Source organism: Miscanthus floridulus, chromosome 4, assembly GCF_019320115.1.
Source record: "Miscanthus floridulus cultivar M001 chromosome 4, ASM1932011v1, whole genome shotgun sequence".
Taxonomy (NCBI): Eukaryota; Viridiplantae; Streptophyta; class Magnoliopsida; order Poales; family Poaceae; genus Miscanthus; species Miscanthus floridulus.
In genome coordinates, this window is record NC_089583.1 from 18,854,607 (window position 1) to 18,924,229 (window position 69,623).

At 46.9% G+C, this 69,623-nt stretch overlaps 2 protein-coding genes across 3 annotated transcripts; one reads left to right on the forward strand and one right to left on the reverse strand.

The window, feature by feature from the left end:
* Nucleotides 1–5,164: 5,164 nt before the first annotated feature.
* LOC136549497 (plasma membrane ATPase 1-like) lies at nucleotides 5,165–10,958 on the forward strand. Of its 2 annotated transcripts, XM_066540803.1 has the most exons (21): nucleotides 5,165–5,328; nucleotides 5,962–6,081; nucleotides 6,215–6,313; nucleotides 6,416–6,553; nucleotides 6,631–6,765; nucleotides 6,850–7,029; nucleotides 7,120–7,326; nucleotides 7,419–7,538; nucleotides 7,619–7,738; nucleotides 7,832–7,954; nucleotides 8,034–8,138; nucleotides 8,219–8,363; nucleotides 8,524–8,688; nucleotides 8,803–9,041; nucleotides 9,123–9,155; nucleotides 9,253–9,334; nucleotides 9,483–9,643; nucleotides 9,731–9,916; nucleotides 10,003–10,185; nucleotides 10,321–10,499; nucleotides 10,606–10,958. In XM_066540803.1, exons 1-21 carry the CDS (start codon nucleotides 5,275–5,277, stop codon nucleotides 10,700–10,702), a joined length of 2,871 nt encoding a protein of 956 aa, XP_066396900.1. In that variant the 5' UTR covers nucleotides 5,165–5,274; the 3' UTR covers nucleotides 10,703–10,958. The 2 variants fall into 2 exon arrangements, with proteins under 2 accessions (XP_066396900.1, XP_066396899.1); XM_066540802.1 differs by having other exon boundaries at nucleotides 9,483–9,916.
* A 21,288-nt stretch (nucleotides 10,959–32,246) lies between these two features.
* Nucleotides 32,247–33,582, reverse strand: LOC136548172 (subtilisin-like protease SBT4.12). Its single transcript, XM_066539788.1, has 5 exons — nucleotides 33,476–33,582; nucleotides 32,923–33,418; nucleotides 32,749–32,816; nucleotides 32,438–32,653; nucleotides 32,247–32,343 (listed from the first exon to the last, which is right to left on the reverse strand). The coding sequence occupies exons 1-5, from the start codon at nucleotides 33,580–33,582 to the stop codon at nucleotides 32,247–32,249; spliced, it is 984 nt and encodes a 327-aa protein (XP_066395885.1).
* Between the last annotated feature and the right edge of the window lie 36,041 nt (nucleotides 33,583–69,623).

A 69,623-nucleotide genomic window follows, 5' to 3' on the forward strand; every position in this document is an offset into this window, starting at 1 on the left:
GGGAGCTTGATGCCGACGGAGCACGTCAGCAAGCTCGGTAGCTCGGGCGCCCGCCTAGGATTTCAAAAAGGAGAACGAGAGGAAGAGGGACAAGAGGGTTGGAATGCGGCGCCAGGGAGCGGCTGGTCGGGCCTTGAAGGCAGCGCGGCCGGTCTGGACGGGGCAGGCCAGTGGTGCCGCGCGGCGAGCTCGCCGGCGCATGGCCGCCACATGGCTCGCGTGCCCTGGCGTGGTCAGAGCGTGGGTGCGGGCGAGCGAACGGCGGGCGCGGAGGCAGGTCGGGCTGGCTTTGGCCGTGGGCCGATAAGCGAGCATTATTACTATACAACTTTGTCAAAAAGTTGCTCAGAAAAATGTACTCTACAACTTTGTCAAAAAGAGTAAGGCCAAAATCCAATTAGATTTTGAACTATAGATTTAAAGTTAATTTAAATAAAAAACCCTATTTTAGAAGATTATTTTTAAAAGCAAAATTTAGGAAAATTTGAATACCAACCTTGCTCCAAAATGCATGTGAAACATTTCTAAGTCATTTGTACTCCCAAACAATCATGTTAAACATTATTACTAGCACAGACATGACCCAGGTTCATTTAAATAGTAATGCAACATACATGTTTCACGAGCATGTTTCAGATGTTTCAAAGCATTGTTTCAGTTATTATTATTTAACATGATTATGCATGTATACTTGTGATGCTTGATGATGTATTATGTTCATGATTTGCAGTGCCTAAATGCTTGCGTAACACCGGGGTGTTACAAAGATGACAGTCGACGTGGACATACCTTTGGGACCAGGCCAGGGTTCCGTACGCGAGGTTAGACCGGGCATACATTGAGTTCACCAACGGGCTAGACACGCTGACGGCATCTAGTGTAAGTAAATTTTATTTCCCATGCTGGTTTGAAAAGGATTAGTATACCATCTAACATCTTGTTCGGACATGTTGTAGGTGGAGTGGGAGCCATACGGTGGAGAGGACGCACTTCCAAACGTATCGTACATACGCTTTGTAGATGAATCTAGGGTTACCAAGCAACAGTGAATGATTCTATGGTTTTTAGATAATAAAAATAGACTTTTTAGATACAGAAACAGCAGCGATTTATCACATCACTGACATAGTACTGGCATGCAAGGAAGCACAACTGCACTCTATCTCCACCATCCATCTTATTATTGTTTGATCCAAGGGCTTAGGTGAAGAGGCACACAGATCGCTGAAATGACACATTGAGAGGCCTCCATTCCTCCTCTCAACCTATAAATAACCACTCACTCCCTCTCATTCACACACACAATAAGGAAGAAGAATACTCCTTAGCATTTTCTTTTGTTGCAGTACCAATGTCTGGAGGGTCGTCTAGAGGGAGAGGAAAGGGGAAGGGAACTACCTAGGGGTGGGAGGGTCCTCTTGGTCCTGATTTCTTTGAGGAAGCTCTTTATGAGAGGTTCCTAGTTGAGAGCAAAAGTGATTTCACCAAAGAGGCACCACTAAGAGGATACGATGAAAGGAAAGAAGAGTGGCCAAAATGCATACATGGTGAGGACTGCCTAGTGCAGATATTCACCGAGGGAATAGATGGAGGTCGTCGTTTCTTCAAATGCCACGAGCATGGGTAATTGCTATTACTTTTTGTTTCATCAATATGTTTCTCTTGTATATAACTTACACAACATACTTATTATAGTCTTCCTTGGCCAAAGAAAACTATGGGTTCAGTAGGTGGGTCGATCCTCGACCTATTTATCCGCATGCGGAGTACATCTATTACCTACAGGACCGTATCTTCGATATAGAAAGGGAAGTTAGCAGCAGTTACAAGGACGACGGACAGGACGACAACAACAATGGTGCCAATTCACAGGAGGCACTCTGCAATGATCCATATTGCACCTGCCCTAACCACAACAACAAGGGGCCTCCCCCGTCACCCTCGCCACCGCCACCACCAATAACAGGAGGCTACTATGGAGAAGGTGCAACACAATTTGCTATGTGGCTACACTACTAGGATGACTTTATCTTTTTCACATACCACATCTATGTGTTTGTTGTTTGGTTTAATTACCTAAGGCATGTTAGGTTTAGTCGAAGGAAACTCTGTACCCAGGTTCGGTACATGTAGCCACATGGCATTTTATGTGTTTTGTGTGTTGATTTATATAATGTCGTACGTCGTTAGGTTTTTTTGCAGCAAGTGTTCATATTTCAATATGTCCGTATCATTAAGCGGAATATTAAGACCATAAATAATAAAAACAACCACATAATAAAAAGTTCAATACTATGCCACATTACACAATATATTAATACTAGAAGTACGTGTCAATAGTAGACATAGGGGCAAATGCACTTTCAAATCCTCAGTCTAAAACGTACTGAGTAAGCAACTCATCATCCGAGTACCAGTCCTCTACCACAACCTTGTTGCTGTGGGTAGGCTCACCTGCATTGCTCTGACCTACCTATCGCATGTAGTAAGAGGCCTCTGCTTCATCTACGGCCGCTGTGGCCTGAGTGAAGAACGCGTCGTCATCCTCCTCCGCCTGTAAGCCCGCCTCTACTGGAGCAATGAGCTCGCTCAGTCTGCCAGTGTCGTCCTCAGCCTCCTTCACCTGCATGCCCGTCTCTGCTAGAGCGATGAGCTCGCTCAGTCTACCAGTGTCGTCCTCAGCCTCCTACGTCTGCATGCCCGTCTCTACTAGAGTAATGAGCTCACTCAGTCTGCCAGTGTCGTCATCATCCGCATCCTCCTCATCAGACAACACAATCGGTGATTGAACGGTGCGACCAGCTCGCGATCTATGCTCATCTAACTTCTTCTCCTCATACCTTGCATGAGCCACCTCTGTGGCATGTTCCTCGCCGCAACCAATCTCTTCATGTATAAAATACAATCAGTTAGCAACATAATTATATTACATTTAAAATCAGGCAACGAAAAAAGGCTTTCAAGCACTCACTGGCATATAATGTAGCAACATGCTCGTTCAAGAACTGCATCTGTACTCTTATCTCCTCCCTTGCCTCATTCCTTGCCCTCTCCTCCTCTAACGTCATCTGCCTCTCCAATTCCCAGTTGTTAAGCCCAACATCGACCGGATTGCAAATACCGCGCTGTCTAGCAAACTCACGCATCTTTTTTTGTGATGTTTAACGAATAGGTTGATGTAGTCAGGTCCATATCCCCTCTTTTGTGCAATTAGTTGCCTCTTCTTCAGTTCATCCAAGAACTTAGCTTGACCATCACAACATTCCCACCTGCATTTTCTAGTGCTCTGTTCAAAAAAAAATATTATATCATATATGTCTTAGCAAAAGAAATAAAATACGATTCCATATTTACCACAAAAATAACGAACCTTATCATACTCAATCATATGGCCGCAATAATGGCCTATTCTATGCTCCGAAGAGACTAGGCCATAGTTGGATTTAACACCACATTCGCACATGATAGGAGGTGCTTTGTAGATTACCCTTTCTTTCTTCTTTTCCTGAACCCTCCGTGGTTCTTCCGGCCATTGGTTCTTAGGACCATACAACCATTTCTTGAAACGACACTTCATCATTGAAAACACCTAAATAATGAAACATTAGTACATGAACACATATAGCTCAAGATTTGAACACATACACTTTGCACTTACTTCATGCTTGTTTGGACACACAAACTCCAATGTATTCTCAGGGTTTATCACAGCTCGATCTCCGTAATCACATAGAGAAGGTTCCTCGAGTCGTCTAACTACGGCTAGGTGCTTCTCCTTAGCCGTCATTGGCGGAGGGTTAGGGGGGTGGAACCCACCGCTTGAAGTGCTCACGTGGATGTCTTCTTCTAAATTAATCATCGAAAAGAAGGTACCTAGGATCAAACTTGTCTGCACCATCGATCCACTGAAATAAAAAGCACCTCTCATGGTCCTACACAACGAGATTCCAATAAAATATTAGTAGCATACTTACACAAATAAAGAAAAATGATAGTGGAAACAATTTCTAACATTAAAACGACTGCATGTGTAGAAGCAACGCGCCGCTGTGTCCGGATATTTCAATTGAAAAACATGGGCCGGAAAACCATAGTCACAGTTAGGGACAGAGAGTTTAGGAGGGACGGGGGCATCTTTGCTAGACGCATCGGGGTATAATTCTCGAGGACGACCCCGTTTTTGCCAAAACTCCTCCCGAAACATTTATTGCATCTAACAAAACGGATGTAATTTAACAAACATAAATCAAAACATCACAAATAAATGTCAATGAGAACCATAACTACAATACAACCAATTTCGTTCTAAGAAACGAAAGCAGTTAACATTAAACCCTAAACCTAGGGTTTCTAATTTGATGCACAACAATGAATCCATAACATAACTACATGCACAACAATGAACCCATAATATAACTACATGCACCCATAATATATATATTGAGAGATACAATGAAACCCTAAGTGATGATGATTCTTAGGTTGAAAAATCTGACTAATATATACCGAATCGATGCGAAAAAAACTAGGAGGGGAGCGAGGATACCTTGCTCTCGAAGATCTATGGATCAAATCAAGGTTTTCAAGGTCCAATATGCCGATTCGTGAGGTAGGGTGAAGTGGGGAGAGAAAAAACCCGAGAGGAAGGAGAAAGAAGAGGAAGAACGCTCGGGCAGGAAGGTTGGGCCAGGGTTAAATGCTGAGAGCTCGGCGCCAGTCACTCTAGCGCCGAGCTCGACGCCATAGATCTTGACGCCAAGCTCCCTGCCAGGGTGTCCACCGTGCCCAGGAGCTCACTATGGCGTCGAGCTCTCTGCTAGGGTGTCCACCGTGCCCAGGAGCTCGGCGTCAGAGACTCTGGCGCCTACTTCGGCGCCAGCATCAATGGCGCCGAGCTAAAAGTCCATTTTTAAAATTCTTTCCGTCAGGGATCTATTTGTGAGAAACTTAAAAAAGGCTAAATTGTAAAAAATTCGGCCCGGCCGCAGGTAGGGGAGACGCAGGCTAACGGCCACAGCGTCCGCCACACGGCTGCCGCCCACAGCGGATCCGGACCCACTCCCCCACCGCCTGCGTAAGATCCCACCCCACGCTGATTCGCTCGGCGTCCCCACCCCTCCCCTGCAGCGGCCCTGCTATATAGGGGTGTGCGGCCGCGCCAGCCTGCGCTCGTGGTGTGCCGTGCGCGACAGTGGCCAGCCTGCCCCGCCTGCCCGCGCGCGGCACTGCGAATCCGAGCTCCGGGCTCTCCGGAACGCCGAGCAGAGGGGAACGATGGAGGACAAGGCGTCCAACCTGGACGCCGTGCTCAAGGAGGCCGTCGATCTCGTACGCGCCACTCTCTCATCCCTCCCTCCCCGTTTTGCTTGCCTTTTCCTGCTCTCGCGGTTGCTTCTTGGGCTTCGTGGCGCGGGTGCCGCCGGGCGCCGCTGCTCTGCTCGGTGCCCAGTTCGTGCGTGCCTGCATCCCTCGTTCCGCGGTTTTTTCGGTGTGCGTTTTCATTTGGGAAGGTGCGGATGTGTGGGGTTTTTGCCGTTTTGGTGCCCTGCCGGCTGCCGCTGGCGGTGAACTAGTACTACTACTCCCTCTTTTTCCCGTTCGTGCCCCCCGCCCGCCTCGATCACGCCGGGACTCCGTGATCTCGTCGGCGGCCGCGATTCGCTCCCGCTTGCCCCCCACCCATCCACTGGGCACTGCTCGATTCGGCGCTTTGATTGCGTGATCTCGCTGCGGTTACGCTCGGCCCAGCCCCAGGTTCTTCTTAGTTCTTCCCAGTTGCTCTCCGCTGGTTACTTTTGTTGTTTTTTTTCTCCTCCGCCGTTCTTTCTGCTTTTTTTTTTGTGGTTTTCCGCGCACCGCTTCAACGCACCAATTCTTTATCTTCTTACGCTTTTATTTTGTTGGTTCTTGTCTGTTGCCTGATCCCTCCTCTGCCGTGATGGTGTTCTTGCGCCTGCGCAGGAGAACATACCGATCGAGGAGGTGTTCGAGAACCTGCGATGCAGCTCGCAGGGCCTCTCCACGGAGCAGGCCGAGCAGCGCCTCGCCATCTTCGGGCCCAACAAGCTGGAGGAGAAGCAGGTGAGGGAATCCGCCGGCCGCCGCCTTGGCTCGCCTCATGCGTTTCTGTTCCTGTTCATTCATCAGTCTAGCGTGACGCGAAGCTTACATGATGGATGTGTGTGTGTGTGTGTGTCTGTTTGTGTGCCTGCAGGAGAGCAAGATCTTCAAGTTCTTGGGATTCATGTGGAATCCGCTGTCCTGGGTCATGGAGGCGGCCGCCGTCATGGCCATCGCGCTCGCGAATGGTGGAGTAAGTACTGATTTTTTTTCACACCGTGTGGACATGGCAGAGGTGTTCTGGAGACTGGGTTCCAGAGGTTTTGATGTGTGTTTCCACTTTTTTTTTTTTCAGAACAAGCCGCCCGACTGGCAGGACTTCGTGGGTATCATCACTCTGCTCATCATCAACTCCACAATCAGCTTCATTGAGGAGAACAATGCCGGCAATGCCGCTGCCGCTCTTATGGCGCGCCTCGCCCCCAAGGCCAAGGTACTGACATGATCTTGTTTGCAGCGCCGTGTTGTTTGCCTGGAGGGTGTACTGATTTCGGTTTTGCTGCGATAAAGGTTCTCAGAAATGGCCGGTGGACCGAGGAGGAATCGGCTATCCTTGTGCCAGGGGACATCATCAGTGTGAAGCTTGGGGATATCATTCCAGCTGACGCTCGTCTGCTTGAAGGGGATCCACTGAAAATTGATCAGGTAATGCAAATTGAAGCTGCTCCTCTCTATGTGAATTGGGTTGGTGTTAAATTGTGCTTCTTCTGACTTTTGAGTTGCCTGCAGTCTGCACTCACTGGCGAGTCTCTTCCGGTGACCAAAGGCCCTGGTGATGGAGTGTACTCTGGCTCCACTTGCAAACAGGGCGAGATTGAGGCCGTTGTCATTGCCACTGGTGTGCACACATTCTTTGGCAAGGCAGCACATCTTGTCGATTCAACAAACCAAGTTGGTCATTTCCAGAAGGCAAGTTTCTAATCCTGCTTTTCAGAACTTGCTTACTTTCTTCATTGGCAAATTTATGACGCGACGAACACCTGTTGTTTCACTGTCCAGGTTCTCACTGCCATAGGGAACTTTTGCATCTGTTCAATTGCTGTGGGAATGATCGTGGAGCTTATCGTCATGTACCCGATCCAACACAGGGGTTACAGACCAGGAATTGACAATCTGTTGGTGCTTCTGATTGGAGGAATTCCAATTGCCATGCCCACTGTCCTTTCTGTGACTATGGCAATCGGGGCTCATCGCTTGGCTCAACAGGTATGAACTTGTCAATAGGGAAAATTTTGATCTCTGTTTCTCATTTGATCTAATATGGGAATTGAATACTGGAGTTTTGCTTGGTGGTTTAGGGAGCAATTACTAAGAGAATGACAGCAATTGAAGAAATGGCTGGCATGGATGTTCTTTGTAGTGACAAGACTGGGACATTAACCTTGAACAAGTTGACTGTGGACAAGAGTCTTGTAGAGGTAGGCTGTTGTTACTAGAAGTTCAATTGCCTTTCTGTGTATGGATCATTGCAGCCTAACCTGATTGTTAACTGGATCAGGTTTTCCAAAAAGGCGTTGACCAAGATACAGTAATTCTGATGGCTGCCAGAGCTTCTCGTACAGAAAACCAGGATGCCATAGATGCCACGATAGTTGGCATGCTGGCTGATCCAAAGGAGGTACTTAGATTCCTCAGGAGTTTGTGATGTGCAGGCTGCAGCTAATTTTACTTTTACTAACTATTTCTCTTTCTTCTGCTTGTTTGACAAAAGGCTCGTGCTGGTGTTCGAGAGATTCATTTTCTGCCATTTAATCCAACTGACAAAAGAACTGCTTTAACCTACCTTGATGGTGAAGGAAGAATGCATCGTGTTAGCAAGGGAGCACCAGAGCAGGTACTGTTTTCCTAAGCACATATTGGGAATTCTACAATTGTGACAATGATTTCAATTATTAACAGTGGAAGTTAAACAGATCCTTCATCTTGCACACAACAAGTCGGATATTGAAAAAAGGGTCAGAGCTGTGATTGACAAATTTGCTGAACGTGGTTTGCGAGCACTTGGTGTAGCTTACCAGGTCTGTGATCCTTGACATGCATTATTGCTACACTCTTTAACTACAAGGTCTGCTGTACTTGACTGAAAATTCATGTACAGGAAGTGCCAGATGGTAGGAAAGAGAGTCCTGGTGGACCATGGAAATTCATTGGGCTCTTGCCACTTTTCGACCCCCCTCGCCATGATAGTGCAGAAACTATCAGAAGGGCACTCCATCTTGGTGTCAATGTCAAGATGATTACAGGTTTGTCATATTCGTCCCTGTCCACCTTGAGTTGATTCCTCTAACCTGAAGTTTCATCCTCTGACTCCTTGCTAGCTTGTAGATAGCAATATGTTTGCAGATTTGGTTAGTGCTACTGAAATACTGTACTGTAGTACTGACCCGATCCCCCTCCCCTCAGGTGATCAGCTTGCAATTGGGAAGGAAACAGCACGTCGTTTGGGAATGGGTACTAATATGTACCCTTCATCTGCTCTACTCGGACAGAATAAGGATGAGTCAATTGCTTCTTTACCAATTGATGAATTGATCGAGAAGGCTGATGGCTTTGCTGGAGTCTTTCCCGGTACAACTATGCAGATTACCTGTTTTTGATTACTCTTGTTTGATAGGCTCAACAGTTATTCAGCATCTATATGCAGCACTTATGTCTAATTCATTTTTTATTATCGCTTGATAGAACACAAGTATGAGATTGTGAAACGCTTGCAAGCAAGAAAACATATATGTGGTATGACTGGGGATGGTGTAAATGATGCCCCAGCTTTGAAGAAGGCTGATATTGGTATTGCAGTAGCAGACTCCACCGACGCAGCTCGTAGTGCTTCTGACATTGTCCTAACTGAACCAGGACTTAGTGTGATTATTAGTGCTGTGCTGACGAGTCGGGCAATTTTCCAAAGGATGAAGAATTACACAGTACGTCAATTCCGCATTTCCTTTTCAGTCTCTTAGTGTTACATTGTGTGCAGTATTTTCAAAGTTTATTCTTGCTTGCAGATCTATGCTGTTTCAATTACCATCCGTATTGTGGTATGTACCTGTACTTAATTTTTAGAAAATAATGCTTGGTTGACTGATGGGACAAATAGTTTATCTGACCCCTATAGATACTTTTTTGTTGTAACAGCTTGGTTTTATGCTTCTTGCTCTGATATGGAAGTTTGACTTCCCACCATTTATGGTCCTGATCATTGCCATCCTCAATGACGGTAAGCCTCCTTTTAGTTGGTTATAATTCATGATGAGAGTAAAACATGCAGTTGATCGTTAATTTGTTCTGTTCATATCTACACACCTTTAGTCAGTGTAAGTAGCATATTAGGTTACCTACCAACTTCAACCTCTTGACATGGATAGGTACCATTATGACTATCTCAAAGGACAGAGTAAAACCATCTCCACAACCTGATAGTTGGAAGTTGGCTGAGATTTTTGCAACTGGAATAGTTCTGGGTGGTTATTTGGCCATGATGACTGTCATTTTCTTCTGGGCTGCGTACAAGACTGACTTCTTCCCGGTATGGACCTGTAGTTTGTTGAACATTATTAAAGTTTTGAGGGATCGTTGCAGTGTGCTCATCCTTGTCATTGTTGCTAATTTGCAGCGACTGTTCCATGTCGAAAGCCTTGAGAAGACCGCCCAGGATGATTTTCAGAAGCTTGCCTCTGCGGTGTACCTTCAAGTTAGCACAGTCAGTCAGGCCCTTATCTTTGTGACACGGTCTCGCAGCTGGTCATTTGTGGAGCGTCCTGGGTTCTTGCTGGTCTTTGCTTTCTTGGTGGCGCAGCTGGTGAGTCATCTGAATCCAGTTTCATGCCTTACCTGCCATGTTGTCTTTCTGCGTTTTGTCTTGCTCACATTGTGTCATGTTTTCAGATTGCTACTCTGATTGCTGTATATGCCAACTGGGCATTTGCTGCGATCAAGGGCATTGGATGGGGCTGGGCTGGTGTCATCTGGCTTTACAACCTCGTCTTCTACTTCCCGCTGGATATCATCAAGTTCCTCATCCGTTACGCGCTGAGTGGGAGAGCATGGAATCTCGTCCTTGAGCAGAGGGTAAGAACACACACCCATAAGAGAATGATTGTTGACTTCCAACGTTCAGTTTTCTGACTGTGAAATGCGCACTCATCTGTGATTGTTGCCTGCCAAATGTGTGTAATGATCTGTTTTGCTGGCATACACATTCAGATTGCATTCACAAGCAAGAAGAATTTCGGCACGGAAGAAAGGGAGCGCAAGTGGGCGCATGCTCAGAGGACTCTCCACGGGCTCCAGCCACCAGAGGCATCCATCTTCGAGAACAAGACGACCTTCAACGAACTCAACCAGCTCGCGGAAGAGGCCCGCAGGAGAGCTGAGATGGCGAGGTACAAGCATGCTATTTCAGAGCTTCTGGATAATCCCATCTAGCCCAAACGTAGTTTTGTTGAGCATCTCCACTAACTTGCCCTGTTCCTTGTGATTTTGTGGCAGGTTGCGAGAAGTGAGCACCCTGAAGGGGAAGATGGAGTCGGTGGTGAAGCAGAAGGGTTTGGACATCGAGACCATCCAGCAGTCCTACACCGTGTGACTGACGGATCATGGAGGCACGACTATAGAGACGGATTATGGAGTATGTACTTAGGGAGCAATAAGGATTAAGGAACCCTATATATGACTGGTTCGCGAGGATGATGATGGTATATTTATGATGTCGGTGTGGTGCTCTGTCGCCAACACGCCTGCATTAGCCACCCCCGGCAGGGATTTATATTGAGATTAGATATACTCTGTAGCCCTTAGTAGGTGATGATGATGATATAGTACATTTTTGCTGCTGATTATTATTCTTTGCTCCCTGGTTCTGCTCTGCGTGTTTTGAGGCTGCTGGTTTTGTTATTCATGATTCCTAAATCTGAAGTGGTAGCAATAGAACTGCATAGCTGCATCTGCATAGGGATGTCATGAGCTGAGCATGTGCAGCTAGGTCTAGACAAAATACTCGCGGCTCGTAACTCGCTCGACTTGTGTCTGGCTCGGCTCGACTCGTTTTAACTTTTTCACGAGCTGAGCTGAAAGTCTAGCTCGCTGTTATAACCTAGAAGTGTACACCTATTTCATTGATATGTAATCCTTATTTTCAGATGTTTCATATGAATTTTGATGTTATAATTATTGTGGTACTTATATTGATTTATGGATTATTTTCCAGAGAGAAGATGATGCTGACATTGAATTTATGGACTTTCCTAAGTCTGTGGTAGCAAGCAACTAGTAAGTAACTGCATGGATTATAGATGGACCAGCTATGTTGTATGATTGATACTTTTGATGAACCTGATATGTATTAATTATGTATGGTTATATAATGATGGACGTCATATTATGAAATTATTGTGACATGAATATTATAAACATGTATATCCTATTTTTAATAGCTCGCGAGCTAAACAAGCCAGCTCGAGCTCGCTAACGAACTGAGCTGAGCTGTCCCTCTAGCTTATAATATTAACGAGCCGAGTCGAGAGCCTAAGAACTGAGCCATATCCAGCCCTATGTGCAGTGTTACCGTTGCGGGCTGACATGCCTGAGAGATGGATGGTGTCTTGTGAGGCCGCATGCCCTCATTCATTCATTGGTCGCAGTTGAATTGAATTCTTGGCATGAGATTGTCTCTGGGGCCTGGTTTAGATCGTAAGTTTTTTCACTCTCTCTTCATCACATCAAATCTCTGAACATATGCATAGAATATTAAATATAGATAAAAAATAACTAATTACACAGTTTGATTGTAAATTACGAGATAAATTTTTTGAACCTAGTTAGATCATGATTGAACAATAATTATTAAATACAAACAAAAAGTGCTATAGTACCAATACTGATTCCTAACCTCAATCTAAACGAGGCCTGGGTGTGATCTCCGTGCCCAGTTGTTAAATGGCCTGATGCTATCTGGTGCTGGTGAACCATGTGCAAGTCTTTGCTCTTGGTGGCTGTAATGCCCGCCCAGCATCGCTGCCTACTTGCCTTGTTGGGTATCAGCAGGCACAGTACGGCAAGCTGCCGCGTCCCAGGTTGGACGGCAGGACGATCCCTGCACAACGTGCCCGCCTTGTCAGCTTCGCGGTCACTCAAATTGCAGAGCAGGCCGGTGCCACCAGTGGGCTTGTTCGGCTGGCTTTAAGCCGGCCGGCTGGCTTGTTCTGCCACTCACGAAAGCACTGTTCACGTCCTGTTAGAACAGTATTTTTCTCTCACAACAATCAGCCAGAACAATATTTTTCAGTCCTGCCGAACATGCCAAGTATTGGTGATTTAGCGGCTTGCCCTCTGGAAAAAGTTCACCCCGTTGGCTGCTCATAAGCCATACTTTTTCGATCAACGAATCATAATTTTCTCTCACAACAAATTAATCAACAGTACTTTTAGCTATAGATTATCGGCCAAACGAACATGGCAGTTCATATTACCTCCCTCAATTTTTACGAAAGTCTATTTTTCCTCCTTGAACTTTAAAACCGGATAAATAATCTCCTTGGACTTTTAAAACCGTTTATTTTACCTCCCTGACCTCTGTTATAAGCGGTTTTCAAAGACGGTTTTGTCTTATTTATTTATTTATTTTGGTTGAATATTTGAAAAATCATAATAAATTATAGAAAAATCATAAAATATAAAAATCTAATTTTGTTGGACTCCACATAAGTAGATGTATACAGTGAATATATAATATGATATGCTTTAGTACAATTTTTGTACTGTAGCTTTAGATTTATGCTTTTCTGTAATTAATTCATAGCTGTAGTTTCTATGGTATAATTATGGTGAAATTTTATGGTGGGCTAGTTATTGTATGCTTGAGTTGTAGTAAAAATTTTATACTGTCGACACGGAATTTTTGTCCCGTGCCGAGGACACACGAGCAAGTCGGAAGGGTCTGCTCGATGAAGCTGTAGATTCGCCTAGCTTCAGCGCAGGGATAGTCGATCCTGCACAATCCTCCCGAGACGTGCCAGTCAATTTGACCCTGTAATTGATAAGGAGAGAAAGTTTATCAGTAATTTCGGGGGAAACGTGCCGGTGTTGCTAGACAGTCCCGAATGTACGGCTCTGAGAGCCGATATGAAAGGAGATCGACTAAATAGTTGATTCCAGCATATTAATAAGAATAAATCGGTTAAAGCTCATGGAATTGTGTAAGAAGAATCGGTTATCGTTCAGGATGAATATCAGTTTAAAGTACACGCCTTAACCGCACGCTATGCACGATCAGGATTGATATAAAATAGCCGATAAAACATAACTCATCGTTTAAAGTATATATTAGATCAGTTTAGATTAACAAACGATGGGTTAAACAAGATATAAGGCCGATTTAGATCAATCCCATCGGACGAAGTTATATTGCTGTAATTAAATAAACAATGGAAGCAATAAGCAATATCAGTAACTTAATGAATCTATCCGAAGGAACGTCACCCTTAGATAGAGCCGATAACTTGATCTTAATCTAGTTCGAGCAGTGGAGATCGACCGGATCGATGCAATCATCCTTGAACTAGACAAGAGTTGATAACTAACTCATACTAGAGTCGCAGTGGAGGTCGACCAGATCGATGCAGCCATATGAACAGAGGTATAAGCCATGATGGTACTTACAGACAAGCAGTGGAGGTCAACCGGATAGATGCAGCCATACTTGCTGAAGAACTCGCCGAGATCTACTCTACTCATACTCTTAAGGGGTGGCCGGAGCTGAAAAAGTAAATAACTTGTATTTGATTGATTGTGTGTCCTTTTACAATAGTCGGGGTTTGATATTTATACCCGGGACGTATGCATGATTCCTATCTAAGCACGACTCATCACAATCTTTGGCCCTAAGATAAAACATTCATAATTTAAGATAACTTGGACTCTAATCTTTTTCTTTTTGTAGAGTCCAACATGTCTTGTCCCAGCGTCGATCGTAGCCTTTGTCGTCATCTGCTGGCGCTACCTGAAGAAAGTCGATTCTGGTGCTGCATTCGAATCAGCTGATTCCGATCTGCACGCAATTGCTTTCTTGATGACATGATCTTGGGAGCTTTTAAGTCTCTACGACTCTCCTTCCAAATTTTGGTGTAAACACATGCCTCCTAATTTTGGGATAAAAGTAATTTTATTCCAAAATTATCACGTTTGTACCCCTGATAGGTCCGTAGTCACGGGTAGAGAATCTTGATCTGGGGTCTACCGTTTGTCGCCGCCTATGTCAGCCCATGAGACCATGCTTCAAAACTTTTACGAGAGCATCATTGCTTCACGGGCACTTGGTTTCATCTTTTCAGGACGGCTATAAAATGTCTATCCGACCTTAGTGAGAGCAATTCAACAATTCAGCCATGTCTTTCTTCCATCTGCTCCCTCGAGTGCTTCTAACTCCGCCGGACCCTCCATGGTCTATCCTTTTGCTATGAAGATCTTGAGTGGTTAGAAGAATTCTTGTGCATAGGGTGATTGTGTCGCTCTTTCTAGCGCCTTGTCGAGCAAGAGGATCAGCTACTGCGGCTAGAAGAAGTCTTATGATATCACCTGTGTCTTCTCACCATGCTCGCAGAGCTGTTCTAGTGTTTGCAAGGGCTAAAATATGTGAACACCTTCCCCTTGTTCGTTCCACCAAACGCCCACCAGAAAAGCCATAGGCTTCTTTCCCACAGTTTCCTAGTCACCGAGAAATCAGCTGGGCATCTGTCGGGCAGCCTTTCCCCTTCTCCTGGCACAATTTTATCAACAGGCCGACGTGACTCGGTTCACGATGACCTTCGGTCTTGTGGGGACCCAAACTCCTTTCAATCCAAAGAAGTCTTGGTGGGTCGGTCTCTGGTCAATGTAAATTCTTCGTATCCGTCCCATGATATTTTGTAATTCGGGGAAGCAATAAGTTCGAATCTGTTACCTCTTCATTATCTGTCCCCTAAATTTCTGGAGTGTCGATCTGTTTCTATTCCTGATTTCAATTTTACACCCCCGGCGAAATCTATCTTCTTGCCTTTTCGGGCTATATATACGGGCCACGACTGTGGATCGAAAAACAACCCACTTCGTCTCAAATCTCCTGCATTCTTAGTATAGTTCCTGCTTTTTCTATAGGTTTGAGATCATGGAGAATAGCAAGAGGTCTACTGAGGAGGTCCTCAATGGATCTACATCATTGCGCCAGCGCCTTCATCGCCGAGAGGGTGCAACCTGGGCTGCTCCCATCGTTCTAGAGCAGATGGTCAACTCTGTTCAGCCTTTGGGGTCACCTTCAGCACCGATTCACCACCAACTTCCCTGCTACCCGAGGAGGCAGATTAGCAATAACGATTTGCTGGCCTCCATTGATTGGATTGACCAGAATCTGGCTAACTGCCTCTCCCTTGTAGAATCGGCTTTGGCCATGATTCAAGGCCGATCATCCCCTAAGGCTAGTCTAGTGGGGGAAAGGTTGGCCAGAGTTGAACCCAGAATCATGGGTGAGACATCCACCATAATTTTTCTGTCTTCTTCTTAATTTTGCCTTCAAGATTTCTGATAATTCTTTCCCCAAATCTTTTTAGATCTAACTGCTCAATTGGAAAGCCTTTGATCGGCTGCTGATCATGCGACGGGATTTGTCAATGCCAAGGGCGCCATTCTAGTGCTTCGCTTGCATGACATCCCAAATCATGTCAGGGAGGTCGCCCTTCATGGCATTCGTCATGGTGCTGCCGTGGCACTGGCTGCTGCACAAGCCCGTTCTGGCCATAATCTTCGGCTTCTTTCACATGGTTTTTCCAGACGCAGCGTACCCTGGGGAGCATGAGCGCTTGGTTGAGGACTTCCTTAGCGCCACCAACTTTGTAGCCTTCAACACCCTGGCCGATGATATAGTAGGCAGAGTGTTTTCCGGCCCGTAGCTTGTAATAGGTGTCATTTAGGAAACAACTTCTTCGTCTTGAGTGATTTTTCTTTGTTTCGTGCTTCATACACATCACTTTGTCCGTGTTTGCTTTGCTTCTATAGGTGATACACATCGTACTGGCTTTTACCCCTTTGGGTTCATTTTTGCACTAGAGGCGATACCTTTCCAATATCTGCTATTAAAGCTATCGACCGAACAAATCGTTTATTAAGTATTGATCCAAACGCTAGGATAATATTTCTTTAAATATTTTCCATTGATTGCTCGGCCAAATTCTTCCTCTCCTTTTAGTGTTTCTAAAATATAAGCATTACCAGGAGCACAACGTTTGATCCAATAAGGTCCTTTCCAGTTAGGTGACCATTGGTCGAATTTACTATCCTTTGATCCGATCGGTAATTTTACTTTTTAGACCAAGTCTCCTTCAGAGAATTGCTTAATCTTGACCTTTTTATTATAATATTTTGCAACCCTCAGTTTATTGGCTTCGATATTTTCAAGAGTACGCAACCGAAGGCAACTCAAGTCCTCCAAATTGTCTATCATAAGATTCTTGTAGACTTCGGCTGACAAATCATTTTGCAATGTAACACGCCTCGATCCAATCCGAACTTCCCAAGGAAGAACTGCATTATAGCCATACACAAGTTCGTAAGGCGACGTTTTAATTGATCTATGACAGGCCATCCTATATGCCCACATCGCCTCATTTAGCGTCGAATGCCACTTCCTTGGCTGTTCCTCGATCTATTCTTGATTAGCTTAATCATAATCTAGTTGGACGCCTCTGCCTGGCCATTAGCCTGAGCATAGTAAGGAGAGGAATTTAGTAGCTTGATTCCCATACTGGTAGCAAAATCCCTGAACTCTTCTGATGTGAACATTGTTCCTTGATCTGTAGTTATAGTTTGAGGAATCCCAAAATGATACACAATGTGTTCCTAGACAAAATCAATCATGTTCTTTGAGGTTACCGTCTTCAAAGGAATTGCCTCAACCCATTTAGTGAAGTAATCTGTTGCTACCAATATAAACTTATGTCCTTTGCTTGAAGGCAGAAAAATCTGGCCAAATAAATCAATTCCCCAATCTCAAAACGGCCATGTCTTGATTATTGGATTCATGGCTGATGTAGGCGATCTCTGGACATTACCAAAACGCTGACAGTCCTGGCCCCCTTGTAATATTCAAAACAGTCTTTCAACATTGTTGGCCAGAAATATCTGCTCTACGGATAATCCATTTTATCTTATAAGCCGATTGATGAGCTCCACATATCCCTTCATGCACCTCACCCATCAACACCTTATCTTCTTCTTGGTTTAAGCATTTGAGCAACACCCCATCGACTATTTTATAATATAACTGATCATCTAACAAAACATACTTAGCCGATTTATATCTTAGCTTTCTGGTAACTTTCTGAGATAGATCTCTAAGGTAATCGGCTATTTCGACTCTCCAATTATCAATTGAGGTTTCACTACTCAAGACTTCTTGAAACACTCGATATCCTGATGCACTTTGAGCCAGACAATTAGCTTCTTGATTTTATGCTCTTGGAATATGTTGGAAAGAGATATGAAGAAACTCCTTGAGTAACTTTTGGCACTCATCATAATATCCTTTCAAAGTCTCTTCTTTGCACTCATATAGGCCGATCAACTGATTAATAATTAACTGTGAATCTCCAAATACTTCAATTGCTTTGGCCTTTACTTCATGAAGAAGTTGAAGTCCCTTAAGAATAGCTTTGTACTCCGCTTGATTGTTAGTAATCATTGGTTTAGTTGGAAGAGCAAACTCAAAACTTGCCCCCAAGGAAAAATAATAACAATACCAATGCCACCACCCTGCTTGCATGATGATCCATCAAAGAATAACGTCCAAAGCATCGGCTCTACATAACCAATGCTTGGCTTATGATGTTGAGTGATAAAATTGGCCATTACTTGTCCTTTGACCGCTTTAGCCGATTCGTACTTCAAGTTAAATTCTGATAACACAAGAATCCACTTTCCCACTCTTCCATTCAGTATTGGCATTGATAACATGTGCTTAACCACATCAGCCTTGGAAACAACTGTACACTCAGTCGATAATAAGTAGTGTCGCAACTTAGTGCAAGAGAAATATAAGCACAAGCATAACTTTTTGATGGGAGAATATCTTGTCTCTTGGATCCAGTAGTCTTCTACTCAGATAGAAAATAACTCTCTTTTCCTTCAAATTCTTGCATCAAGGCCGATCCAATTGTCTTGTCATTAGCCGATATGTACAACTTAAAAGGCTTACCTTGCTGAGGAGGGACCAGCACAGGTGGACACTTCATGTATTCCTTTATCTCTTCAAACGCCCTTTGTTGTATGTCACCCCACTTGAATTCTTGATGATTTTCAACATCAACAAGGGAGAAAACGACATGATCCTTTTTGACAAATTTGAAATGAATCTTCTGATGAAATTGATCTTACCAAGCAGAGATTGCAACTCTATTTTAGTAGTTGGGGGGACTGCTTCATCAATTGCTTTTACTCTTTTTTTGACCAACTTCGATTCCTCTCTCGTGGACTATAAATCCCAAGAATTGCCCAGCTGACACTCTGAAAGCACACTTATTAGGATTCATCTTTAAACCATGTTTTCTTGTGCATTCCAGAGTTTCTCACAAATCAACTAGGTGCTCTTTGTACCCCTTGGATTTTATCATCACATCGTTGATATAGATTTCAACAATCCTACCGATAACTTATGAAAAATGTAATTCATCACCCTTTGATAAGTTGCACCGGCATCCTTTAGACCAAATGTCATCACAACCCACTCTAACAGACCGATCATGCCGGGGCACCTGAAAGTAGTCTTTGCTATGTCTTCCCCAGCCATGAAAATTTGATTGTATCCTACGTTGCCGTCCATAAAACTAATAACCTTGTGCCCGGCTGCTGCATCCACTAACATATCAGCTATTGGCATCGGATAATCATCGATGGGTGTGGCGTTGTTCAGATCCCTAAAATCAATGCAAACTCTTAATTTTCCATTCTTCTTATATACAGGGACAACATTTGATATCCACTATGCATATCAGCATGGTCGAATAAACTTTGCTTCCAGTAAGCTTTTAGTCTCCTTTTTGATATCATCAAGCACATTTAGGTTGAATCTCCTTGGAGCTTGTTTAAACGGCTGATATCTAGGTTTGATTGGTAACCGATGTTCAACAATTGGCTGGTCTAAACCAGGCATCTCATAGTATTCCCAAGCAAAGCAGTCTTTAAATTCTTTTAATAAATCAATTAATTCCTGCTTATACTCTAGATCCAACTTAGCACTTACGTACGTCGACCTAGGTCTATCTCCAGAACCAATATCTACTTCTGCCAATTCATCAGCCAACGTGAAGCCATGTCCTAGTTTACCATCTGTACCATCTATTGGATTATCCATTAAGACAAATTTTCAAAGACGACTGCTTGGATCGGCTATTGGCTATCACCATTGACTCTGAATTCTGATGGCAACAGAAAAGCCATTTGGATATTGGTCGATGGTTGCTTTTTATCGGTTGTTTGCTTAGCACGCTATACTAGAGGCTTGCCGGATGCCTGAGCCTGTTCCATCTCTTTATTCCTTAGGCGTTGCACCCTTCTCTTCTGGTTTCTTGTTAAGCCTCCTGGATACCCTTGGCCTTCCTGCCAAACGTAATTTCTTTTGTTGCCTTCTTCTTTATAATCAGCCCAGTCTTGGTCAACAACTCGTTTTCCAAGTCGATCATAAACACTTTTATTTTTTAAGCGCCGATCCATGTTATTATGATGATATGCATCTTGAGCATGGATAGACCGGCGGTTGGTTTGAGATTGCCTAAACTCCCAATATTGATTGCTGTATTCTAGGCAGTCGTGTCTGGTAGGCAACTTCAAATCTTCATTCTAGCAATGTCTGAAGAAAGGACAATTCCAATGTGATTCGGCTTATTTCCTTTCATACCTCTCCTCTTCCAGTTGACACTGGTATGCTTGATCCTTTAACCAACGCTGATAATCTTTTTTCTTCTATCGCTGCCACTTGTTCAATTGGATCCAAGATGTAACTCATGGCTTTGTCGCCCCTGCTTTTGACGTTTCCCCCTAGCTCATATCGGCTCTTTTGCTTAGCACAACGTCTTCTAATCTCTCTGTACTCGTTAGCTGATATTTGCATCTTGGGATCGATTATTCTGGCTTCTCTTGATTTGATCGATGTTAGAACCTTAGTCTTTCCTTCGAGTAGCCCAGCATCAACCATGTTTTGATCTCCTAGGAAAGGATTATCATCAACTTTCATTCTCTGAGGTGTATCAAATTTGAGTCTTCCTTGCTGAATTGTCCTCTGTATATGCTGCCGGAAGATTCTATATTCATTAGTGGAATGGGAAATAGCATTATGGAACTTGCAGAACTTCTTATTCTTCAACTAATCAGGGGGCAACATAACATGACCATCGGGCAGCTTGATCTGTCCCTTCTCAAGTAAGAAATTGAAGAGCTTATCTGATTTGGTGACATCAAAGTCATAGCTCTCCTTAACTCCTCTTCTCTAAGGATTTGGCACCATTACTGTTTTCTTGCCCCAATTCCATTCAGCCACAGCAACCTCTTCTTCTTTGTCTTCATAGCCGTCATCGACTGAGTATGGATTGTAAGCCTCGGCCACTATGGTACTTTTCTGAAATTGGGTATATCTGTGTATACTCTGGAATTGGCTATTGAGTGCTGCCACTCGCTGAGCCAATTGACCCAAGTTGTCAAATTCTTGTCCTAGCAGCTTTTCTTTCTACATTGGCAGCATTCCCTGAACGGCTAAAGCAACTAGTTGATCATCAGCCAAGTTTAAGGAGAAGCACAAGTTTCTGGTCTCTCGGAACCTCTGAAGAAACTCAGTGCCCAATTCATTAGTCTTCTACCTTATAGTTGTCAGATCGGTAATCTTCTTTTCTCCATTCCCAGTATAAAAATTTGTATGAAACTTCTTCTCTAGGTCAGCCCAATTGGCGATGGAATTGACTAGCAGTGATGAAAACCAAGTGAAGGCTGGACCTGACAGGGACAAGGAGAAGAAACGTACTCGATGGGCATCCTCAACTGATGCTTCGCCCGATTGTGTAAGATACCGACTGACATGTTCTATCGTGCTTGTACTATCTTAGTCAGTGAACTTAGCGAACTCTGGGAGCCTGTAATTTATGGGAAGAGCGACCAAATCATACCATTCTGGATATGGGCATTTGTACGAGAAGGTCAACCCTTTTGGCTTCAGACCGAACTAATTCTTTATCATCTCGGTCACCCTCAGCAACAACTCGTCAGCTTGTGGATTTGGATTCCTCTGCACCTGCTGACCCATCTGTGGATTAAAATCTCATGTGCCTTGATATCGTAGATTTGGTATCATGTGGAGGGTGTTATAATCTATGCCATAGTGATACCCTTGTGGAATCTCGATCTGCTGGATCTTTTGCTGGCTTGCTACTTGAAGTTTCTGATTGTAGACATAAGAATCTCTATCTCTACGGATCCTTTGAATTAAGGGTGCTATTTTTTGAGCCGACGATGGTATGTGGCCTGATGTACCAAAATTGATCACCTGGTTCTGATTTTGCCCCGTCGGCTGTTGCACATGCTGTACTAACAGTCCAGGATTATACTGTATCTGATTCGTAGTAGTACGTTGAGCTTGTTCAGATGAACCTTGATCTGCCTGGACATCACCATTACTAGCTGGTGCTGCTTCTTGATGGCTGGTATCGACTTGATTGGTCTCCTGGGTCGACAAATCTAGAATGTTGTAATAAGCCGGCCCACCTTGACCAACTGGAAACCCATGAATTGCTTCTTTCACATCATTGTGGAATGTGTCTAAGAAAGCTTCATTGCGGCTTGATATAGCATCATGAACAGATTTGTCTATAACTTCTATAAAGATATGTCTATCTTCATCTTTGGCTGTATCTGTCTGCCCATGTAGTAGAACTCTTGGTAGTGGAAATTTTTGAACAATTGTGTTGTCACGTGTTTTGGTGTAGGGCAACAAACACTTGTTCTGAAACTCTTCTATAGCTTTGCTGATGATACCCTTATCTCCATCAGGTAGATCTTCATAATGTACCATAAGGATGTCATCATTGTTGTGAACCGCCATGACGATTGTGGGGTCCCACCCGGTGTGCTAGAAAATCGTGTCGACACAGAATTTTTGTCCTGTGCTGAGGACACACGAGCAAGCCGGAAGGTTCTACTCGATGGAGCTATAGATCCACCTAGGTTCAGCGCAGGGATGGTCGATCCTGCACAATCCTCCCGAGATGTGCCAGTCAATTTGACCCTGCAATTAACAATGAGAGAAAGTTTATTAGTAATTTTGGGCGGAACGTGCCGGTGTTGCCAGACAGTCCCGAATGTGTGGCTCTAAGAGCCGATATGAAAGGAGATCGACTAAATAGTCGATTTCAGCATATTCATAAGAATAAATCGGTTAAAGCTCATGGGATTGTGTAAGAATAATTTCTTATCGTTTAGGATGAATATCATTATTTAAACAAATATTGGTCAATGGCAATACTATATCAACCATGATTAATTTATGCTAAGCCAATAACTGCAAGTAACCAAACTCCTTTATAAAAGAAACAGTTCATCATCATTCAACCATTTAATAGAGATAAATCTAGAACATATTAGATCTCATCTATCGCTATGACCAGTGGGGCATGAGGTAGAATCATGCAGGCCATAATACAATAATAAGATTATGGGGCTAACACATCTTTCAACCTATCGCTAATTCAACAGTCTCGTGACATGAACTATTCATGAAAGCACTTGATATCGACTAAAACAGCCGATTCAGGCATAGCGCACAATTAAGGTCATGCCCTCTTAGGAACAGATCTACCAAATAACGATCTCCTCTCTACTGATGCTAATAGTGGGGGTGTGAGGCAGAATCACACAGGCTGTGATAATGGGCCATGAAACGGTTTTTGTTAGTCAATAGATCTACTCAAAATCAGACACGCCTTAACTGCACGCTATGCACGATCAGGATTGATATAAAACAGGCGATAAAATATAACTCATCGTTTAAAGTACATATTAGATTAGTTTAGATTAACAAACGATGGGTTAAACAAGATATAAGGCCGATCTAGATCAATCCCAATTGGGCGAAGTGATATTGCTGTAATTAAATAAACAATAGAAGCAATAAGCAATATCAGTAACTTAATGAATCTATCCGAAGGAACGCCACCCTTAGATAGAGCCGATAACTTGACCTTAATCTAGTTCGAGCAGTGAAGGTCGACCGGATCGATGCAACCGTACTTGAACTAGACAAGAGTCGATAACTAACTCATACCAGAGCCATAGTGGAGGTCGACTGGATCGATGCTGCCGTACGAATAGAGGTATAAGCCATGACGGTACTTACAGACAAGCAGTGGAGGTCGACCGGATCGATGCAACCATACTTGCTGAAGAACTCACCGAGATCTACTATACTCCTACTCCGATGGGGTGGCCGAAGCCGAAAAAGTAAATAACTTGTATTTAATTGATTATGTGTCCTTTTACAATAGCCGGGGTTTGATATTTATACCTGGGACCTATGCATGACTCCTATCTAAGCATGACACATCACAATCTTTGGCCCTAAGATAAAACATTCCTAATTTAAGATAACTTGGACTCTAATCTTTTTCTTTTTGTAGAGTCCAACATGTCTTGTCCCGACGCCGATCATAGCCTTTGTCGTCATCTACTAGCGCTACCTGAAGAAAGCCGATTCCGGTGCTGCATTCGAATCAGCTGATTCCGATTTGCACGCAATTGCTTCCTTGATGACATGATCTTGGAAGCTTTTAAGTCTCTATGACTCTCCTTCCAAATTTTGGTGTAAAGACATACTCATTGGATTATGTATAAGTTAGTTATAGATTTATTTATGTATAACAAGCATGCATCTAAACAAATCTATAACTAAGTTGTACGCGATCCAATGAGTATAAAATTTTTGCTACACTTCAAGCATACAATAATTAGTCCAATATAAAAATTTCACTATAATTGGACCATAGAAACTGCAGCTATGAATTAATTATAGAAAAGCATAGATCTAAAGCTACAACAAAAAAATATATTAAAACATACCATATTATATGTTCACTGTGTAGATCTACTCATGTGGAGTCCAACAAAATTGGATTTTTTATTTTATGATTTTTCTATGATTTACTATGATTTTTTCAAAGATTCAGTTGAAATAAATAAAAAAGAAAAAGACAAAACCACCTCTGAAAACCGATTATAACCGGTCAGGGAGGTAAAATGAATCATTTTAAAAGTTCAGGGAGGTGGTTTATCCAGTTTTAGAGTACAGGGAGGAAAAGCAGACTCTCACAAAAGTTAAGGGAGGTAATGTAGATTTTTTTCTTGTCTGTACCCATCAGGAGCAAACCCCATGGGTCGAGCCGGGCTTGAGCAAACTGCTCTGTGTGGAGTAGTCACCGATGACCCTGCCCATGGAGCAAAGGTCGCAAGGAAGCCCAAGTCAGCTAGGCGTGGATGGGTAGCCGCGGCTTTTTTTTCCAGCCTGCCAATGCCAGGGCTCACAGGCCCGGCCCACATGCCCCTGCGAGGCCCGGGGAAAACACACCAAAATCTCCCAACGCGAGCCAATGCCTAAGCTGTTGCAACATTATTGTCCTGAGCAGGGCAGTAATTTACCGCCGTTTACCACGGCCGAGCAGGCCATGGCGTTGGAGCCGGTGACGGCCCGGAGCTGCGTGGAGTTGTACCCCTCCGCTCATAGCATGCGGACGTAGTCGTCCTCGCGCGCGTCGTACACGAGTTCCAGGTCACGCGGCTGCGACGGGTTGAGCCGCCCCACGCCGTAGACGAGCTCGCCGCCGCCCGGGTTGCGCGACGGGTCCATCGGCGTAGCTTCGTTCACGCACATAGGCATCGCGACCGTTAGTTTTACTTGGAAGGATGACTACTATGTGGTTGAGTTGAGTCGATTGTGTTAGATTGATCTCCCAGCCAATAAGCCCAATGGCCTATTGAGCCTTGGTCACGCGCCCTGATCGGGGGCGCCCAACCCTACATGGTTGGTGGGCCCCCGTCGCACTGCGCTATATATAGAGGTGGGGGCCGGTGGCTCAAGGTATGAGGTTCACCATGAGCCGCAAACTCCACCGACAAACCCTAGACCGATCTAAGAGGGCGCGCAGCCAACGACGGGAAGCTCCACTGACTTCGCCGTCGTCACTGCTGCACTGTCTGTCTGCACTGCATCGACGTCCGTGCCACCTCTACTCCACCCGTCGCTGCCTGTGTGCTGCCTCCATCACCGAAGCTGAGATGGCCAGCTCAACCGCGACTCCCTCCAAGGGCTCAGGTTCAACACCAGCACCCCTACCCTATCTCCCTCTCGATGTAGTGTTCTAGGTTTAGATTTGCATGTGCTATTACGGATCCAAGTGTTTCCCTCCTAGATCTACTGCTAGAGATCCTAACTGTAGTCAACAATGGTATCGGAGCCAGCCTATCTAGTACGTGGATCTAGATCAGAGAAAAACAATCGAAAGAAACCCAAAGAAGTTGGTCCGATTTTGAATCGGATCAAGAAAGAGAAAACCTAACCCTAACAGAAAGGGGACGATCATTAGGGGCTTTGGCCGACATAGGTTTTGGTTGAACCCTAACATCGATCCCTTCAGATCTGAGAAAGGTTGAAGGTTCAGATGAAGAACACCTAACCCTAACTCTAGAGAGCTCGGGAAAAGGAAAGAAAGAACCAATTTCAAATTAGGGGAAAAAGAAAACAGTGGCCATCCCAACCCTAACCCTAACCCTAATCGGCAAATCGGGCCAAATCCGAACAAACAAATCAAAGAAAGGGGAAGAAAGGGAAGGGGGTGGCCTACCTCGCCATTGTGTGGCACCGCAGTCACGCCGACGCACGGGGAAAAGAAAGGCCGGCCAGGGCTCCGCTCACCGGGATCCGGTCACAGGGGCGCCACGGCCAGGCCGCTCGACGGCGGCATGCTCACCCGCTGGGGAGCGTGCACGCCGGCGATGGGGCCAGCGACGGCGTCGGGACCTCGCTGCTTGCTCTCCTCTTGCCGTGGTCGCTCACTCGGTGATTGACTGAGGAGAGAAGGGAAGAGCAGTGAGGCGAACAGAGAGAGAGTGAGAATGCTGAATGGCGCTAGGGTTCAAGGGCGCCGCTGCGGTCGCTGGTTTTGTTCCTGCAATGCGCATGGCTGGCCGTCCGATCGGCGCGAGCGGCTGAGATTAAATGGGCCAGCGCCGCAACCTAGGCGGGATAGGGCGCGAGGCCGAATTCCCGGCCCAGGCCTAGGTTGCGGCCTGGGCGCGGGGGAGCGTGCTGAAAGCCAGCTGCAGCCGTGGGCCGTGGGCCGGTTGCGCTGTTGTGGGCCGAAATTGCCGAACACAGTGAAATTGAAGTCATTTTTTTATTTTCCAGAAATTTTTGATGCATATTTGGTAAATTCGAACTGAATTTTGATGTTGATATCTGTACAATTTTGATCTAACGTCAATTTTGTTTAGAGAATAGTAAAGTGTAGTAACAGTTTCTGGAAAATAGAATTAAAAGATTTATTAAAGTTTCCGCTGCGTACTTAAAAATTATTGTTTTAATTATTAAATTCGAACCAACGGGAGAATTTAATTTTGAAACATAGATAATTTTTAGAGTGATTATAATGTTGTTATTATTCTGACCAACATTGATTAATAGCAATATTATAATGTTGATGTGATTATGGTTTTTTGTTATGCATTATTTCTATTTCTGCCCAACGGTGATGTAGATTTAATGTATAAAATAATTGTATGTTTTAATTTTGACCAACATTAAACTAAGGCATGCAATTATTGTTGTTATTATTTGTGTTCTCACACTATTTGAATTGTGTTTTTAGGAGGATACAACTTGATGACTTGTATCAAAGAGATCCCCACTCTAAAAGGTGATAACTATATTGAGTGGAAGAAAAAGATAGACCTGACTTTCATCCTCGCTAAGGTGGACTGGGTTGTCACCACACCGTGCCCTAGAGAACCTGTGGCACCGGTGAGGGAGACAGATGAGACTGATGCTGCATGGCAGAACAGAGAGCGGGACTTTGCTCCCATAAAGATGTCTTTTGATCTCAAAAACAGAAAGTGGGTCATAGGCAATAAGAAATGCTTGGCTGTGATAAAGAATATAATTGAGCCTGCAATAGTGGGCTCAATTCCAGACTGTGACACGGTCACAGAGTACCTAGAAAGAATAAAGAGTCAGTTCACTGGCTCTTCAAAGACATATGCAACCCAGCTGATCAAGCAGCTGGTAACAGAAAGGTACTCTGGTGGCGACAGTGGCATTAGAGAGCACATACTGAGAATGAGCAATCTAGCATCTAAGCTCAAACCAATAGATTTGGCACTCAAGGATGAGTTTCTTATTCATTTGATTTTTGCTTCTTTGCCCAAAGAATTTAACACCTTTGTTGTTAATTACAACATACAGCCTAAAAAATAGGATTTAGAAAAGCTCATAGCCATGTGTGTGCAGGAGGAGGAAAGAATAAAAGTTTCACAAGGTGGTACTGTCAACTACCTAAAAGATAAGAAAAAGAACTATAATAACAGTCCTTCCTCCAAGTCATATGGAAAGGGTCCCATGCAACAGTCTCAGAATAAGCAATTCCCAGTGGATAAAGATCAGTGCCTCTACTATAAGAAGACGGGACATTATAAGAAGAATTATCCTGATTTCCTAAAGATGATAATGAAAAATAAAGGTGAGAACATTATTACGTTCGTAAATGAATCCTTGTATGTAAAGTTTTCAAAATCTACTTGGTGGATTGATTCAGGTGCAACTATTTATGTTGCTAATTCATTACAGGGATTCCGTTCGATGAGAACTTTGTAAAGAAGCGAAAGTTTCATTAAAGTCGCAAATGGAGTACAAGCAGATGTTGAGGCCATTGGCGATCTTCCTCTAGAGCTTGCTAATGGCTTCATACTTTTTCTTAGAGATGTTCTTTATGTACCTTCTTTGCAAAGAAACTTGATTAGTGTATCAAAGTTGGACCATGATGGTTATGATTGCCATTTTGGAAATGGCAAATGTCAGATATTGTTTAATAATAAATGTGTTGGTCTTGCCTTCCGTTAAGACGAACTTTATTTGTTATCACTTCTTGAAAATGTGAATTCCGTATGTGATGTGAATGAGAATGTATCCTCATCGAACAATGCAAACAGAAAACGAAAGAGAGCTCACTATGTGTTGTCGAAATTATGGCACTGTCGTTTAGGCCATATTTCAAGGGGGAGAATAGAAAGACTAGTTAAGAATGATATTCTTCCTCCATTATAGCTCTCAGATTTAGAACAATGTAGAGATTGCATAAAAGGAAAGTATGTAAAGAAAATTAAGAAAGATGCCAAACAAAGCGCAGGAATTCTATAGATTATTCACACAGACATATGTGGTCCTTTTTCTGTGAAAAGTGTGGATGGTTATGATTCATTCATAACATTCACAGACGATTACTCTCGCTTTGGCTATATTTATCCAATTAAAGAAAGAACAGAAGCGTTGGATAAATTCAAAACATTTAAAGCAGAAGTTGAAAATAAGCATGATTTAAAGATTAAGATAGTCAGGTCTGACCATGGGGGAGAGTACTACGGTCGGCATACCCCATATGGACAAGTTCCTGGACCTTTTGCAAGGTTCTTATAGGAGAATGGTATAGTCGCCCAGTATTCAACACCGGGCGAACCTCAGCAGAATAGAGTAGCTGAAAGGCGTAACCGTACCCTGATGGATATGGTGCGTAGTATGATAAGTTATTCCACTTTACCGATGAGTCTGTGGATGGAGGCGTTAAAAACCGCCATTCATATTCTCAATAGAGTACCAAGTAAGTCGGGGCCCAAAACATCGTATGAGTTGTGGACAGGAAGAGTACCCTCACTTAATCACTTGCGTGTGTGGGGGAGCCCTACTGAGGCTAAAGTTTTTAACCCAAACATTGGGAAGCTAGATCCCAAAACAGTGAGTTGCCATTTCATTGGCTACCTAGAAAAGTCAAAAGGTTTTCGTTTCTACTGTCCTAACAGACATACAAAGTTTGTGAAAATGAGACACGCTGTCTTCCTAGAGGATGAAATGATTAGGGGGAGCATGGTAGCTCGAGAAATTGACCTTGAAGAGAAGCGGGTGTATGCACCCACTCCGATCATTCATGAGCTATTTTTCTCACTACCTGCTGTTACTGCACCGATAGTACAAGACACTGTGGTGCCAGCACATGTTGTTGTCCCACCTGTGGCAACAATGAATGATGATGAGGAACCTGTTCCTCAGGATCCTATAGAAACTATTGGCACACATGAGGGGGAGCAACAACAGACTCAAACAGAAAATGTGCCAAATGAGGAGGCCCCTAGAAGGTCTCAAAGAGTTAGAAAATCAGCTATTCCTGCTGATTATGAAGTGTACAACACTGAAGAATATCAAATGGAGGATGATCCCACCTCATTTGAAGAAGCCATGAAAAGTGATCATTCATCAAAGTGGCTTGAGGCCATGGAAGATGAGATGAGATCAATGAATGCAAATAAAGTTTGGGATTTGGAGATAATTCCTAAAGGAGCCAAAACAGTAGGCTATAAATGGGTCTACAAAACAAAACTTGACTCTCAAGGGAACATAGAGAGATATAAAGCCCGACTTGTGGCAAAAGGCTTTACACAAAGAGAAGGGATTGATTACAATTAGACATTTTCTCTAGTCTCATGTAAGGATTCCTTCAGAATCATAATGGCATTAGTGGCACATTACAATTTAGAATTACATCAGATGGATGTAAAGACAACATTTCTCAATGGAGACTTAGAGGAAAATGTTTACATGGCACAATCGAAAGGTTTTGTCATGGAAGGAAAAGAACGTTTGGGATGCCGCCTAAAGAAATCCATTTATGGATTAAAACAAGCTTTAAGACAGTGGTACTTGAAGTTTGATCAGACAATAAAGAATTTTGGGTTTAAAAATAATGTTGAGGACAATTGTGTCTACGCAAAGTTTAAGAATGAGAAATTTATCTTCCTTGTCCTGTATGTGGATGATATCTTACTTGCTAGTAGTGATGTCAGTCTACTACTGGAAACAAAAAAGTTTTTGTCCTCAAAATTTGATATGAAAGATCTTGGTGAAGCTTCGTTCGTTCTAGGGATTGAGATTCACCGAGATAGAAGTAAAGGGGTATTAGGACTGTCACAAAAGACATACATAGAAAAAGTCTTAAAGAAATTCAGTATGCACAAATGTAGTCCCTCACCTGCTCCTATAGTCAAGGGTGACAGATATGGGGATTTTCAATGCCCCAGAAACCAGTATGAGATCGATCAAATGAAAGTGGTTCCATATGTTTCAGCTATCGGAAGCTTGCAATATGCTCAAGTGTGTACGCGCCCTGACTTGGCATTTGTTATCGGGTTACTTAGCAGATTCCAGAGCAATCCTGGAATAGAACACTGGAAATTGGTAAAGAAAGTCTTGCGTTATTTGCAAGGAACGAAAGGCCTCGTGATGACGTATAGATGATCTGATTCACTCCATATAGTGGGATATTCAGATTCTGATTATGCGGGAGATAATAGAAAATCCACGTCTGGATATGTGTTTACTCTCGCAGAGGGAGCTATTTCATGAAAAAGCTCAAAGCAAACCATCACTACATCGTCCACAATGTATGCCGAGTTTGTAGCATGTTATGAGGCAACGGGGCAGGTGAACTGGCTAAAGAAGTTCATACCCGGTTTGAAGGTGGTTGACGACATCAATAGACCACTGAAGTTATACTGCGATAATAATCCAGCAGTACAGTATGCTCACAACAATAGGTCAAGTGGTGCTGCCAAACACATTGACATAAAGTATTATGTTATGAAGGATAAAGTCCGGGATCAAATGATAAGTCTTGAGCATATAAGTACCGAAAGGATGCTCGCAGATCCGCTTACAAAAGGCTTACCACCCAACATGTTCAGAGAACATGTAGCCGGCATAGGTTTAAGGGAAAGCCTATGATTCATGGACTATAAAGGGCCCAAAAGTTAAAGTAACTATTTCAGATCAGAGACGTGCATTGTAGCTGTTAAATCTATCGGCGATTGACCGTGACGATGAGACATGCTCTATGCATCATCTGTGAAGAAATGAGTAAGGATAAAATGATTGAAGTTTAAAGTTTAAGGATAAAAGTAATAGTGAGATCAAGGGGGAGAATGTTAGATTGATCTCCCAGCCAATAAGCCCAACGGCCTATTGGGCCTTGATCATGCGCCCTGATCGGGGGCGCCCAACCCTACATGGTTGGTGGGCCCCCGTCGCACTGCGCTATATATAGAGGTGGGGGCCGGCGGCTCGAGGTACGAGGTTCACCGTGAGCCGCAAACCCCACCGACAAACCCTAGACCGATCTAAGAGGGCGCGCAGCCAGCGACGGGAAGCTCCACTGACTTCGCCGTCGTCACTGCTGCGCCATCCGTCTGCACTGCATCGACGTCCGTGCCACCTCTACTCCACCCGTCGCTGTCCGTGTGCTGCCTCCATCACCGAAGCTGAGATGGCCAGCTCAACCGCGACTCCTTCCGAGGGCTCAGGTTCAACACCAGCACCCCTACCCTATCTCCCTCTCGGTGTAGTGTTCTAGGTTTAGATGTGCATGTGCTATTACGGATCCAAGTGTTTCCCTCCTAGATCTACTGCCAGAGATCCTAACTGTAGTCAACAGATTGATGTAATTTACCTGTGGTGATGAGAGCTGACATGATCATCGCCGGCGACCAGTCGCGGTGGAAGGACTTGACGTAAGCCGCGACGCCGGTGGCGTGGGGGCACGCCATGGACGTGCCTGAGTCGATGCTGTACGCTGCGAACCTGTTGTCCTTGAGGTCCCGGACACCGGCGACAGCGGCGTCCATGCTGCAAGGATGTCGATCCCCGGCGCGGCCAGGTCGGGCTGCAGGTTTTAGTGGTAAACAAAACACAACACTATACCTACACCATCAGTATTAGTGGTTAATGTTTCTGATTTACTGCTCAACCTTGAGAATCCCTGGGCTGATCAAGTTTGGCCCCCTGGACTGGATGAGAAGGAGGCGACGATGGGCGCCTTGGAGTCGAAGACCGTTTCGGTGCTGTGTATCGTGCCCACAGGATGGCTGCAGAACACAGCACAGAAAGCATTGTTCAGCATGTCAAATGCCACAGAATCTTGTTGCCTGCGCTGCGGGAATCGAGCTTAGTCGACCGCACCGTGTTTTGTTGACGTAGGCCATGATTTCGGCGAACTGGTCCTCGGTGATCTTCAGGGCAGGAAGGGGCAGCAGGAAGGCGATGTTGGGCTGCGCGGTGACGATGACTGCGCCGGCGGCGCCAGCGAGGAGAGGGCCCGTCCCGTCGCCCGCACTCGCGCAGAGAAGGATCTTCCCCTTGTATGATTGTCCGGCCAGTGGCTCCAGTTCACAGGAGCTGCAATGCAGAGTTCATGGAAAATTTGAATTAGCGAAGCATTGTCCATTAACAGAAAGACCGCTTGCTTCATACTACAACTTAGTCGATCGTACCCGTTGATGTTCATCAGGAGGACGAGCGGGGCTTTGTTTAGTTTGGGGAAGATGTTAATGGAGGCTCCCTGTGCCACACAAGAACACGATCACCATCACAAAGAATTTCATGTTATGCAACGATTTCCCAAGGATCGGATCTATAGGCTCTCACCACAATGGTCTTGCAGTTGCCGCGAGGACAAGCTTGCCGACGAGCCGACGATCGGTGCTGCTCGCGGCGATGGACAGGATCCACGGAGCGACGTTGTCGACGCCGCCGCCATCGAGCGCGGAGTTGCCGGCCGCCGGGGAGGTGAGCACCCCGCGCCTCATGGCGTGGAAGCCCCCCATGGCCACCACGTCCTCGAAGTAGGGCAGCGGGAGCATGCGCGCGATGGAGAAGGAGATGAGGTCGATGCCGTCGGCCGCGGCGTCGTCGAACGCGGCCATGTCCTCGCTGCGGCAGAAGTCGTCCCAGCACGCCTTGTAGACCGCGAGCCTGGCGCCTGGCACCGCGCCGCGCGCCGAGCCGGCGGCCAGCCCGGTCAGGCCGACGTTCTCCACCACCCGTCCGGCCACCGTCGACGCCGTGTGGGTTCCGTGGCCGGCGGTGTCCACGGGCGACAAGCCCGTGTAGCCTTGCCTGTACGCGCGGGCGCCGATGATCTTGCTGCGCGCACGCGCCGCGCTGTGTCAACCAACCAGTTACCAGTAGTGTAGTGGTGATGGATGCGAAAGTACGTACTTGTTGCAGGTAAAGTTGTGGCAGGCTCCCTTCCACCGGCTGGGCGGCGGGCCGAAGCCCTCGTCGGAGAAGGCCGGGGAGTCCGGCCACACGCCGGTGTCGATCATGCCGACGATGACCTCCACTTCCGTGGGCAGGCTCCGGCGCGCCGTCTCGGGGAAGCCGAGGAAGTCCCATGATCTCGTCGTCTGGAGTTGGTACGTCCGGCTTTGGAAGACGGACACGATATCATCCCTGCTTCTCCTCCTCGGTCAGCCTGGCCGCGAATCCATTGATGCTCCTCGTGTAGCTGTAGATGATCCTGTCCATAGCATCGTTGCAGCATGGCATATGTATGAGCACGATTACTACATCTTTCAGGAAGGAAATGTTTCCACGTTTACTACATCTTTCAGGAAAAATGGCTTCTTGGACAGGAAGCTTATCGGTGAATATCAATCGCCTGACCTGCCATCATCGAGGACCTGGTTGAGCAGCCCGTGATGAGCAGCTTTTGCTGCAGAGAAACCACCACCTGCTGCCAACTCTGACGGCTCATGCGGCTGATGCCCCATGTACACGATGTACACCTGCACACGTACACGTACACAATATACAAGTCTTGCTCCATCAGGGCTCTATGCACACGCACTATACGCACGAGTTGTGATGATCGCACAAGGTCTCAGGGATCGTACTGACCTGCTGCTGCCTTTCATCGCCATCGCTGCTGACCTCTGAAGCATGCAAGCTCCCGAGGAAGAAGAAGCAGGCGGCAAGGGTGAGCGGCTTGAACACGGTGCCCATCGTACGTGTGCTTCCTTCCAAGTTTGGCAGCGAGGCAGCGTACGTGCACGCACGTGTGGCCTTTTTTGTATGGCAGATGCGTAGAACCGGTCAGGCTGTTGTTCCTTGGATAAATTCCACTCATACAACTCCATGTAATGATGGCCGGATCGGGATGTTCATATTCGCCTCGCTTCCACCGCACCATGTTTGGTGTCTTGTCTCATGGTCTGAGTCTGACGGTGAGTTCGGGGACACTAGAGTGGATCATTAGCTTGGGCTAAAATTTCCACATCTTGCTGAAATGGCATGGTCAAACAAGTTTAGCTTACCGTCACGCTCCCTAATGCACCCCCCCCCCCCCTCCCCCCATGTCAAGACAAATGGGCCAGGTGAGGCCTAGGACAAGAGCCCCAGCCGGCCGTCGGCACACGGCCTAAGAGGCGCGTGGCCACCAGAGCAGCGCCACCGCTGCCTCGAAATCTCCCGATATGCGAGGAGATTCAAAATAAAAAGGAGAGTCAAAAAATAAATATAGATTTACTTAGAAAGAATAAAAAAAGATTTATTAGGAAAAAATAGTTTTGCTCGTAAAGGAAGGAGTCCAAATCTATAAGGAGTCTTTTCTTAGTTTCTTGGAGGATAAGTTTAGATTAGGGGGGTAAATCTTCTGGGACTATAAATAGAGGGACCGTGTAACCTTTCAATCTTAAGCAAGAAATATAAATCTCTTCCCCTATCCCCTTCTCTTCTCTCTGCCGTCCCTGCCCCTCTCTCCTCTCCGTACGACCATGCCCTCTCCCTGCCCTAGTGCCACCGCCCCCAGCGGCACCCAAGCCGCCCCCGCGCCGTCCTAGCCACCTCTAACCAGTCACCCCCGAGCAAGCCACTAGAACCTAGTATCCGGGAGACCAGATCGATCCAATAGCCACCACACCATGACAGCCGAGATGAAGAAGCAGATTGAGATCCTTGCCACCACCTGCAGCAAACAATTGGACGAGGTGAGCGAGTTCTTGGTCAAGGCCAAAGTCCTCTTGAACAAGATAGAGCAAGGAGGCTCCAAGGAGAACACTGCCGCCGCCGCAGCAACCACAAAGAAGTAACGTGAGACCGCCACCAAGGGACTCAAGGAGGAAACCAAATGTGCAATGGAGACGACTGGGCGTGCTTTCCTCCAGGAGCTGATGGAATGCTCCAGGTTGTTGGAAATTCCTGAGATCATAGAGCACGTGACGAACTATCTATTTGTTTACCATCCCTTCAAAAAAAACATGTTCCTTACCAAGCAACAACGCTACCTCTACTACTCTCTCCGCCGATAACAGATCCAATTGAACTAGAGATTAACACGCTGTCGACACAGAATTTTCGCCTCCGTACCGAGGACACACGCAGCAAGCCGGAAGGGTCCGCTCGATTTGAGCAGATCCGTCTGGCTTCAGCGCAAGGGTGGTCGATCCTGCGCAATCCTCCCGAGACGTGCCAGTCAATTTGACTCTGCAATTGACAAGGAGAGAAAGCTTATTAGTAATTAAGGGCGGAACGTGCTGATGTTGCCAGACAGTCCTGAATGTGTGGCTCTGAGAACCGATATGAGAGGAAATCGACTAAATAGCCAATTCCAGCATATTCACAAGAATGAATCGATTAAAGCTCATGGGGTTGTATAAGAAAGATCGGTTATCGTTCAGGATAAATGTTATTTAAGCACATATTAATCAATGGCAATAAGATATCAATGATGATTGGTTTATACTGAGTCAATGGTTACAAGTAACCGAACCCCTTTTATTTAAAGAAACAATTCAACACCTCTTAACCATTTAATAAAGATAAATCTAACGAACATGTTAGATCTCATCTATCGCCATGACCAGTGGGGCATGAGGCAGAATCATGCAGGCCATAGAAACAACAATAGACTTGACGACCCTAACTCATTACTAATATCAGTGGGGCATGAGGCAGAATCATGCAGGCCGTAATACAATAACAAGATCATGGGGCTAACACATCTTTCAACTTATCTCTACTTCAATGATCTCGTAATGCGAACTGTTCGTGGAAGCATTCGATATCGACTAAACAGCCGATTCAGGCATAGCGCATAGTTAAGGTCATGCCTTCTCAGGAACGGGTCTACTAACTAACGATCCCCACTCTACGGTACCAACAGTGGGGTGAGAGGCAGAATCCCACAGGCCGTGATGACGGGCCATGGAACGGTTTTTATTAACTAATGGATCTACTCAAGATCGGACATGCCTTAACCGCACGCTATGCACGATTAAGATTGACGCAAAACAACCGATGAAAAACATAACTCATCGCTTAAGATGTAGATTAGATCAGTTTTAGATTAGCAAACGATGAGTTAAACAAGATATAAGGCCGATTCAAATCAATCTCAATCGGACAGAGTGATATTGCTGTAATTAGATAAACAATGAAAGCAATAAGCAATATCGGTAACTTAATGAATCTACCAAAGACTGCCATACTAAGGTAGAGCCGATAACTTAACCTTGATCTAATTCAAGCAGTGGGGTGTGAGGCAGAATCACACAGGCCATACTTGAATTAGACAAGAATCAATAACTAGCTTATACTAGAGTCGCAGTGGGGGTCGACCGGATCGATACAGCCATACGAACAGAGGTATAAACCATGACGGTACTTATAGACAAGCAGTGGAGGTCGACCGGATTGATACAGCCGTACTCACCGAAGAACTCGCCAAGATCTACTCTACTCCTACTCCTAAGGGGTGGCCAGAGCCGAAAAAGTAATTGACTTTGTATTTGATTGATTGATGTCTTTACAATAGCCGGGGTTTGGTATTTATACCCAGAGCCTAAAAACGAACCTTGCTTAAGTACGATTCAATACAATGAAAACATTCCTAATTTTAGATAACTTGGACTCTAATCTTTCTCTTTTTGTAGAGTCCAGCATGTCTCGTCCCAGCGCCGATCATAGCCTCTGTCGTTATCTGCTGGCGCTATCTGAAGGAAGCCGATTCTAGCGCTGCACCCGAATCAGCTGGTTCCGATCCGCACGCAATTGATCCCTTGCTGGCATGATTTTGGGAGTTCTCGAGCTCTTGAGATCCTCCTTCCAAATTCTGGTGTAAACACATGCTCCCTAATTTTGGGATAAAAGTAATTTTATTTCAAAATTATCCTGTCTGCATCCTTGATTGGTCCACAGTCACGGGTAGAGAACCTTGATCTAGGGTCCACCATTTGTCACCGCTTACATCCATTCATGAGCCCATGCCTCAAAACCTTTGCAAGAGCACCACTATTTCACGGGCATTTGGACCCGAACCGGCTATAAAACGCTCGTCTGACCCTAGCGAGAGCAACTCAATACTTCAACCATGTTTTTCTTCCATCTGTCTTTTCGAGTGCTCCCAACCCCGCTAGACCCTCCATGGCCTATCTTCTTGCGATAAAGATCTTGAGCGGTTAGAAGAATTCTTGTGCATAGGGTGATTGTGTCGCCCATTCTAGCACCTTGTCAGGCAAGAGGATTAGCTGCTGTGGCTAGAAGAAGTCTTGTGACGCACCTACGTCTTCTCACCATGCTCGCAGAGCTATTTCAGTGTTTACAAGGGCTAGAATATGTGGACACTTTACCCTTGTTCATTCCATCAAATGCCTATCGGGAGGCTTCTTTCCAGCGGCTTCCCCAGTCACCTAGAAACCTATGGATATCTGCTAGTCAGGAGGCCTTTCCTTTTCTTGTCGCAATTTTACCAACGGGCCGATGTTACTTGGTTCATGATGACTTTCGGCCTTGTGGGGATTCGAACTCCCTTCAATCAAAAGAGGCCTTGGTGTGTTTATCACTAGTAAATATTAAATCTTTTGTATCTATCCCATGGCATTCTATAACTTGGGAGAGCAATGAGTTTGAATCTGTTATCTCTTCATTTTTGTTACCTGAATCTTCGAAGCGTCGACCCCTTTCTGTATCTGATTTCAAATTCATACCGCTGGCGAGATCTCCCCCCGCAGGCTATATATGTAAGGCCATGGCTAGGGATCGAAAAACGACTCGCTTCAATTGATCGGTATTGCCAGAATCTTGCTGAATGTCTCTCCCTTGTAGAATCGGCTCTAGCCATGGTTCGATGTCGATCACTTCTCGAAGCTGATGATATATAATAGCCAAAGTGTTCCCCAGCCTATAGTCTGTAATATGTGATATTAGCAAACAATTCCTCTGTCTTGGACAATTTCTTCTTTTGTTCCGTACTCCATGCTACGTGCATTACTTTGTTCATGTTTGCTTTGCTCTTGTGGGTGACACACATTGTACTAGCTTTTACCCTTCTGGGTTTATTTTTGCGCCGGAAGCGATACCCTCGTGGTACCAGCTATTAGAGCTGTCAATTGAGCAAATCGGTTGCCCAGTATTAATCCAAACATTAGGGTAATATTCCTTCAAATATTCCCTATCTGATTGCTCTGCCGAATCCTTCTTCTTCTTTTAGTATTTCCAAAATATAAGTATCACCCAGCACACAACGCTTGACCTGATAAGGTCATTCTTAATTAGACAACCATTTCTGCCGAATTTGCTGCCCTTTGATTCGATCGTCAGTTTTACTCTCCAGTCCAAATCTTCCTCAGAGGATTACTCATTCTCGACCTTTTAATCGTAATATTTTGCAACCTTTGGTTTATTGGTTTCAATGCCCTTTCAAGAACATGCAGCCGAAGGCAACTCAAGTCTTCTAAGTCACCCATCACAAGACCCTGGTGGACTTCGGCTGATAAATTACTCTGCATCATAACACGCCTTGATCCATTTTGAACTTCCCAAGAATAGACTGCATCATGTTTTATGCACAAGTTCATAAGGTGATCACATTAGCTCCTCTGCCCCTAGTCATTAAGGGCAATCCATTCCCAGTCTTCCCCAGAGTCTTGTCTCCTTTTTCTAAGATGAAACAGGCTTAGAGGAGTTTGTTCGATCGTGAAACCCTCCTGGCCAGGGGGACTCCAATAGGCAAGAGGCTAAAGAACCATTACAGCCAATCGATCACTTCTTCTTCGGCTAAAGGGCCGATTCTGATAATAGCCGATTCCAGACTCCCGATCTTAATCCCACTTAGGTCCAAAAAACACAACTTTCATTAATAGAGACCTCCGATCTCCCATCCTTAGTCACCAGACATCGTATTTTCTTTGGCATCGGTGAAGCGGCGTTTCGCCTTCTATTAACTGCGGTTGCCCTTTGCGTGTCCTGAGGTGTCTGCCTCTTCGCTTCGCGCCTTCAAATACCAGGCGAGGGCTTCGGCCTCAAACACATATCCATTTGCAACTATTCTTTTGCTCTCTTCCGCCTACCAAAAACCCTGTAGCAGTTTTCTTCCTCCCTTCCGCAGTTCCAACTATCTCTTATGGCTAGCGAGGGTAACCGAGGCAAGCGCGCGGCAGAGGAGGTTCCCGAAGGGGACATGCTGACGAACCGGCGTCTTCGATGTATGAGGTAAAACTGCTAACTTTTCTATCCCTGATGATGATGACCTATTCTGACTCTCCTATAGGCTCGTCGCGAGACAACTTTCATCTTTTCTTCAGGACCGACAAACCCGCTGATGCTGCATCCTCCACGCCGGCTTCATCGTCGGGCTCGTCTAACTCGTATGACGGCGACGATGCCCGGCGCTTCTTCTGGGAATGGAAGTCGGCTGAGGATCGCTATTCTGAGGTGATCCGGAATAACTGCCAGCTCGAGATTTGTGTGGGGGTTTTCCAAGCGGCCCTCAATGCGTCTGAGGAGACTAGCGCTGTCCGAGCACGACTGGCAGAGTCTGACACCGCGGTAGCAGGTAAGATGAATTCCGGGAATGCTTCTATTCTGGTCCTCATTATCTTCATCTTAATAGTTTTCTGTAATTGCCAGCTCATACGATGCAGTTGGAGTCTCTCCAACTGGCGGCGAACGCAGCTGCGGACGCCATTAATGCATGGGGTTCCCTTATTGATGCTCGTCTCCAAGACATTCTGGCCCGCGTCTAGGAGGTTGCTCTTCATGGTGTTCGCTACGGCGCGTCTGTGGTGCTAACCACGGCGTAGGTCCAAATCAGGCATGATCTTCACGCCATGGAGGTTGGCTTCCCGACTGGTGATGGCCCTGAGGGGCATGAAGATTTGATAGAAGACTTCACCGCAGCAGCAGAGGCCATTGTAGACATTATCTTCGCTCAGGATGTAGTGAACAAAGCCTTTGATTAGTTTGTACTTAGGGTAATCCTGACGAACAAAGACTCCTGTTCCTCCATGAACATGCTTCAATGTAGTGTCCTTGTGTATGATCATTTTTGCTTTTGTTTTTGCTCTATAGGCGATACATATCGTATCGGCTTTTACTGTCTTCGAAGATCTTTTATTTTTGAACTAGACGTGATACCTTCCTAATACCAGCTATTGGAGCCGAGAACGAATCGACTATCAAATTCAGATATCAGAATAACATCTCTTCATGCATCTTTCATTCCAAAGATCAAACGATCGATCAATCTGAGTCAAGCATCCTATTAAGCAAAACAGAACTTCTCTTAAGAAATCCATTAACTCTGAATCGCATTTACACTTTAATTCAGCATTCACATGTGTCGGCCTAAACCCATTTCCAAGAGTTAATGTTTATTCTCCCTTTACTCAATGGCCGACGCGATGCCATGATTACTGATTAAAACAAACTTTCAGAGCCGATTGCTTGAACCGGCTGTTGGCCTTCATTATTAATCCTGATGAAGCCTCCTTCCCATGTTTTGCCAGAAAGGCATTCAAAGTCTCCTAATTCCCAAAACACTGGATCGGTTGTTGTGATGCTTACAGACTCATCAACGCGAACCACCTCGACATCATCCCCATGCCATTGAATCAAACATTGATGCATGATCGATGTCACACAATAGTTTGCGTGAATCTAGTCACGACCGAGGAGTAAACTGTATGAGCCTTTTCCATCAATGATAAAGAACGTGGTGAGCAGAGTTTTACACCCGATTGTTAACTCGATGTTCATTGCCCCTCGGGTCTTAGATGTATTCCCTCTGAAGTCTCTAAGCATCATGTCGGTCTCAAGCAAATCTCCTGGTCCCTTGCCAAGCTTACAAAAAGTAGTGTAAGGCATAAGATTGACAGAAGCACCTCCATCCACTAACATTTTGTTTATCGGCTTCCCATCAACAAAACCTTTCATGTATAAAGCCTTCAAGTGCCGATGTTTGATTGGCTTATCGAATATCGCTTGGTGTGTAACCGTCAACTTGGCAACCATCTCTTCATACTCTGATTCATCAAAGTCTGAGTAAACTTCCTGATCTGTCGGAGCTCTGAATTCTGATGGCAACAGAAAAGCCATTTGGATATTAACCGATGGTTGCTTCTTATCAGCTATTTGCTTGGTACACCACACTTGAGTTTTACCGAATGGCTGGGCCTGTTCCATCTCCTTATTCTTTAGGTGTTGCACTCTTTTCTGGCTTCTTGTTAAACCTTTGGGGCACCATTGGCCTTCCTGCCAAACATGTTCCCTTTGATTGTTTCCTTCTTCATGATCAGCCCAGTCTTGGTCAACAACTCTCTTTCCCAGCCGATCATGAATACTTTTATTTTTTAAGCGCCGATCCATGTTATTATGATGATATGCATTCTAGGTATGGATAGATTAGCATTTGATTTGAGATTGCCTAAACTCCCAATATTGATTACTACATTCCGGACAGTCATGTCTGGTAGGCAATTTCAAACCTTCGTTCCAGCAGTATCTGAAGAAAGGACAATTCCAGTGCGACTCAGCTTGCTTCCTTTCACACCTTTCTTCTTCTAGTTGGCACTGGTATTCTTGATCCTCTAACCATTGCTGATGATCTTTTTTCCTTCTGCCGCCGCCACTTATTCAACATCCTGGCCCAGCTCGCGTCATCCAATCGCCGATGGTACATGAGCTGGTTCTACCTTCGTAACGACGATAGAGGACTTCCCCCCTACACTGGGTAGATTGTGGGGAGCTTCCCGGAGAGGTGGAAGTACGGCGTCCCGAAGGATGACCAGCCCAAGCTGCAGCCGCTTCTGGAGGGGCTGGAGAGGCTACGGGGCCGTGGCCTTATCATGGCTGTGGTCGTGGCTGCCTTCCACCACCGGAGGGTGCTGCTGCTGATAGCTCAGCGGCGGTGGCTATTCGAGATGAAGCCGAGTGAGCCCATTGAGGGCATCTGGATGTCCTCCTCCGCCCTTTCCGATGAGGAAATTCTTCGTCGGGTGGGGGAGACGGTAGAGGCGAAGCTGAGGGGCGGCAACTTGACCCCCATCGCGGTGCGACTGTCATGGGGGTTCCTCTCGCTGGTAAGTCATGTGCCGCTGTAGCCCCCGAGCCTCCTCCATTTCTTCTTACTTCTTGTTCCCTTATGCGCGTTCGTCGTTCCTGCAGGGGATGAGGGACGTGTGCTCCTCTCCGCTGCCCATCCCCAAGGATGCGAGGTGGTGGGCAATCAACCAGGCACACACCGACACGCAGAAAAAATGGAAAGACGCTAAGGCGGCGAAGCGCACAAAGAAGATCCTCACGCGTGAGGAGCTGGACAAGCACCGCCGTCAACAAAGGAAGGATGGTCTCCCATTGGAAGAATCCCCGTCGCCGTCGCTGTTGACGGAGGCCTCGAACGGGGACGATGAGGGCGAGGTGGGGCGAGGTCCCCTGGACTATCTCCCTGACGTGGTGGAGGTGGTGCCCGGGGCGTTGACAAGCAGCCCGGCACTCCCAGGAGGAGGAGGAGCGGACCCGGGGTTAGCAATTGCCCGCTCTGGGGCTGAGGCCGACACGCCCGAGGTGCGGGCGTTGGGCAAACGCACCTTTGGCCCGGTGGGCTCGGTGGCGGTGGTGGAGCAAGTGGCGGCGGAGGCGACGCAACCGCCCCCATAGAGGACGGAGGGGGCACTGGGGTCTGTTGAGGACCAACCGACGCCGATGGACATGGAGGTGATGCCTCTGTCGCCGCCACCGCCTTTGCGGACGAGGGTCGCCATGGCGAAGCGGTTGCCGCCCCGCTCAAGGTAGGCGTATTTTTGGTGGGGTCGCAGTGCCTCCCGTTCGTTCTTTTGTCTTATACTGACCCTATGATCATCTTGTCCTTAGCCAAAAGCGGCCTGCGGAGGTGCCTACCTTGGTGCCCCTTAAAGCGCTCAAGGTTTCCCCTGGCTCCACCACCCACTAGGTGGCAGAGGCGCAAGCCGCCCTACATCGTGGTGCGGCATCGGCGAGGGCTGACCCGAAGGAGCCGGCCCCTCCAGGAGGGGCTGTCGAGGCGGCCCTGACACAGAAAGGGGAGGTAGCGCCTCCGCCCCACAATGGTGAGGCTCGTGGGTCAAATGCGGCCGAGGTCCCCTTGGCCGCCGAGACCACCGGGACTGAGGTCCCTGAGGTTTCGTAGGCCGGGTTGACGGAGACTGCGGTGCCCAGGACCATCGAGGCCGCTGCGATGGGTACCGGGCCCTTGCGACCACCGAGGCCACGATGGTGGAGGCCGGAGCCCCCGAGACCACCGAGGCCTCGATGGTGGAGGCCAGAGCCCCCGGGACCACCGAGGCCACGATGGCAGAGGCCGGAGCCCCCGGGACCACCGACGCTGACGCGATCGTGGCGGGGCTGCCAGCCTAGGAAATGGAGATGAAGGCGGCAAAGGCCTTGGCGGTACCCTTGGTTCAGGGCCTACCGCCGTTGCGAGAGAGCGCCCAAGAGGTGGAGATTCTTCTGATCTCCTCCGACGATACTTCCCGGGCGCAAGAGATGGCCGGTGCCGAGGCAGTCGATGTCGTGGAACAGCCAGTTCCAACTCTGGGCGAGGGAAGCTCAGCCCTCGCGTGGGTGCGACCCGAACCTCACGGGTGGAATCATCCACGCGTCCTGTGGCAAAGCCAGGATGATCCTGAGGCAGGGCCTCTATTTGCCCTTGAGGACGCGGCCGAGGGCGGTCGCTGGGACATGTTCGAGCAGTACCACCAGCTTGCGGAGCGGTATCTATGGACGGCGCTGTCCGTGATGGCCAACGATTTGCCTGGAGTCGCCCAGGTTGGTGCTTTCTTTTCCCATGCGGTGGTCTTTTTCCAAGCTTTCTCTATAGGGATTGACCCCTGTTCTGTTTCCCCCAGGAGCTCGAGACCCGATCTCTTGGGAAGTCAGTCTTCCTCCACCGGGAGAGGGATGTCTGGGACCAGCTTCAGCGGCAGAAGGGCCTTCTTGCCGGCGCCAACGATCTCCTATCGGCGTGGAGCATAGAGGTGGAGGACCTCTGCCTCCGTTGTGCCGACATGAAGGTCGAGGCGGCCACGACCTAGGTGGCACGAGTCAAGGAGTTGGAGGAGGAGCTCACCCATGCGGCCAGTGATCGGGATGCCTTTAGGGCTCGAGCCATAGAGGCTACGGCCTTGGCCATGGCTCTTGCTGGTAGCTAGGGGTGGAACAGAGTGCGCACCAGCTGACAAAAGGTGCTTTGGATGAGGCCCAGCTAAGGCCTCGTGAACCAAGGCTGTGGTTTGGAGGGGGACGGCCGAGGGTGAGTCCTAGTCCCCTTACTTTGTTTTCTTTTCCTTATGTTCGTTCCCTATCTTCCTTGTGTGATGCAGAGCTGGGGAGTGAAGCTTCCAGGGCGACCGAGGCTTCTTAGGTCGAGGCCTAGCGCCTGAAGGAGAAGGCCAAGGCTTCCCGGGCCAAGGCCCTGTGCTGGAAGGAGAAAGCTGAGGCCTGTCAGGTCAAGACCCAATGCTAGGAGTAGAAGGCCAAGGGTGAGTTCCATAGGCTTCTGCCCCTAGTTTAGGTTGTTTTTTCCCTTGCTCAACCTCATTCCGTTTTCTGTGGTGCAGAGTCAGAGGTGGAGGTTACTCGGGCAGCCAAGGCTTCCAGCGTGGTGTAGACGGTGCTTGAGACCAAGATCAGGGAGCACGAGGCACTGAAGAGTGCTGCCCGTGCTGCCTACGATGCCCTGGTGGTCGAGGGGGTTTAGTCAGGCAGCTCCCTTGGGAGCTGTCTGATTGCACTGAGCGGTCAAGTGCGTGAATGGCTCCGAGGAGCGCTTCATGCGGGCGTCAAGCGTGCACTGGCCATCATCGCCTCGCACTACGTTGGTGTCGACCTTCAAGCCATCAGCGATGGCTACGTCTTGCCCGATGATGACGATGAGGCCAACGAGGTGGTGATGAAGCTGTTGGAGGCGGCGGAAGGCCCTGGCACCGCACTAGCAACGTTGTTTGAAGAGGAGGTGGTCCCTCCCCCGCCGTCTGCCGATGCCAAAGGTGCTGAGCCTTGACCTAGGCCCTAGCAGCCATGTAAGTAGAGTAGGAATTAGATTTGAATCATAACGCTTGTGGCCGTTGAGGCCTTTCTTTTTAAAGAACTCGTGTTTCTTTAATCGTTTGTCTTGTATTTCTGAGCCTCTGCCCTCCTGTCGTCTCTGATCTGATTTCTTTGCAAAAAACCTCTTTGGAGCCTAAGTCATCCCCTGTGCGAAAGGTGGTGAGGGAGCACCATAGCCTAGAGGCTTAGGCTGTCTCATGACTCAACCGGCCTTCTGGCCCTGAGTCAGGCTTTTGGTCCTCGGGTTTTCCGCAACCGATTCGTCAGAGCGTGCTAGAGGGCTTGGCATAGGAATTTTTTTCGAAAAACGACTAGAAAATAGCGCGTGGAACTTTAGGGGGAATCCTCCATCTAGCCCCTGAGGGAGATTCGGTTCTGTGGATGCAGAGCCGAGTCTCCCTTATAGTGTCATCGTATTGCCGAGACCAACGATAGGCTCGGGGAATTTCTCGAGAAATTAGAACAACTAAAAAATGGGTTTCAATTGCATTCCGAGGAACGATATATACAATGCTTGGAGTTTTAAGGATAAAAGCGACGTAGCTATTCTTTGTTCCAAGCGTTGGTGAAGACTTCGCCCTTTTCATTGGCTAGCTTGTAGGCCCAGGTTTCAGCACTTGGGCGATGATGTACGGTCCTTCCCATGGCGGGGTCAGCTTGTGGCGGCCCTTGTTGCTCTGTGCTAGCCTTAACACCAGGTCGCCTACCTTCAAGTCTCGGCCTCGGACACACCAGGCCTGATAGCGCCGTAGGGTCTGCTGGTATTTAGCCGAGTGCAACAGCGCGACGTCTCGAGCTTCTTCCAGTTGGTCGAGGGCGTCCTCTCGGGTGGTGCGGTTACTTTGTTCGTTATAGGCTTGTAGCCTTGGGGAACCATATTCCAAGTCAGTGGGGAGGATGGCCTCGGCCCCATAGACCAGGAAGAAAGGCATGAACCCCGTGGCTCGGCTTGGAGTGTTCCTCAGGCTCCAGATGACCGATGGGAGTTCGACGAGCCATTTCTTGCCAAACTTTTTGAACCGGTTGTAAATTCTTGGTTTGAGGCCTTGTAGGATCATGCCGTTGGCATGTTCTACTTGGCCGTTGGTCCTTGGGTGTCCTACGGCCGACCAGGCCACACGGATGTGGTGGTCATCACAAAACGTCATGAACTTTTTGCCGGTGAACTATGTCCTGTTGTCGGTGATGATGGTGTTAGGAACCCCAAACCTGTGGATAATGTCAGTGAAGAACAGCACTGCCTGCTCAGATTTGATTCGATTGATCGGACGATCCTTGATCAATTTGGAGAACTTGTCGATTGATACTAGTAGATGGGTGTAGCCTCTGGGGGCCTTTTGCAAAGGCCCGACCATGTCGAGCCCCCATACGGCGAACGGCCACATGATGGGGATGGTTTGGAGGGCCAGGGCTGGGAGATGTGTTTGTCGAGCATAGTATTGACATCCTTCGCAGGAGAGTACTAGCTTGGTGGCGTCGGCGACCATTGTCGGCTAGTAAAATCTTTGGCGGAAAGCATTTCCTACGAGCATCCAAGGCGCCGCATGGTGCCCACAGGCCCCTGCGTGCAAGTCCCAAAGCAGGGCTCGGCCCACCTTGGCAGTGATACATCATTGGAGGACACCGGAGGGACTTCACCTGTACAATTCGTCATTGTAGAGGACGTAAGTCTTGGCTCGGCGCGCAAGCCATCGGGCTTCGGTCCTGTCACTAGGAAGCTCCCCCCGATCAAGCCAATCGAGGAACGGGTTTCGCCAATCTACGTCCTGGTCGGTCTGCGGAGGCTCGGTGTTGACTTCCAAGACCTCTGTCTTGGTCGAGGGGGTCTTGGCAGTAGAGGGGGCGTCGAGCCCTGCCACGGATTCCACAAGTGGGACCTCCTTTGTTACCAAGGTGTAGTCAATGGAAGGTTTGTGGAGGTCCCTGGCAAAGACGTTTGGGGGGACCGGAGCCCGTGCCGAGGCCATCTTTGCTAGTTCGTCGGTGGCCTCGTTGTACTTCCGTGCGATGTGGTTTAGTTCAAGACTATCGAACTTGTCTTCTAGGCAATGCACCAACTTGCAGTAGGCCTCCATTTTGGGGTCGAGGCAATTTGACTCCTTCATGACCTGATCGATGACGAGCTGCGAGTCACCCCGGACGTCGAGACGCCGTACCCCAAGTTTGATGGCGACTTGCAAGCCGTTGACGAGGGCCTCATACTCGGCCACGTTGTTGGAGGCGACGAAGTGGAGCAGCACCATGTAGCGCATGTGTACTCCGAGGAGTGAGACGAAGAGGAGACCCGCGCCTGCCCCAGTCTTCATCAGAGACCCGTTGAAGTACATGGTCCAGCATTCTGTCTGGACTTGGGCTGGTGGTAGTTGGGTGTCGGTCCACTCAGCCACAAAATCAGCCAAGACCTAAGACTTAATTGCTTTTTGTGGCGCAAAAGTCAAGGCTTCCCCCATAAGCTCGATGGCCCACTTGGCTATCCTGCCTGAGGCCTCCTGGTTATGGACTATCTCTCCCAAAGGGAAAGATGATACCACAGTCACTAGGCGAGACTCGAAGTAGTGACGTAGCTTGCGTCGGGCCAGGACTACGGCATAGACCAGCTTCTAGATGTGAGGGTAACGTGTTTTGGTCTTGGAGAGCACTTCGCTGATGAAGTAAATAGGTCATTGGGTGGGTAGAGCATGCCCCTCTTCCTGCTTTTCTACTACTACAGCGACGCTGATCACTTGGGTCGTTGCGGCGACGTAGAGTAAGAGGGCCTCATCCCTGGCTGGGGGGACTAGGATGGGAGGATTCATGAGCAATGCTTTGAGTCTGTTGAGGGCTTCTCTGGCCTCGGGGGTCCAAGAAAAATGCTCGGATTTTCTCAAGAGTCGGTACAGAGGCAAGCCTTTCTCGCCGAGGCGCGAGATGAAGCGGCTCAGGGCCGCAAGGCATCCCATAACCCTCTGTACCCCCTTGAGGTCTCTGATTGGTCCTATACTGGTTATGGCCAAGACCTTCTCTGGGTTGGCTTCGATGCTATGTTCCGAGACTATGAATCCCAAGAGCATGCCTCGGGGACCCCGAACACACACTTCTCGAGATTGAGCTTGATGCCCTTTTCTCTAAGGCATTTGAAGGCTATCCTCAAGTCGCCGACGAGATCCTTGGCCTTTCTGGTTTTGACCATGATGTTGTCCACATAGGCCTCGACGGTCCACCCAATGTGGTCGCCAAAGACCTGTGTCATGCACCGTTGGTATGTGGCCCCTATGTTTCTGAGGCCGAAAGGCATAGTCACATAGCAGTACATGCCGAATGGGTGATGAAAGAAGTCGCGAGCTGGTCGGACTCTTTCATCTTGATTTGATGGTAACCAGAATACGCATCAAGGAAAGATAGGGTCTCGCACCCAGCAGTGGAGTCAACGATCTGATCAATTCAGGGTAATGGGAAGGGGACTTTTGGATAGGCTTTGTTCAAACTGGTGTAGTCTACACACATCCTCCATTTCCCATTTTCTTCCTAACTAACACGGGGTTAGCCAACCACTCTGGGTGGGACACTTCCTTGATGAACCTAGCCACCAAGAGTTTCTGCACCTCCTCGCCGATGGCCCTATGCTTTTCCTCATCGAAGCGGCACAGGCGTTGCTTCACCGGTCTAGAGCCAGCCCGGATGTCCAAGGCATGCTCGGCGACCTCCCTCGATATGCCCGGCATGTCCGAGGGATTCCATGCGAATATGTCGGCATTCGCACGGAGGAAGTGGACGAGCACGACTTCCTATTTGATGTCGAGGGTGGCGCTGATCCTCAGCGCCCGGTCGTCGGGGTAGGCGGGGTCGACCGGGATGAGCTTGATGGCCTCCGTGGGCTCGAACGTCCCTACGCGACGCTTGGAGTTAGGCGCCTCACCACTGAATTGGTCGAGGTTGGCGATGAGGGTCTCGGCCTCGGTGAGAGCCTCGGTGTACTTGATGTACTCGACGTCGCAGTCGTATGTATGTTCGTACGTGGACTCAATCATGATGATACCACTGGGGCCTAGCATCTTGAGCTTGAGGTAGGTATAGTTGGGGACTGCCATGAACTTGGCGTAGCACGGCCGCCCTAGGATGGCGTGGTAGGTTCCCCCGAACCCGACCACCTCGAAGGTAAGGACTTCCTTGCGGTAGTTGGAGGGGGTGCCGAAGCAGATGGGAAGGTCGATGTGCCCGAGGGGTCGCGTGCGTTTCCCTGGCACGATGCCGTGGAAGGGTGCGGTGTTGCCTTGGAGCCTCGATCGGTCGATCTCCAAGAGCTCCAAGGTGTTGGCGTATAGGATATTGAGGCCGCTGCCTCCGTCCATCAACACCTTGGAGAGTCGGGTGTTGCCGATGATCGGGTCGACAACAAGTGGGTACTGCCTAGGATTTAGAACATGGTCGGGGTGTTCATCTCGATCAAAGGTGATTGCCTCCTAAGACCAGTCGAGGTACCAGGGAGTGGCCACCTTGACCGAGAACACCTCTCGGCGTTCCCTCTTTCGCTACCGCGCTGTAAGGCACGCCGAGGGTCCGCCAAAGATCATGAAGGCATTGTGTACCTCGAGGAACCCATCGTCCTTGTCATTGTCCCGGTCACCGGCGTCCTTCTGCTTGGTGTCGTCATTGGGGAGCCCGAGCCTGGCATAGTAACGCCGTAGCATGGAGCAATCCTCGAGGGCGTGCTTTACCGGGCCTAGGTGGTATGGGTAGGGTTTCTTAAGCATGTCGTCGAAGGGTCTAGGGCCTCTGGGGCCTCGGGGATTCTTGCATTCTGCGGCCGCGACCATATTGGTCTCAAGGATGGCTCGCTTCCCATAGCGATCCTTCTTCTTCCTTTTGGGGAGGTGGGGAACCGAGGCCTTGGGGGCCTCATCCCTCCGTTTCCCCTTGGTGTCGTCCGTGGGGAAGATGGCCCCTACAGCCTCCTCACCTCAGGCGAAGTTGGTGGCGATGTCGAGGAGCGCGGCGGTCGAACGCGGCATGTTCCGGCCTAATTCTCGGACCAAGTCTCGGTAGGTGGTGCCAGAGAGAAAAGCCTAGACAATCTCTAAGTCGCCAATGCTGGGAAACTCGGTGCAATGTTTCGAGAAGCGCCGGATGAAGTCTTGGAGAGACTCGTCTAGTTTCTAGCGACAACTCTTTAGGTCCCAGGAGTTTCCAGGGCACACGTATGTGCCCTGGAAATTCCCGACGAAGAGCCAAACTAAGTCGTGCCAATCGTGGATCTGAGAGGGAGGAAGGTGCTTGAGCCAGGCTCATGCTGAGTCTGATAAGAGTAATGGAAGGTTGCAGATGATGAGCCGGTCATCATCGGCGCTGCCTAGCTGACAAGCCAGGTGGTAATCGGCGAGCCAGAGCTCGGGGTTGGTCTCACCGCTATACTTGGTGAGGTTGCCTGGCTGGCGAAACTAGGCTAGAAACTAAGCATTGCGGATGGCTCTACTGAAGACTCGAGGGCCAGGTGGTTCAGGAGAAGGACTACTATCCTCTCCGCTGTCGTAGCGGCGCCCTGGTGTGGATGGTAGCCTCGGGCGGGCCCCTCGCTGTCGTGGCATCGTCGTCGGCCGACCACCTCGTGGTCACCCTGCGCCTCGTGTCGATTATCGAGGCGGTCATGGACCAGGGGGACCCTACCGATTGCCGGCACCCGAACGGGCTCGGGACGAACCAAGGCCTCCCTATCCTGCCGATGTGGTGCCGAGGGGAGGTCTGAGACGGCATCGCGCCGCTGGGAGGCGGAACTCTCGGCCTGCTACACAGCGGCGGTCTCGAGGAGATCTTGGAGCTCGCCGCGAACTCGCCGTCCTTCCGTGGTGGTGGGCTCGGGCATCGCGCGCACTAGCATTGCCATAGCCATGACATTTTGGCTAGTGTAATTGAAGATTGGGAGATGATCGTCCCCTTCGTCGTCGTTGATGTGGTGGTGTACGTCGCGAGCTCGTCGCCGGGCTCCTCCGCCGTCACCGCGGCCTTGCTGCTCCTACTCGAGAGTGCTTCGGAGCTATTGCAGAAGGAGTCGATCTTGCTTGACCTTGGCCTGAAGCTCGCAGAGTTGTTCCAGGTCCGGGCGCCGGAATTGTCCAAGGGCAAAGTTCTCATTCCGTGCTACGGGTGGGACAATGCGCGAAGGCGTAGCATCGCCCATTCCCTGATGAAGCAGAGTGCAATTGTCTGCCCCCTCGTCGTCGTCGCCCGTGCTTGGCATTCTAAGTCCGACGTGGAAGCACTCACGAGTGGGATCGTAAGTACCTTCATCGTCAGAATTGGAGTAGCCATAGCAATAGTCGCTTGCGGCCAAGAAGCGACGCATAGTTTCGTGGTCACGGAGGTAAGAGAAATCTGCTCCAGCCCATGCCTCATCCTCCTCCAAGGAGTCAGCGTGGGTGTGGGTCGACGCGGTGGTGTCAAAGTCGATAGCAAAGCGCTGGCGGCGCTCCGAGAGATCCACGTGAGCAGAAGCGTAGGCGTAAGCATAAGATGCGGCGGCATTTCTCAACCCGAAGGGGTATGGAGATAGTACCATCACTGGGCTCTGTTCTACCGGAGTAGCTCCTCAAGGATTGGTGGAGCGGAGCTTGATGTCAGGGCGTCACCGTGTGCCACTAGCATTTTTCCCTTGTCCATGCTCAGGCTAGACATATCCCCAACCAGGGACCCTGCGCCAACAGTTGGTCGTGGGGTGCCGGTAGAGAGCGGCGAGTCACCCTAGGTTTGCGTGGCGTCGAGATGATCTTGCTCGCGTTGTGCCTAGCGAGCACGGCGAGAATGGCTGCCTGGGCGCCACCTATGCCTGGGCTGCCGATGCGTGACGTCATCATCGGCAGGTGGGGCTCGAGGTGTGAGAAGTACCATGTCGTACTCATGCCCTAGAGACATGAACTCTAGGCTCCCAAACCACACCACCGTGTCGAGATGCAGCGGTCGTACGGGGTCTGCCATCCGGAACATCCGGAACCTATTGGGATGATGAAGCTGGCACGCAGATCCCCTACCTGGCGCGCCAACTGTCGGTGTTTTGGACCGGGGGGTCCTCAACCAACTAGTGAATTTATCCTGCATGTTCTCGATTCCTGATGGTGATGCAAAGAGACACAAGGTTTATACTGGTTCGGGCAATTCGAGCCCTACGTCCAGTCTGGGAGATCGATCTTGTATTCCTTGCACCGAAATGCTTATAGTAGGGGGTTACAAGCCAGGTGAGAGAGGGAGCTAGTCCCAGGTCTCGGCGAGGTGTGATGTGGGCTGCTTGAGACGTTGCTCTCAGGTGGCAGGGAAGTGTGTGTGTTATAGGGCCTTGTTCTTCGTGAGTCCTCTCCCGAAATAGCCCAAGTCCTTTCCTTTTATAGTTTGAAGGGAGGACAATGGTAGTACATGAGCTAACTATACGGCATCGTGCAAATAGAGGCGGCATGTCTGAGCCCTGTAGCCTGTTCCTGTGGCGGCATAGTCGTCAGAGTGGTCCGTCCTTGGAGCACTGGGGCGGCGTGTAGGTCACATTCGATCCTATGCGTCATGGGAGCTCCAGGGCTGCCTCGGAGTGGGTGTGGCGGTCAGTGTGCAGGTCGCTGTGGATTGACTGTGCGCGAGGCCGAGGCTCGGTCGGTGCCGAGGCCACACCATGGTGGGGGGTCTCGGCAGACACGAATCCCGAGATAGCCGAGACCCTAGTGCAGAGTGCCGAGGCCCAGAGAGAGCGGTTGATCTGGTGCGCTGGTTTGGAGGCGATGATCACCTGGGCCATCCTGCCCATGTCGTGTTGTTTTCGAGGTGGGGATCATGGGGCACAGTGTAGTGTGGGCGCTGATCATGGGCACAGCGTCAGAATACAGTGGCCGGTAATCCCCGCCATGCCCTATGTCAGCCAGTATGGTGTTGATGCGACCTCATGTCCCATCGGCCATTCCGCGGTGTCGAGCCATCGTTCGGCTGAGATCGCGAGAGTGGTTGACGTATTAATGGGACATGACGTGCTGTCAGGAAGACCGATCGAGGTGGGGGCGATGGGCTATGGACAAGCCAGCCTTGAGCGATACGGAGAGTAAGGCCTCGCGCGAGACGGAGATTGGGCTCCTTGCCAAGACCTTTCGTGAGAGGCCTCGCACGAGGCGGAAATTGTGTCAGGACGCCGAGACCTCCCATGAGAGGCCTGAGGCGATGCGGAGAGCCGGGTGGGCTCAGACGGGGTTGGCCATGAGCCCATGGCTTACCCTCTAACTTTGTTGTTGATGGGATTTAAGTGCCCCTTTTGGTGTACGCTCGGGGTACCCCATTTTATGGTACCCGACACTCCTCTTCTTCATCTTCATAGCCATCATCTACTGAGTATGGATCATAAGCTTCGGCTATGGTGGTATTCTTCTAGAATCGAGTGTCTCTGCGCATACTCTGGAATTGGCTGTTGAGCGCTGCTACTCATTGAGCCAATTGACCCAAGTTGTCAAATTCTTGTCCTAGCAGCTTTTCCTTCCATATTGACAGCATTCCTTGGATAGCTAAAGCAGCTAGCTGATCATCGGCCAGACTTAATGAGAAGCACAAATTCTTAGTCTCTCAGAATCTCTAAAGAAACTCAGTGCCCGATTCATTAGTCCTCTGTCTCATGGTCGTCAGATCGGTAATCTTCTTTTCTCCAGTCCCAGTGTAAAAATATGTATGAAACTTCTTCTCTAGGTCAGCCCAATTGGTAATGGAGTTGACTGGTAGTAACGAGAACCAAGTGAAGGCTGGCCCTGATAGGGATAAGGAGAAGAAACGAACCCGATGGGCATCCTCAACTGACGCTTCACCCAATTGTGTAAGATACCGATTGACATATTCTATTGTGCTTGTACTATCTTGACTAGTGAACTTGGCAAACTCTGAGAGCCTGTAATTTGTAGGAAAAGTGACCAAATCATACCATTCTGGATATGGACGTTTATATGAAAAGGTCAGCCCCTTTGGCTTCAAACCGAACTGATTCTTCATCATCTCGGTCACCTTCAGCAGCAACTCATCAGCTTGCGGATTTGGATTTCTTGGTACTTGCTGACCCATCTGTGGATTGAAATCTCACGTGCCTTGATATCCTGGATTTGGCATCATGTGGAGGGTGTTATAATCCGTGCCATAGTGATAGCCTTGTAGAATCTCAATTTGTTGGGTCTTTTGCTGGCTTGCTGCTTGAAGTCTTTGATTATAGACATAAGGATCTATATCTCTACGGATCTTTTGAATTGATGGTGCTATTTTTTGAGCCGACGACGATATGTGGCCTGATGTGCCAAAATTGATCATCTAGTTCTGACTTTGCCCCGTTGGCTGTTGTACATGCTGTATTGATGGTCTAGGATTATACTGTATCTGATTCGTAGCAGTGCCTAGAGTTTGGTCAGATAAACCTTGAAGTGTCTGGACATCACCATTACCAGCTGGTACTGTTTCTTGATGGCTGGTACTGACTTGATTAGTTCCTTGACTCGACGGATCTAGAATATTGTAACAAGTCGCTCCAACCTGACCAACTGGAATCCCATGAATCGCCTCTTTCAAGGCGTTGTGAAATGAGTCAACGAAAGCTTCATTGCAGCTTGATATGGCATCAATAATAGATTTGTCTATGGCTTCTATAAAGAAACGCCTGTCTTCAGCTTCAACCGTATTTGTCTGCCTGTGTAATAGAACTCTTGGTAGTGGAAATTTCTAAATAATTGTGCTGTCACGTGTTTTGGTGTAGGACAACAAACACTTCTTCTAAAATTCTTCTGTAGCCTTGCCAATGGTATCCTTATCCTCATCAGGTAGGTCTTCGTAGTGTACCATAAGGATGTCATCGTTGTTGTGAGCCGCCATGACGATTGTGGGGTCCCACCGAGCGTGCCAGAAACGTGTGTCGACACAGAATTTTCGCCTCCGTGCCGAGGACACACGCAGCAAGCCAGAAGGGTCCACTCGATTTGAGCAGATCCGCCTGGCTTCAGCGCAAGGGTGGTCGATCCTACGCAATCCTCCTGAGACGTGCCAGTCAATTTGACCCTACAATTGACAAGGAGAGAAAGCTTATCAATAATTAAGGGCAGAACGTGCTGGTGTTGCTAGACAGTCCCAAATGTGCGGCTCTGAGAGCCAATATGAGAGGAAATTGACTAAATAGCTGATTCTAGCATATTCACAAGAATGATTCAATTAAAGCTCATAGGGTTGTATAAGAAGGATCGGTTATCATTCAGGATAAATGTTATTTAAGTACATATTAATCAATGACAATAAGATATCAATGATGATTGGTTTATATTGAGCCAATTATTACAAGTAACCGAACCCCTTTTATTTAAAGAAACAATTCAGCACCTCTTAACTATTTAATAAAGATAAATCTAATGAACATGTTAGATCTCATCTATCGCCATGACTAGTGGGGCATGAGGCAGAATCATGTAGGCCGTAGAAACAACAATAGACTTGACGACCCTAAGTCATTACTAATATCAGTGGGGCATGAGGCAGAATCATGCAGGCCATAATACAATAACAAGATCATGGGGTTAACACATCTTTCAACTTATCTCTACTTCAATGATCTCGTAATGCGAATTGTTCATGGAAGCATTCGATATCGACTAAATAGCCGATTAAGGCATAGCGCACAGTTAAGGTCATGCCTTCTCAGGAACGGGTCTACTAACTAACGATCCCCACTCCACGGTGCCAACAGTGGGGTGAGAGGCAGAATCCCATAGGCCATGATGATAGGCCATGGAACGGTTTTCATTAACTAATGGATCTACTCAAGATCGGACATGCCTTAACCACACGCTATGCACGATTAAGATTGACGCAAAACAGCCGATGAAAAACATAACGCTTAAGATGTAGATTAGATCAGTTTTAGATTAGCAAACGATGAGTTAAATAAGATATAAGGCTGATTCAAATCAATCTCAATCGGGCACAGTGATATTGCTGTAATTAGATAAACAATGAAAGCAATAAGCAATATCGGTAACTTAATGAATCTACCAAAGACTGACATACTAAGGTAGAGCCGATAACTTGACCTTGATCTAATTCAAGCAGTGGGGTGTGAGGCAGAATCACACAGGCCATACTTGAATTAGACAAGAATCAATAACTAGCTTATACCAGAGTCATAGTGGGGGTCGACCGGATCGATGCAGCCATACGAACAGAGGTATAAACCATGACGGTACTTATAGACAAGCAGTAGAGGTCGACCGGATCGATGCGGCCATACTCGCTGAAGAACTCGCCAAGATCTACTCTACTCCTACTCCTAAGGGGTGGCCAGAGCCGAAAAAGTAATTGACTTTGTATTTGATTGATTGATGTCTTTACAATAGCCAGGGTTTGGTATTTATACCCGGAGCCTAAAAACGAACCTTGCTTTAGTATGACTCAATACAATGAAAACATTCCTAATTTAAGATAACTTGGACTCTAATCTTTCCCTTTTTGTAGAGTCCAGCATGTCTCATCCCAGCGCCGATCATAGCCTCTGTCGTTATCTGTTGGTGCTATCTGAAGGAAGCCGATTCTAGCGCTACACCCGAATCAGCTGGTTTCGATCTGCACGCAATCGATCCCTTGCTGGCATGATTTTGGGAGTTCTCATGCTCTTAAGATCCTCCTTCCAAATTCTGGTGTAAACACACGCGCGTGACTCCAACACCACAACAAGGCCAAAGGCACAATAGGAAAGGGAGATCGCTGTAGATTAACTCAAGGGGGAAAACAAGGGTGCTAAGGAGATGATAGAACGCGCTCTACTCAATGAGTAGATGGTGGACTCCAAGTTGTTAGGAATCCTAGAGATGGGTGAGCAGGTAATGAATCATCTGTTCGTCACCAAGCTCAAACCAGAGCAACAGCCACGGTAATGCCTACCCTATCTAGTCATCACCCAACAATAGATCTAAAGGCGTCTTCAGATGGAATCACCTCGGCATCCACACACCAGCACCACCTCCAACAATAGCATCACCAATATTGTCACCAACAACTACACCACTAGAAACAACAGTCCACCAATTTACAACCAACAATAACGTTGCTGTTGCGAAGGATGTTGGGACACAGATATTTGAACCGTAGAGGCCGACCTACGATATAGTTGAAAGTACTAACCAAGTTATGAAAGATGATATGCAGGCATTACGGGATGGAGCCTTCGCCCGCTACCTTTGGCCTGGAGAGCGTGCCGGAGCAAAGGTGAAGGCCCTTGGAGGCAACAAACCATGACCGAGGGTAACGCGGAGGCTAGGTGTCGGTGATGAAGTTCTGGGCGACATGTGTGGACCACAGGGCTAAGGTGAAAGCGCTCAAGGCAGAGGCTCTAATGGGCTCGGCCTAGCTCCCGCGAAGGTCTAGGGAGGAGCCCTAGAGATGTAGAGGGGCTAGTAGCGGGCCGATAGTTAAAGCCTCTAAAGTAAAGGCGACTGAGATGTAGAGAGCCGGAAATGCCACTAGTAGTTTATGCTTGTAATAGGAATATTCACAAGGATATCCCTTAGCTGTCATGGGGTTGAGATGTAAAGTAGCAACCCAAAGAATTGTGTCTTATAAAAGGGGCAGCCAGACCCATGTAAAGGAGGTTGGTGAATTCATTTATGAAACCCTAATTGAGTCTGGGCCCACCTATCCTCTCACCTTCGCTTGGAGCCTCCGTCCAGGCAAAGATCCTGTTTCCTCTAACCTGTCGAGAACTTAGTTTTCCAACAAAGGAGAATGGATATGATGTCGCCACTATTGACAATCATAATCCAAAGCAGTAAACCTGCATTCTCACCGATTGGACGACAATGCTGGAGATTCTTATTGATCTGGCACACAACAAGGAACCACTAAAGCAGCATATGACCAACATAAATGCATCTATGGGTGCTCGCTTCACCACTGACGACATGCCTAATGCCATCTCCCGCGTTGACAAAACAACCTTCACCAACATGAGCGTGAAGTCTAGACGTCCATACATCTCAACCTCGACCGACAATATTGAGAGACTGCCACAACATGCAAAACCAAACAACGGGCTACAGGTACACAAATCCAATAAAATCCTTTGGTCTATACAGTTAACCTGGATGGATTACAACATACAACACCACCCTAATGATGCCATGAGAGCAGCACATGACCCTAAATCCCTACCAGCAACTTACAACTACTACCTGCTCGACAACATAGATGCTAAGGGCAGCATAACCACCAGCACCCTCAACACTACATGGTCGGCACAACAGAATTGGACACACTTGAGCTCCAAATAGGTCAACTATGTCATCTTCTATGTTCGGACAGCAACTACACCATGGACGGCCACTAGCACCAGACATCCCCATCGCACAGACTCAGAAAGACTCCAGCGCGAGAAAATACAGGTGGGAGCCCGTCTACCACCTGGTGTCACCTCCATACAAGCAATAGCTCAACGCAAGGACGCCAGGCGCACCATTCTAGCATCACCACATCAACACCAGGCGCCACCACCAGGGCGTGCAGCCACTGTCACCAGTGACAACATGGCAACACCGACCTGGTCACTTACCCTAGGGGTCGCCCCCATCGATAGGTGCTTCTATCCACCAACAACAGAGGCATACATCTACATCAACATGCTTAGCAACTCCGGACATCCACATGGGCCGCTACACCAATATGAGCCCAGAGACGCCGTCTTTGCCAAGATCGAGGTAGAAAGCCCCGAGCAACCCACATATCCCATGCAGGTATTATCGGTCAACACTAGCGTCTGCCATCGCATCCTCGACCCCACTCGAGATGCACATGGACCAACAGCGACAACCGAGACATACTACCACCTCATCATCAGCTACATCGGCAATCTCCAACTCCACAACGAGCCCATCATCAACAATACTTGCAACAACGCCACCAACACGGAGATCAAACTGAAGTGCTCCATCTTCAGCATACAGGCGACCTTTGGAGGAGCCTTCCTACCCGGACAGCGTTAATGACAAAGCAAGGATACAACGCGAGGACGCGCTGTGCGGAGAAGGGGGGAGGTATCACGCTCCTAGATGGGACCCCCCATGTTGGGACAAATGGGCCAAGCGAGGCCTAGGACCGAGACCTAGCCGGCCACAGGGCTGCTTGGTGCACGACCTAAGAGGCGCGCGGCTAGGGGAGCAGCGCCACCGCTGTCTCGAGATCTCTTGATATATGAGGAGATCTGGAATAAAAAGGAGGTCAAAAAATAAATATAGATTTTCTTAGAAAGAATAGATCAAGATTTATTAGGAAATAAATAGTTTTGCTTGTAAAGGAAGTAGTCCAAATCTATAAGGACTCTTCCCATATTTTTTGAAGGATAAGTTTAGATTACTTAGGGGCTAAGTCTTCTACTACTATAAATAGAGGGGCTATGTAACCTTTCAATCTTAAGCAAGAAATAGAAATCTCTTCCCCTACCCCCCTTTTCTTCTCTCTGCCGCCGCCGCCCCTCTCTCCTCTCCCTACGCCTATGCCCTCTCCCTGCCCTAACATGCTGCCGTTGCTACCCCCTGCAATCACGCCGCCGCCCCCAGGGGCGCCCAAGCTGCCATAGCCAGCTGTCACCGGCCACCCCCGAGCAAGCCCTTGACACATACCTTGCATTGGTTTCTTGTGACGAAATTATTAATTAGTCTCACCACTTTTCTTTTCCAGGTTAGCTGATGTGTTCGGCTATTAGTTGGTTGTTATACTTATACCTATTTTAAGCAATGTGTAGCTAAGCTATACAATAATAAATATTTATCAGTCTTATCAAATCTTCTATATTTTTTATTTCTTCATGCCCCCCCCCACTTTTCTATATTTTTCTCTCCTCCTGTCACCTCGTGCTATCTGATTTTGTACTGGGTCATCACACCATACAAATGCATGCCCATGCCGCAATGCAGCAAAAGCTAGAATCGTATTGGCATGTGTGTTGCGCTGGTCGATGCATGCAGCGTCGAGCTGGCTTACGTTTCCTTTCTTCTCTATTTCATGCCATCCAACAATTGGACAACCCCTTTAGCAGCGCTTATATACGTTGCTAGAAGTCTATATAAATGTTGCAATGGTCTTTACCAACGCATATAATATGCGTTGCAACAGGTGGCGTTGCAAGGATCTATTGCAACATATGTTTAAGCATTGGTAACATGAAGGAATAAGTGTTGCTGGGTTGCAACGGATACATGAAGGCTACAACAACGCCTATATTTGTTGGTATATCAATAGCCAATCCCAAAAAATTGGTATTTACCATTTTACATACCCACATGATACAATGAAAGCACTCCAAACAAATACAATGCAACCAACATAATAAATTCCACTCAGACGTACTCCAGAAGCACAAATATGATAACATTATTATATTAAAAATAGAATTTCTAGTACAAGGGTTGGTCGACATGTTTAAAATATGAGACGATATATTATATCTAACATTTATGCTAATTGTCATCCAGTGAACTGTTCTGCACTGCCCGTCCTTCAAATTCACTGGTAGAGAATAGAGCTTTACTCCTGGTGGGGAACCCCCTCTAGTCCCGGTTTCCCACCCGGGAGCAAGCATCCGGGACTAAAGGGGGTCCTTTAGTCCCGGGTCAGGAACCGGGACTAAAGGAGGACCTTTAGTCCCGGTTCGTATTACCAACCGGGACTAAAGGTGCCTCCTGACATGCCACGATGGCCGGCACCTTTAGTCCCGGTTGGTAATACGAACCGGGACTAAAGGTTTTATTCCTTTTTCTTTTCTTTTCAAAATAGGTTTTCGAAGTCGTATTGTACACTGCTAATTATATATTTATACGCGCATATAGTATGTTTCGGTTCAAGCACAATGAACGTATTAAATCACACAATTCAAGCATAGAATATATATATATATATATATATATATATATATATGTGCATGCATGCATCATATATATATTTACATGCATGCATGCATATGTGTATTTTACATTATATTATTTCATGTGCATATATTACACAACGATTGCATTACAGTTGTTGTGATATAACAAGTTTCCTCTCATCCTTTAGCTTGGCTTCCATGGCAGTGTTGGGTCGAAGTAGAACTCGCCCTTGGAATCGATGACCTGCTCATTAAAAAATCCGGCTATAGACTCTTGAATTGCTTTGATTTGGTCTTGCCGTATGACCTTTTCCTCCAACCATCGAGTCTACAGGTTTGAATTAAAGAAAAATAAATTAATATATGTATATATATATAAAGACATAGTAACACAATCAATAATAATAATTAAATGAATATATAGTGTATTTTTAACGTACTTTGAGTCTCTCTGTAGGAGTTCTTTGGGAGACCACCTTGATAAACTTGCAAACATAGTAACCACAGTAGTTGTTTCCTTGTTCCTGCCTCAGACACCACTTTACGAGAAAAAGATTTGTCATCCAATCTGGTGATCCATGAAAGCTATATGTTTAATTAATAAAGATGATGCGATTCAGGGGACTTACTTTCAAAGGGATTAAATTCAGTGGCGCTTTGCATTTTTCCATGTGTTGCTTCTCAATAAAGGTTTTCCAAATATTGCCCAATAAAAAATTTGCCACGTCATCAGATATAGTTAATCATCATGTTTGTATGTATATATAGTTGCTAGAGATCCCAAAATTACCTCTGGATAATATCTATCATATCTTGGTAGTCTTGTTGTGGTTCTCTCATCGAGTCATAGATTATCAAGTGACTTTTCACCAGATCGATGTCCATCAATATCCAGTGATTGCTGCATGTGTTTATAGGATATAACGCATAACACTCATTAATTAACTAGAATCAACATATGAGCCATTAAGGATGATCGACATGATTAACACTTACTTGAAGTTATAGGGAAAAAGTATATCCTTCTTGTGGCGTTGGATCACTAAGAAGTTCATGAGGTTACTCTCTGACTCAGACTTCCAATTAGTCTTTAGAGTAATTGGGTCTTTGAATACTATATGGGGATCAACAAAACCAATTTCATTGCAGCCTTCCTTTCTGAGCTCTGTCATTGTAAATCTACATATATATAGTACTTGTTAGGATAATTTATATGCATATACACACATATCATGAGTTTAATAATAGATCGAAAGAATTATTACTTACAGGCAATAGCAACTAATGATAACTTTGTCCAGAGAGGTTAGGTGGCATAGTTGATGAAATTCTGCAAAGTCAACATACATAACATCATCGCCACGGAACCAATGTTCGTCTCTAATTCTGACACCAACGTAGAAGTCTCCACCGGTAGACGCCTGCATGTACCACTTGTTTAGCAGGTACATTTGCGTCCCCAGATCAGATAAGGCTTGAGGGTTGTATAGACTCTGGCCTAGTACAAATTTTTTCTTCCAAATATCAACCTCCGCCGCACTCTCAATGTTTCCATCACCAAACATCTGGTAAAGGTCGAGACCAGTCTCATCAATAAATTCACCAAGGTGATCCAAATCGACATCCGGAGGTATGTTTGCCTGATGCATTAATCCTAAATTCGAACCATATTCATTACCAACAACTAGCGGGGGGACTGATTGGTGCGCTTGTTGTCCGAGTTGGGCAACTCCTTTCCCTGCCTGCTTCTTTTTCTGTGCCGCCTCAATTGACTTGGTGAGAGTGCAGTCATAGTCCGATAACGTTGATTTGGACGGCTTACGAGATTCCCGCTGTTGTTGCCGGTAAGAAGTCACCCTTTTTCTTAGAATATCTGGAGCTACGAAGAAGTACGGTTTCTCTGGGTTTCTCCTTGCTTCTTGATTCTTTTTAAGTTTGTCATAGAATCTAGACATATCTTTTTTATATGCATCAGTTCCTTCTTCCTTCTCTTCAAATATTATTTTGGGAATAGCCCTTGGTTTCACGGTGGCTTTCTTTGCAGGCGGGGACTGGTTCTTCATTTGAGGGGCTGGCCTCTTGCTAGGCTTCTTGGTAGGCCGGGGCGGGGGAGGCGTTGGAGACCTCCTTGGAGGTGTTGGCAGCGGCATTGGAGACCTCCTTGGAGGTGGTGGCTGCGACGTTGGAGACCTCCTTGGAGATGGTGTGGATGCAGCCTCGCCTTCCAACACAATGTCATCGTACAGAGCACTATGATGATCTGGCGATTGAACAATTGGATTTAGGTTGGGGGAGGATCTGCTACGAAAAAAGGAATGACATATTATTATGAGCAGATTGTTAATTATTTAAGCCAATACAAATTAATGATGTAGTGTTTTCATCCGCACATACCTATGGTGAGGTAGTTCAGGAGGAGGTGGAGCCGACATCCCTGGAATGATGATGTAGCGCTTGCGCCATAGAATGAATGTCTTCTCCGCTTCTCCTAGAGTCTTCTCGCCATCACCTCCAGGAATGTCAAGAGGCAAATCACTAAAACCTTTTTCAGCTTTATCTACCGAGATGGTAGCATATCCTTCTTGGATTATATTCCCATGAATCCTTGGTGTCTTGGTTCGGTCGATAGGATTAACAAGACCGATAGCCACCTTGATTGTGGAATTCCCCTTCAAAATGTGTAGCTCACACGTTGTACAAGGTTCAGTGACGTCATCCACAGGGAAGCACAGTCCTATGTCCCCTTGATTTGGTATCTCCGTGGAAGCGTAGTTGCTTTTCAACTGAACAGATTGGCTAATGTTGATTCCTGGCTCTGATGCCTGCTTGCTTGCACTCACTACTATTTGCACTTGCCTTCTGATTTCCTCCTGCATTCTCGCTTCAAGGTTTTTTCCCGCTCCTGTGCTTCACGCACCGCTTCCTCCAACCTCTGGAGCCGCTGTGCCTCTTCTTCCTTCTTTCTCTGGCGGCTTCTGTAGGAAGGTCTGTCCTGAGGGAATCCATACTCCCATGAGACACTTCCTTTGCCTCTAGTTCGGCCACCATGTTCAATAGTCCCGATGGCGTATGTTAGCTCATCCTTCTCTCTGTTGGGCCTAAACGCACCACTAGCAGTAGCTCTCTAAGCATAAAACAATCTTTCTGCCGCTTCTTGCAGTCTTGCGCCATAAACGCACTTCCCTGTCTCCTGGTCTATTGTTCCCCCATGAGCGAAAAACCAATTCTTTGCACGTTCTCCCCACTCGAGTGATTCTGGTCTAATACCCTTGGCAAGAAGGTCTACTTCCATTTTGTTCCACGTCTTAATGGCAGTCGGGTAGCCACCTGATCCCGAGTTATGGTGGTATGTCTTCTGTTGGGCATTACGTTGGTTCTTTATCACCCGACTCACACCCTCTTCCGAAGTCTTGTACTGTACAAACTCATCCCAATAGGGCCTCTGCTTTGAGATCGGGCCTGGGATAGTAAAATCTGGTGCTATGTTCTTCTTGACATACGTCATGTATAGGTGTTTCTTCCAAGTCTAAAACTGGGTGGCCATCTTCTTCATTGCCCAATCCCTAACTCGCTCCTTCAATTCATCACCATCTATTATATCATCATAACCATCTGTTTGGAGTGTGAAATGTACCAAGACATCTTTCCAAATTAACGTCTTGTCACGATCGGAGACAAAACTGATATGAGGAGCATTGGTCTTCTTCTTCCATTCACGGGTACTAATCGGGAGCCGGTCCTATACAAGGTAACCACAGTGGTGCACAAATTTCATTTTATTCGGCCCCCCGGTTCTCCTGTATCCACATTGAACTCCGAGATGATGAAGCGACCCTCCAATGGCTTTTTGGGACCTCAAACATTTTTACTCTTCGTTGTAGTTGTTGATGTCGATCCAGAGGGCTACAAAACATAAACATTATTTTTAATGTCATGAGCACACATAAGACATATGATAATATATATAGCTAATAATAAAAAATATATACTTGGCCAATATGTTGTTGCTCATTTTGTTCAAGAGCTAAGTACTGACTCCCATCATCTACATCCTCTTGCATGTTATTTTTAGCACCATCATCGCCGGCAACTTGAGTGCCAGTGTTGATCAAATTCATCATCAACTCCTCCTCATCCATGTTTCTCAGGTCGGCCATCTAGCTTCAAAAAACAAAACCAATATATAGTACGTCAAATCTTTGCTTACATGCATAAAATCTATGAATAATATGCATTATTAAATCTTGCCCCTCGGTCACGGACGCAATTCGCCACACTAGGGCAAACTGCATCGGTACTAGGGCGAATTAGGGCTATACATAAACGGCCGAGGGCGAATTGCGTCGGTGACTAGGGCAAACCACGTCGGCGACATCAACAGCGCGGTTCGCCCTGGTGTGATTATTTAGCATTAACGATAACGATAATACAAATGTTGATCAACTAGGCCACGAGAGAGGGTGGTGTGACAAGAGTGGCGGTGCTCCACCCCGCCGTATATATGTCTGTACACATGGGTGAACGAGGGCGACGGTGCTCCGCCGTATAAACCTTGTGAACCATGTAGTCATTCATCATATGAGAAAATTCTATGCTGATAATGTAAGTATAAGTCATTATGAAATGTAAGTATATGTGTCTTATTGCTAATATAACCAGAGAGAATTACTCCCGAAGAGGTTCACAACAACACGCCAAAAATGATCGAACGAGGGCAGCGGAACCGGCCTAAACCCTTAGGGCGAACGAGGGCGGCGGTGCTCCGCCGTATAAACCCTAAACCCTTGGGCGAACGAGGGTAGCGGTGCTCTGCCATATAAACCCTAAACCCTAGGGCGAACAAGGGCGGCAGTGCTCCACCGTATAAACCCTAGGGCGAACGAGGGCAGCGGTGCTCCGCCGTATACATAGAAATGCAATAATGATAAACTAACATATATGCAATAATGTACCCCATTGGCTAAAAAGTACCTTATATTGTTTAGTCAAAATTAAATTGTTTTAAGTTTGATCAAATTTATAAAAAAATACTTTGCTATTTATGATATCAAATTAGTATCATTCAGTTTATTATCATGTAATATAATTTCACAGTATAATCTATTTAGTATGATAAGTGATGATATTTTTCTCTATATGAACTTGGTCAAAATTATCATAGTTTTTTTAACTGAAATCATGGAGCATTGCTTCCTAGCACTTTATTAACCATAAACAAAATACAAGAAAGTTAGCGAAGTGCTAACTATTTCGACCAAACCTATAAGATCTTTCTTTTTATGATGGACATCATTGTTTTTTATGTTCATTGAAGTGAAATCTTCAATGATCAACTGCAGTCTGATCAAATGTTTGATCGGCGGATCCGAGATCGAGCAAGCTAGCACAGCGTGCTCCTCATCATGATCGATCTGTTGGTCACGGTGTAGCCTAGAGATGGAACGGAGCAAGCAGCTAGCGTACCTTGGGAATGGAGGAGAGGAAGCCGCACGCGCGCGTTGGTGGCCTCATCGTCGCGTCGTGTCAATGCGGCGAGGGTACGTACGGTACCGGTGTGGCCGCGCGTCTGGCGGGGGCGGCCGGGCAGCAGTGGCGCCATGAGGTCGTCGGCACGTGGGGTGGCATGGGGACCGCGGATGCACGTGAGGCGGTGGCGGCGACCGACGTCGGGCGGGGTGGCGACGGCCTCCTCGGTGTGGCGGGCCGAGTGGCGTGGGTGCAGAGGGAGAGGAATCGACGAAGAACGTAAGGAAGAAGATGGCAGTGGTATATATATGCCACGCCCCTTTACTCCCGGTGCCATCCCCCCACCGGGAGTAAAGGTCCTTTGCTCCCGGTGCGTGTTACCAACCGGGAGTAAAGGTATACCTTTACTCCCGGTTGGTAACACGCACCGGGAGTAAAGGTTTACCTTTACTCCCGGTTGGTAACACGCACCGGGAGTAAAGGGTTTTTTTGGCGGGCCACGAAACTGCAGCCCACCTTTACTCCCGGGTGGGCTTCCCACCCGGGAGTAAAGGTGACCTGCAGTTTCATTTCCCGCCTGTTTTAAGCAATAGTTTTGTTAAATACAATAGAAATGCAATAGTTTTTGTTAAATACATAGTAAATTAAATAAAAGGCATAAAATTATTTTGTTAAAAATATGGATTTTCTTTTTCTTTATTGCACATAGGAAAAATCTATAACCTAACTTTTTTTTATTTTTTGTTACAATTATAAAACATAATGTAACTAATATTTATTATTTCGTTAATGCAAAAATGTAGTGTTTAATTAAAAATATTAAAACTATTGGTTTTGGACAGGAAATTTGTTTTCACATCATTTTAACGTTAATATTTTAATTTTTCATCACTCAATATCCTAATTTACCTTTTTGAGAGAGAAATCCCACCAAATCAAACATCGATTTAATTTGAAACATGACATAATAAACATCTAAATTCACAATTGTTACATAATATCTCAAACACATACTACATTAAATCACTATATCATCAAGTGGGCACAACAGTGAACTTCTTCTTTACGTATGTCCCTTGGTTATGATCGCGTCGTAACCATGGAGTGTCCTCATCATTTATCAAGATGCTAGGGTCTTTGTTCACTTTGAAGGGCAGAATTCGGTCATCCTTTTCATAATCTTCTGACATGTCCGACTTGTCCTCAATTCCCACGATGACTCTTTTCTCTGAAAGAACTATGTGGCGCTTTGGCTCTTTGGTTGAGTCATTATTGTTTTTCTCTCTTTTTGGTTTGGTAGACATATCATTGACATAGAACATCTGATTCACATTCTTAGCAAGGACGAATGGTTTGTCTTTGTACCCAATATTACTAAGGTCTACTGTTGTCATTCCATACTCGTTGTCTACTGTTACCCCGCCTCCGGTCACCTTGACCCATTGGCACTTGAACAATGGGATCTTCAAAGTAGGTGCATACTCTAGTTCCCATATTTCATCTATGCGTCCATAATATGTCTGCTTATTCCCATTCGGGTCTATGGCATCTATGCGAACACCACTGTTTTGGTTGGTACTCCTTTTATCTTGGGCTACTGTGTAGAATATGTTCCCTTTTATCTCGTACCCTTTGCATGTGACGATATGCCATGATGGTTGCATAGCCAATAAATACAGTTGCTCATGGATGCTCTCATCACCTTGACATTTTTTTCGCAACCAACCACCGAAAGTTTCCATGTGCTTACGTGTAATCCAAGCTTCAGACTTCCCTGGAAACTCGGATCATAAGAGATCCTTGTGTGTCTCAATATACGGATCTACCAAAGAGGAGTTCTGTAGAACTGTGTCGTGCGCTTTATTGAAATAATCATCATCTGTACCAATATATGTTTTCCTCCCTAGTGTCCTCTTTCCGCTTAGTCTCCCCTCATGTCTCGATTCAGGAACTCCAATCGAGTCAAGGTCAGGAATAAAATCAACACAGAACTCAATGACCTCTTCTGTTCCATAGCCCTTGGCGATGCTTCCTTCTGGGCGAGCACGGTTGTGAACATATTTCTTCAGGACTCCCATGAATCTCTCTAAGGGGAACATGTTGTGTAGGAACACAGGACCGAGAGTGAAAATCTCCTTGACTAGGTGAACTAGGAGGTGTGTCATAATATCAAAGAAGGAAGGAGGGAACACCAACTTAAAGCTGATGAGACATTGAACCACATCATTCTGTAGTTTAGCTAGATTAGTTGGATCAATTGCCTTATGAGAAATTGCATTGAGGAATGCACATAGCTTCACGGTGGCTAGACGTACATTTGGAGGTAGAATTCCTCTTAATGCAACTAGAAGTAATTGCATCATGAGAACGTGACAGTCATGGGACTTTAAGTTACAGAATTTCTTCTCTGGCACATTTATAATACCCTTTATATTCAAGGAGAATCCAGATGGTACCTTGATGTTGTTTAAGCATTCAAACATGATTTCCTTCTCCTCTTTGCTTAGAGTGTAGCTAGCAGGACGTAAGTAATGGCGTCCATCTTCTGTCTTCTCTAGATGCAGGTTGTCTCTTTCTCTCAAACAACGCAGGTCCTGTCGTGCTTCAAATGTGTCCTTAGGCTTTCCATACACACCCATAAAGCCTAGTAGGTTCACACAAAGATTCGTCATCAGGTTC

Excerpts from the sequence above, each read along its gene's own strand:
- LOC136549497 (XM_066540802.1), top strand. The coding sequence starts at position 5,275 with ATGGAGGACAAGGCGTCCAACCTGGACGCCGTGCTCAAGGAGGCCGTC. Across the intron at positions 7,030-7,119 it reads AAGTTGGTCATTTCCAGAAG|GTTCTCACTGCCATAGGGAA; the intron begins GCAAGTTTCTAA and ends TTCACTGTCCAG. Across the intron at positions 10,186-10,320 it reads ATCTCGTCCTTGAGCAGAGG|ATTGCATTCACAAGCAAGAA; the intron begins GTAAGAACACAC and ends ATACACATTCAG.
- LOC136548172 (XM_066539788.1), bottom strand. The coding sequence starts at position 33,582 with ATGATCGACACCGGCGTGTGGCCGGACTCCCCGGCCTTCTCCGACGAG. Across the intron at positions 33,419-33,475 it reads CACAACTTTACCTGCAACAA|CGCGGCGCGTGCGCGCAGCA; the intron begins GTACGTACTTTC and ends TGGTTGACACAG. Across the intron at positions 32,654-32,748 it reads CTCCTGATGAACATCAACGG|CTCCTGTGAACTGGAGCCAC; the intron begins GTACGATCGACT and ends TCTGCATTGCAG.